The following is a 72,089-nucleotide window of genomic DNA, read 5'->3' on the forward strand; positions in this document are numbered from 1 at the left end:
TCAAGTCTCTAGAGGGTTAGGCATGTCTTCTCTCACTGAGGCCAGACTAGACCTGGCAGCCCTCTATATGCAGAGTACTTTATATAAACTATTCTATTAACCTTCACAATAAATTGGTAAGATGTGTCTGCTTATTATTATTTATAATTAATAAGTAAATAGTCCCAGAGGAGTTGTATAATTTAGCAAAATAGTCTCTGTCAGAGTTTAGTGCTCAACCAAGGTCGACTCGCTTTTGGGAAACTGCCTTCTCAAGGGGGAGGATCTTGGCATTCTAGAGAGTGGTGGGCACCAAGAGAATTTTAAGTTTGATGAAGTGGAAATTTCTGGTTTCTTTTGAGACTCAATTGTGTCATGTGATGTTTTTCTGGTAACTGTATTATGAGAGGATGTTTTGCTGAGAATAGAGACATGGTATTTTTCTGGAAGCTGTCTTGTGAAAGGGCACGTGATGTTTTGCTGGAGCAAGCACTTAAGAGGGCATGTGATATTTAGAAAGAATATAACCCCACAGACAGTGAGAAGACATTATTGCCTTGGTTAATCTTGCAATGCTTTACTGGTCTTTGCTGATCTTCACTTGTCATGACTTCATAAAAAGAAAAGAGCCAAAGAACTTCTCATGGCATTCTGGCTACTTCTTGCTGCTTCTGCAGATTTGTGCTAATTCAGCAGAGCATCTTCCTGCTGGATTGATCTACTGCTACTGATTTGTGTTTGGTGCTTACAATTGGACTGGACTACTGCTACTGATTTGTATTTGGAATTGCCCCCAAAGAACTACTTCTGAACAGATCCACATCCCTATTACCTATTAATCTTTTTCCTTACCTACCTTTGTGAGTGGGTTCAAAGGGGATTGAAGTGTTTAAGAACCCTTATTAAAGTAGATTTTGAAAAATTAAGCTTAGAATTTGACTTTCTACTTTAATGAGGCTGAACTGTCTTTCAAGCCTGAGTTGTTCTTCCTAAAAAGCAGACCAGTATCACTACTGCACTGAGCATTTGTAGAGGTTCCTGACAAAAAGAAATAAAAAATAAGTAGCTTGTTCAGAAAGAATATTTGAGCTTCAGAAATAAATGGAATTGATACTTTTAAATGGAGTAGTGAAAATTTTAGCATTTAATTTTCTTGCCTACATGGTAAATAAATAAGCCAAATTCTTCTCATATCCAAGAACCCACCTTTTTAGTAATAAAACCATTCATGCCTTTATTATTTCATCCCTTTAATTAATACTGACAATGTCTGAGAAAAGCCTAAGATAATAATAGTCTCTGAGATTTATCTGGATTCCTACATAGTTCACAGACTAATTTTGATGCAGCTACATACTGAGCATGGTCATGCCTCATCTTTGAATAAAAAGAGATAAGGATTCTCATGTTGTCTGATTATGCAAGAATCATATAAGATCATGATTACTACTTCTTTCATACATTAGCCTAACTTTATAATCAAACTTCTTAATACTTTTTTCTTTTTCATTGACTGAGTGGACTCACATGTGAAGACTTCCTTTGATATTAAAGAGTTACAGACCCAGAGAGATAATCTGCTTCACCAATAGTTAAAGTGTTACAAGCCAGTTGCCAGTACTTACAACAGAATACTTTGATTGAATGTACCTTCTTGTATGAGAGATAACTCCTCTTAAAAATTTAATTCAATTTTTAGTATTTTACAGGAAAACTATAGTGATTTCAATTTTCATTGCATACTATACTCATGGCATAAAAGTTGTATTTATAAACTGTTTTACATGTAGCATTGTTTAAAATCTTTTATCCTTGTACCTTAATGTTAGGTGAAAAAATAGTTTCAACTACTATATGGTGAGATTAGCTAAAAATTAGTGAATGATTTGCCTTTTTCTTTTTGTTTTTCATGAGGGCAAACCATCCTAGCAAAGGCAGAGAGTATATACTCTATGATATAACATATTTATCCTGTTTAAAACAAAGCATATTAAATATAGAGGATGTATTGTTCATCCTAAGACTCATTGGCAGAAAAATATCACTAAACAAATAATAATATCTTGTGCAAATGTCTCCATAGTCAATTTAGAAAAGAAATACACAAATGTTATAAAGCTAGTAAATGGAACTACCCAGGAGTGCAGAGAGGCCTGACAGCACAGATAGGACCACCCTGCTGCTCAGAGGAACACAGTCCAGAACCCTCAAGAAGTAACCTTCCTATTTCTGTCTCTGGCTGGGGACAATCCTCTGTAACATAGCAGCAAATCCAAGTGGAACAGGGAGGTAGCCACCCAGGAATGCAGAGATGCCTGAGAGCACAGATAGGACCACCACTGCTGCTCAGAGGATCCTATCCAGAACGCTCTGGATAGAGCCTTTCAATTTCTGTCTCCGGCTGGGGATCATCCTTTGTCACAGAGCACCATATCCAGGTGGCACAGGAAAATAGCTGACCATCCAGGAGAGCAGAGAGGTCTGAGAGCATAGGTAAGACCACCCCTACTGCTCGGAGGAACCAGCCTGAAACCCTGAGAACACAAGAGGCCAGGAGCAGTCTGGGACTTCCAATTTCTGTCCACAGCCAAAGCTGATCCTGGTCACAGAGCTAGATAAATAAATACCACCATAAGAGAGCTGGTATCCCAGGACTGCCTACATACTTGTGTGCACAGGTAAGACCACACCTCTCTCCAAATTCCTAGTCCAAGAGGGACCTGCCCAGAGTCAGCAGGAAACAGGAACCAAGGATCCGCTTAGGACAGGATCCTTCTGATTTCCGTCTACACACCTGAACTGACCTTGTATCACAGTTCTCCATACCTAAATACCTTCCAGAGAAAACTGGTCTCCCAGGAATACATAAATACAGGCTTGCAGGACAGATATAAACCACAGTCAGAGACAGCAAGACCAGCTAGCACCAGAGATAACCAGATGGCAAAAGACAAATACAAGAACATTACCAACAGAAACCAAGGTGATATGGCACCATCTGAACCCAGTTCTCCCACAACAGCAAGTCCTGGGTAACCCTACACACCAGAAAAGCAAGAGCTGGATTTAGAAATCACATCTCATAATTCTGATAGAGGACTTCAAGAAGGACATAAATAACTCCCTTAAAGAAATACAGGAGAACATGGGTCAACAGGCAGAAGCCCTTAAAGAGGAATCACAAAAAGCCCTTAAAGAATAACAGAAAAAATACAAACAAACAAGTGAATGAACTGAACAAAACCCTCCAGTATCTAAAAATGGAGTAGAAACAATAAAGAAATCACAAAGGGAGACAACTCTGGAGATAGAAAACCTTGGAAAGAATTCAGGAGTCACAGATGCAAGCATCAACAACAGAATACCAGAGATAGAAGAAAGAATCTCAGGTACTGAAGATACCATAGAAAACATTGATTCAACAGAAAAAGAAAATGCAAAATGCAAAAAGCTTGTAACCCAAAACATCCAGGAAATCCAGGACACAATGAGAAGACCAAACCTATGGATTATAGGTATAGAAGAGAGTGAAGATTTACAACTTAAAGGGCCAGTAAATACCTTCAACAAAACTATAGAAAACCTTCCTAACCTAAAGAGAGAGATGCCCATGAACATACAAGAAGCCTACAGAACTCCAAATGGACTGGACCAGAACAGAAATTCCTCCCATCATATAATAGTCAAAACACAAAATGCACTAAGCAAAGAAAGAATATTAAAAGCAATAAGGAAAAAAGGTCAAATAACATATAAAAGCAGACCTATCAGAATTACACCAGACTTCTCACCAGAGACCATGAAAGTTAGAAGATCCTGGGAAGATGTCATACAGACCCTAAGAGAAAACAAATGTCAGACCAGACTACTGCCTGCAGAAAAACTGTCAATAACCATAGATGACATGATATTCCATTGTAAAAACCAAATTTATATTATATCTTTCCACAAATCCATCCCTGCAAAGGATGGAAAACACCAACAAAAAGAAGGAAACTACACCCTAGAAAAAGCAAGAAATTAATCTTCTTTCAATAAACACAAAAGAAGATAACCACACAAACATAAAAATAGGATCAAAAATAACAAGAAGCAACAATCACTATTTCTTAATATCTCTTAACATCAATGGACTCAATTTCCCAATAAAAAGACATAGACTTACAGACTGGATATGTAAACCCAGCAATTTGCTGCATACAGGAAACACACCACAGTGTCAAAGACAATACCTCAGAGTAAAAGGTTAGAAAACAATTTTCCAAGCAAGTGGTCCCAGGAAACAAGATGGAGTAGCCATTCTAATTTCAGATAAAATTTACTTTCAACCAAAAGTCGTCAAAAAGACATGGAAGAATTCTTCATACTCATCAAAGGAAAAATCTACCAAGAACTCTCAATATGCTCCATCTATGCTCCAAATGCAAGAACACCCACATTTGTAAAAGAAACTTTACTACTAAAGCACAAAGCACATATTGTGCCTCACACAATAATTGTGAGTGACTTCAACACCCCAGTCTCATCAATAGACAGATTAGGGAAACACAAACTAAACAGAGACACAGTGAAACTAACAGAAGTTATGGACCAAATGGATTTAACCAATATCTATAGAACATTTCATCCTAAATCAAAAGAATATACCTTCTTCTCAGCAGTTCATGGTGCCTGCCCCAAAATTAACCATATAATTGGTCACAAAACAAACCTCAACAGATATAAGAAGATTGAAATAAACCCATGCCTCCTATCAGATCACTACAGATTAAGGGTGGTCTTCAATAACAACAAAAACAACAGAAAGCCCACATACACATGGAAGCTAAAAAATGCTCTACACAATGATACCTTGGTCAAGGAAGAAATAAGGAAAGAAATCAAAGCCATAAAATGTAATGAAAATGAAGGTACAACATACCCAAACTTATGGGACACAGTGAAAGTACTGCTAAGAGGGAAACTCATAGCTCTGAGTGCCTCCAAAAACAAACTGGAGAGAGCATACACTAGCAGCTTGACAGCACACCTGAAACCTCTAGAAAAGAAAGAAGCTAATATACCCATGAGGAAGATATAGCAGGAAATCATCAAACTCAGGGCTAAAATCAACCAAGTAGAAACAAAAAGAACTATACAGAGAATCAACAAAACCAGGAGCTGGCTCTTTGAGAAAATTAACAAGATAGATAAACCTTTAGCCAGACTAACTAGAGGGCACAGAGACAGTATCCAAATTAACAAAATCAGAAATGAAACGGGATATATAACAACAGAAACTGAGGAAATTAAAAAAAAAATCGTCAGATCCTACTACAAAAGCCTATACTCAACACAATTCGAAAATCTGGATAAAATGCACAATTTTCTAGACAGACACCAAATCCCAAAGTTTAATCAGGATCTGATAGACCATCTAAACTGTCCCATAGCCCATAAAAAATATAGCAGTCATTAAAGTCTTCCAACCAAAAAATGTACAGGACTAGATGGTTTTAGTGCAGAATTCTAACAGACCTTCAAAGAAGACCTAACACCAATACTCTTCAAACTATTCCATAAAATAGAAGCAGACAGAACACTAACCAACTTGTTCTATGAAGATACAATTACACTGATGCCAAACCCACATAAAGATCTAATAAAGAAAGAGAACATCAGACCAATTTCCCTCATGAATATCTATTCAAAAATTCTCAATAAAATTCTTGCCAACCAAATCCAAGAACACATCAAAACAATCATTCATCATGATCAAGTAGGTTTCATCCCAGGGATGCAGGGATGGTTCAATATACAGAAATCCACCAATATAATCCACTACATAAACAAACTCAAAGGAAAAAAACACATGGTCATTTCATTAGATGCTAGAAAAGCATTTGAAAAAAATCAGCATTCTTTCATGTTAAAAGTCTTGGAAAGGCAGAATGGAAGAAATTTAATAGTAAGCACAATTAGGTGGCAAATATTTTAAAATGTCTGGTTACCAGAAGCCTAATATAAGTAATAAGGTCATTCTACCTTTGCCAAAAAATCTGCTTATCAATAATGTTTATACAGTCCTACAATATGAAATGGTTAACCTAACACATAAGTTCTTTGATTTGAAAATACATAGTCTTGAAAATATTTTACTCAAAAGCTACAAAATTTGTTAGTAAATAAATATGATCAGTAAGTTCTTTGTACAGAACATTTTAGGCATAGTATTTAATTTAAATATCCATAATTAATGCCTTAGGAAAATGCATTTTGTTATACTGCCAAAAAAAAAAAAGTCTTGGAAAGACTAGAAATTCAAGGCCCATACCTAAACATAATAAAAGCAATATACAACAAACCAATAGCCTACATCAAACTAAATGGAAAGAAAATTGAAGCAATCCCACTAAAATCAGGGACTTGACAAGCTTGCCCTCTCTCTCCATATCTATTTAATATAGTACATGAAGTTCTAGCTAGAGCAATTAGACAACAAAAGGCGGTCAAAGAGATACAATTTGGAAAGGAAGAAGTCAAACTGTCCCTATGCAACCCCAAAATCACCACCAAAGAACTCCTACAACTGATAAACAACTTCAGCAAAGTGTCTGGATATAAAATTAACTCAAACAAATCAATTGCCTTCCTACACTCAAAGGATAAACAGACTGAGAAAGAAATTAGGGAAAGGACACCATTCACAATAGTCACAAACAATATAAAGTATCATGGTGTGATTCTAACAAAACAAATGAAACATCTGTATGACAAGAACTTCAAGTCTCTAAAGATAGAAACTGAAGAAGACCTCAGAAGATGGAAAGATCTCCCATGCTTATGGATTGGCAGGATTAATATAGTAAAAATGGGTATCTTGCCAAAAGCAATCTACAGATCCAATGCAATCCCCATCAAAATTCCAACTCAATTCTTCTTAGAGTTAGAAAAAGCAATTCGCAAATTCATCTGGAATAACAAAATACCCAGGATAGCTAAAAAATATTCTCAACAGTAAAAGAACTTCTGGGGAAATCAATATCCCCAACTTCAAGCAGTACTAACAGTGCAATAGTGTTAAAAATTGCATGGTACTGGTACAGTGACAGGCAGGTAGATTAATGGAATATAAATGAAGACCCAGAAATGAACCCACACACATGTGGTCACTTGATCTTTGAGAAAGGAGCTAAAACCATCCAGTGGAAAAAAACACAGTATTTTCAACAAATGGTGCTGGTTCAAACGGCGGTTAGCATGCAGAATATAAATTGAAAAAAAAGATTCATTCTTATCTTCTTGTACAAAGCTCAAGTCCAAATGGATCAAGGACCTCCACATAAAATCAGAAACACTGAAACTAATAGAAAAGAAAGTGGGGAAGAGCCTCGAGCACATGGGCACCAGTGAAAATGTCCTGAACAGAACACCAATAGCTTATGCTCTAACATCAAGAATTAACAAATGAGACCTCATAAGATTATAACGTTTCAGTAAGGCAAAGGACACTGTTAATAGGATAAAATGTCAACCAACAGATTGGGAAAATATTCTTAACAACCCTACAACTGACCGAGGGCTAATATCCAAGATATACAAAGAACTGAGGTTAAACTCTAGAGAACCAAATAACCCTATTAAAAAATGGGGTAGAGACCTAAACAGAATTTTCTATTGAAGAATATCAAATGGCTGAGAAGCACCTAAAGAAATGTTCAACATCCTTAGTCATCATGGAAATGCAAATCAAAACAACGCTGAGATTTCACCTAACACCAGTCAGAATGGCTAAGATCAAAAACTCAGGAGACAACAGGTGCTGGCGAGGATGAGGAGAAAGAGGATCACTCCTCCACTGCTGGTGGGATTGCAAGCTGGTACAATCACTCTGGAAATCAGTTTGGTGGTTCCTCAGAAATTGGGCATAATACTACCAGAGAGCCCTGCTATACTACTTCTGGGCATATACCCAGAGGATTCTCCAGCATGTAATAAGGACACATGCTCCACAAGATTCATAGCAGCTCTATTTACAATAGCCAGAAGATGGAAAGAACCCATATGTCCCTCACACATTCCTCACAGAGTAATGGATACAGAAAATGTGGTACATTTATACAATGGAATACTACTCTGCTATTAAAAACAATGAATTCATGAAATTCTTAGGCAGATGGATGGAACTAGAAAATATCATCCTGAGTGAGGTGACCCAATCACAAAAGTACACATGGTATGCACTCATTGATAAGTGGCTTATCCCAGAAGCTTGGAATACCCAAGATACAATTCACAGATCAAATGAAGCTCAAGAAGAAGGAAGAACAAAGTATGGATACTCTGATCCTTCTTAGAAGGGGGAGTGAAATACCCATAGGAGGAGATACAGAGACAAAGTGTGTAGCAGAGACTAAAGGAAAGGCCATGCAGAGATTGCCCCACCTAGGGATCCATCCCATATACAGTTACAAAACCCTGACACCATTGTAAATGTCAGCATGTGCTTGCTGATAGGAGCCTCTTATGACTGTCACCTGGGAGGCTCTGCCAGTGCACGACAAATACAGATGGGGACACTCTCAGCCAACCATTGTACTTAGCACAGGGTCTCCAATGGAGGAGCTAGAGAAAGGACCCAGGGAACTGAAGGGGTTTGCACACCATAGGAGGGCACACAGTTTCCAGGGACTAAACCATTAACCAAAGAGTACCCATGGAGGGACCCATGACTCCAGCTGCACCCGCAGTAGAGGATAGCCTTGTTGGACATCAAAGGGAGAAGAGGCCCTTGGTCCTGAGAAGGCTAGATGACCCTGTGGGAGGATTGGTGAGCAGGGGGAAGGAGGATGGATTAAGGGATTTTTACAGTTGAAACTAGGAAAGGGGACAACATTTGAAATGGAAATAAAGAGTATATCTAATAAAAAAATGAAAAATGACTGTTCAACCATAAAAACTTCTTGTAATAAAAATTAAAATAAATTAATAAAGCTAGTAAATGCCACACTATTTCCTCTTTGAATATGAAGGTACAGTATATTTGTGGAGCACAGGAAATACCTTTACCACATATATATGCTTTGATCATTGGTAATATATAATTATTTTGAGTGCTTAAACAGATTCATGGTCACATGACCATATCCACCTGACATTCTTAAGACATTATGCTTTTGATATAATTTTTAGTTATGAATTTCTGTCTTTGGGTACATTGTTAGTTACATCTGTAGGCTGTTGAGGGCTGTAACAGTATAAGATACAATAACAAAGGAAAATATATAGGTAACACCCTTTTTAATGCAGCCTTTTGTATATTTTAAGATGCCTATTTTGGCATCTTTAATGTAGATAATATATTTCTTAATAGTATTCAAAAACTGTCATAATGAGCTACAAACAATGTCATAAACTGAGTAACAGGCTGTAAATTATTGGGAATCTGGGACAAGAGGCAAGGAAAAGCTTTTTGCTCATGCCCTTACCAGAGAAATAAAGAGCCCCATACATCCTTAGCTCTGATCCTGCACTCAGCAAGTGTAACTACACATTCCCCGCTTCATGTTCATGCTTATTAAACCTCATTTAAGATTCATAGCTCAGTCCTGCTGGTATTCTGGCAGAAGAGGCTGCTATCCTTTCCCTTGAAATGTTGCAGCCCTAAAAGTTTCCTTGAAAGTCTATACTTACTTCAGAAGCTTTCTTGTGGAGCATCCCACCTTTAAAGACTAATGACACTACACTCATGATTCATTTAGTTATACATGCTGTTAGTCTGAGAAACTAGCTCCGAAGGCATCCATGTTATTCCTTTTGACACAAAATTTATTTCCTGTACCTATATTGTGTGTGTGTGTGTGTGTGTGTGTGTATGTGTGTGTGAATAGAACATAAGCAATCATAAGTAATCTCAATAGCTCCTTAGCTTCTCTTGTGTCGTTTCTTCAGGTCTCTACTGCCACTTCATATAAAAATATCTGCTACTTGACTCTTTCAAATAGAAAGATTAAATCGAAGTCTAATGTGAACCAGTAATTATCCTAATCGCTAAATAAATTTCAAATGCTCCAACAGCACCTCTAGAGCTAAGAGCACTATAAAGGAATGGTTGGCCTGTGTGTGTCACATAATGTTTTTACAAACAACTTATTCACTTTACATGAACTCTTTTGATATTCCTGGGAATAAGAAGTTAAAAATATCACCACATTTAAAAATGCAGACTACTGATCTTAATTTTGCTTCCGTATTTTCTAGCAGCATCCATTATAGAATACTGAGATAAAAATCTGAACAGAAAGTAGCCTTTCATAGTTCCAAGTAAAAGAGTAAAACATCCTAAACATTCTGAGAGACATAAGACCCATAGATATAGTCTTCTCTCCAGAGAAATGTTCACCATCTAATTTGATCTAAGTGGCTATTGATATTTTTATGAAGTATTGAAATTAGGCTTAACTGACCCAGATATTTATAATGTTATCTAGAAAACCTTTTAATTCAAAAGCATGTGAAATAAAAGAGGAGAGAAGTTTGTCATAAGCCATGCTTGGGGCTGGTAGTGCTGTGTGCTCTTTTGTTTGACTTCACAGTAAGAGTGTCAGAACAATCATTCTTTGTCAATCATGCTTTATACCATGGACTTTGATGATAGATTAGACCCTAATAGCTTTAAATCCTGAACAGTAAAAAGAAATATCTGCACAGTCATGATGGTTAATATTGTTGGTCAACTTGACAGGATCTAGAATATTCTTAGAGACAAGCCTCCTGAAACATCTATGAAGCATTATCTAAATTAGGTTAGCTTTGGGCATTCCCATAATGATTATCAAGATTAGACTAATTAAGGTAGGAAGACCTACTTTAACTGTGGGCAGCACCATATCATGGGGGCAAAGTCCTAGTTTTGTGCTCTCTCTACCCCTAACAATATTAACCAAAAAACAGAGACTATTATCTTGAGAGTAGGGGCACATGAAAGGGGTTTGAGGCACAGAACCTGGGAGGGGTAAGAGGAACAAAGGAAAGAGAAAGTGATATAATTCTTTTTTTGTTTGTTTGTTTTTTCTTTAGGGAAGGAGTTTTCTTTAGGGAAGGAGTTTGCAAGGGCAGAGGGAGATGGGGAGATGACTGGGATTAGGGAACATGTTGCAAAATTCACAAAGTGTCAATAAAAATGAACATATGCTATATATATATATATATATATATATATATATATATATATATGAAGCTTTTGGTTTTTGGTGCTGTTTCTAGGAGTTTGGTATTTGTCACTGAGCTCATACAAGAAAGTAGTAGATAAGAATAACAATGACCATGGGACTTTGTTTACTATTTTGCTTATATATTTCCTTATGTGATCTTTTTGCTTACTACTCTGCTTAATTACTTTCTTGTGTGATCTCCTTGTTTACTACTTCGCTTGAATACATTGTCTTTGATCTAAGTACTGACCATGTGTTTTGGATATACCTAGAATGATATAAAAGCAGACTGGAGAGAAATAAAGCTGCTTCAGCTTCAGTACAGGCTGGAGTTCTGTTATAATTTTGCCTAGCATTTTCTTTTTCAATCCTTACTCCCTCATTTGAGACCCTGTTGAATGGCTGAGCATTAGTATTAGCATCTATTACACTCTGCCTTCTGACTGTGGAATCAATGTGAGCATCTGCCTGCATACCTTCCTCACATTGATGGAGTGTACCCTAGAACTGTGAGCCAAAATAAACCTTTCCTTACATTGCTTTTGTCAAATTATTTTATCCTAACAACAGGAAAAAACTCATGAGCATATCTAAAGAGTATTCAACCATTCAACATAAAAGTTTAGGTTTTCTCATAAAATCTTCAATGTTTCATTATATATTGTGCTTTTTATAATGTACTGATTTATATGATAGAACAGCTTTGTCCAGTTATTTGAACTTTGGCCCACAGCACATTTAAGTTTCAGCTTCTTCAAGAAGGTTGAAACTCTTTTCCCTATCACTTTCACAGGACCATGAAGTAAAATGTGATCAAGAAATACATGCTTGCATCAAGTTTCTGAAATGACTCTGGCTTCACTTCCACCTCACTCAGACACTGTAGAGAAGCAATTAAGCTTTCCTCTCAGCCCTCTCTCTATTGTCCTCCCCTCATTTCTGTTTTCCTCTGGGAATTGATCACATCCCTATATGGACCTTTTCAACCTTCGTTTATGGAAGTTTCACAGTTCAAGAACATTTAGCAATAGATCTCTATGAGTACTTTTAATCTTACAAAGCAGTCAGTTTACTTATTATCATCTTAGTAAAGAATCTGCCTATTTTATCAGCCTTACAACACTGTTCACCAACTTGTGCACCTGTGACTGTTCCTCTATCATGGTAAGACTGTTGGATCTGGGTAAACTTCTAGCAGGAAGAGACATTCTGAAATGGTAGATGAGGTTAAGTAAGATCTCAGGGAGGTAGGGCTTAATGTTAAAGTATTTGATAACCAATAAAAAAAAGTCATGGCAATGAAACACCTACAAAATGAGCATGAAGTAGACTCAAAAGAACACTGCCATTTACCAAATATCCTTCTGAGGCCCTGGCTTTCTTAGCATAACATCACAGACTTGCTAATCACTTGAAGCCAGAATCTCAACAGGGACAGTGGACAGATACAGTACTGGACATCAATCCTCTTACACTGTTGAAATTATCTCTCTATTAGATACTAATGGTTCATCTAGCTACCATTACCCCAATCATCTTCTTGCCTACAAAGCAATGAATAATCTTATTTATGGAGAAGTGAGATTGGTTAAATTAGGCCCTGACCTATTTAGCAATTCTACCTACAGAAGTTAATTCCAAAGGTAATCTAAATACTAATTTACTTTAGAAGCTTAATGAATAAATTAAATGAGTAGATGTATGAATACACATATGACTGAAGCTATTTTGATAATTAATTCCCTTTTGTATTAGTCACTGTTTTGTTGCTCTGATAACCTTGACCAAAAGCAGTTTCAGAAAGGAAGGGTTTACTTTGGCTTAAGGTTCCAGCTTAATGTTTGGCTTAAGGTAACATCCATTAACACAGTGGAGGGATGCAAGGTGGCAGAAGCCAGAAGATGATGATAATATTTTCATTCTAACAAAGGTACACGAGGGGGAGACAAGACAGCAAGTCGACTATAAACCCCTAAAACTCTCCTTCAGTAATGCACTTTCACCAGCAAATCTATACCTCCTAAAGGTTCCATAACCATCCCAAGTAGTGTCACCAACTAGAGACAAAGCATTGAAATACATGAACATATGGGGGAACTTCTCCTATTTGAATTACACCTTTGTAGGAGCAATGTGAAAACTGTTCTCAAAATAAAGTGCTTTAGCACAGAACACAGAAGGGTACAAAAACATTCCAGGTTGAGATTAAAATGACACAGAAGTGATGTTTGTATCTAAGATTTTTTTGAGAGGATTGAGTCACAGTCACAGAAGCTGACACTTCTAGGAGGAGAAAGAGAAAGAAACAATACACTATTATTTCATAAAGCTGACACCATGTAAGGTACTTCCTTATGCTGCAAATATTTTCATAGTGACAGTGATTAGAAACATGACAGAATGCTGTAGCTCACCTCTGTCCTTTAAGATTTGTATTGCAAGTGTCCTATATCTCCTGTTTGTTGCTTTTGTTGTTTGTTTGTTTGTTTGTTTGAGTTTTAAGACAGAGAGCCACTGTATAGATCTAGATCTGGCTGTCCCGGAACTGCTATGTAGTCCAGACTGGCCGCACAATTGGAGATGCATCTGCGTTTGCTTCTGACATGCTGGATTTAAAGGTGTGTGCCACCATGCCCAGTTTCATTTCACATGTGTGAATACTGATTTTGCAGCCTCTTGTACTGAATCTATTATAGACTGCTTTCTTAGCTCAATAAACTTGCTATATTTGGCCTATGTCTGGAGCTACAAAACTGCTAAAATACAAAGTTAAGTCACAAACCTATGATGATCCATTTCCTTATTTGTAGAGCATAGGCTAAAAATGGAAGTATTTTACCACAATTAGAGAAGCAGTTGTCATTCTGAAACTTCTTGTGGCTCATGAGCTTCTTGGTTCAAGTATTATCATGTTTGGGTTTGTATCAGAATGCCCCAAAGACTTGTGTATTAAAACTGTGGTTGCCAAGTGATAGGCTTTTTAGAGTTGGATGGGTCATGTGAGTATGACTTCATCCAGTAATTTGATGTCATTGCTGGAAGGTGATAGTGAAGCACCATGATGTTTATTCAGCTTTACCATGGGCAAAGAGACAGTAGAATCTGCTGACATCAATAAATTCTGACATTGTGAGACAAACCTTTCCTCTCTCTAAACTATTTTTCTTAAGTGTTTGTCACAGAAAAGGGTCCTCTAAAATATGCCTGGACTCATGCTTGTATAACATGTAATAAAGTCTAAATAAGCTTTCTAAGTAAATGCCTGAATAGATTTGTGTGCTCCTGGTGATGTGGCATATACCCAAGTTCTGGGCATATACCCAAGGAATATGAACAAGTCACAGGAAAGTCATGTAGGCAGTAGAGATTCAGGAAACTATTTGAAATAAAGAGAAATTTAGAGCACAGTTTAATGAGGAAATATTTAAATATTAGAGAGAATAATTATCTCCAAACGTCTAAAGGAAGCACATTCAAAAGAGTTTCTTACCAATTGCAAAAACCATAAAAATAGGGAAGCTATCTTATTAGATTATTTCATCTCCAGGACATATAGCACAAATTATACATTTTATCAATATACATTAAATGAATTCCTGAATGAATGGGTAAAAAGGCAGATTTAGGCTAAAGTACCAGAAATGTTCTAAACCTGAGTGACCGATATAGTCAAGAGGGTCAGGAGTTCAGGGCCAGTATAAGCTACCTTACAAAGGCTATCCTGTGCCACATGGAACTTTGTATCTATCATTTATCTATGTATCTATGTATCTATCTATCTATCTATCTATCTATCTATCTATCTATCATCATCATCATCATTTATCATCCATCATCTATGTCTCTCATACTTTCACATGTGCATGTAATACTTTACTACACTTGGTATTTCAGTTTATTCACACCACTACTTGCACATATGGCATCTAACTTGGCACAGTCATGTTCCATAAATGGTAGCTAAAACGTTTGTCATCTTATTTTACTTTTCATGCCTCTGTGATAAAATACTCTGACAGAAGCAACATATTTTAGCTCACAGCTCCAGGTACAGACCATGGTGGAGAAACCAAGGCATCAGGAGGCTAAAGCAGCTGGCCACATCATATCCACAACCAAGAAACAAGAGAGGGATGAATGCAAGCTAAACTCCCTTTCTCCATTTTATTTAGCTCTTTCTTACTGTTAAACAATGCCTTACCTTACTGTTAGGCTTATATGAAGTCATGAACTGTCTTCATAGCTATGTTTGTCTGTTATTTTACTTAGTTAATAATTCTGTGTTGTAAAGTAAAGTAATTGAGCAACAAAGTCATGATCTCCTTCTAAGCCAACCCAAATGAAACGTTGTCCTTTATAAAAGTTGCCTTAGTCATAGTATCTTTTTACAACAATGGAAACCCTAAGACATAACCCAATTATCTGTAACCTGAACATATCTACTGTTATAACACAAGAGAACTGAGCCACAATTATGATAACAGATCTCAGAGACTCCCTCAGATTGCAGCATCGGATAGAATTCCAGTGTTCTTAGTTGTTTCCCTAGCAAGTGTTGCACTTTGTGTTTGCTTTAAGTCTTTTCTATCTAGGGTTTTGTTGATTTTCTTCACCTACAAAGATACCTTGAGCACTTTATTCTACCAGAGGTTACTATGGCGATCATTTGGAAGTGCTGCTGGGGTTTTAAGGCAACATTCTTTTCAGGTGCTCTTTGACTTTTATAATTTTGTCAGCTTCTTTGACTTATTTAAGACTTTGGTGGTTTTCCCACTGAAAACCCCATGTTTCAAGAACCGTTTGATCTTAATTAGAATTTCTATTGCTATCATAAAAACTTATGACCTAAAGCAACTTGGGGAAGAATGGGTTTTATTTGGCTTACATACCTTGTGTCACAGTCCATTGAGTAAAGTCAAGGCAGAAAGTCCAAGAAGTAAATTGGTGGAAAAAACTGAGGCAGAGGCCATTGAGGAACACTCTTTGCTAGCTTGCTTCTAATGGATTTCTTACCTTGCTTTCTTATACACTTAGGAACACCTGCCAGGAGTGGCACTATCCCCAGTGAACTGGGACTCTCCTATATCAAGAAAATGCCCAACAATTTTGCCTATAGGTCAATTTTATGGAGGCATTTTCTCAGTTATAGTTTCCTCTCCCCAGATTTGTCTAGATTTGTGGCAAGTTGACAGGCAGCACTCCCTCATCTTCTAGGTTTTTTTTTTTTTTTAACCTCAGTTCTATTATTAGGAATCTACAGTGAGGGGATGCAATCTGTCTCTCATGTCAAAGTCAGTTTAGACCTTTGCCATACCCTCTATCAAATACCTGTTCAGCTTGACCTACTAACTTCTTCTAAGACCAGGATGTCCTTTCATAGTTCATTGTGCTTTCTAAGAGATTTAAGCACCCTCCCCCCATAGGTTCATTTTGCTCTAGAGACATTTTCCCCCAATCTCGGTGTTCACCAATTAAAAAATAAACTCAAAGGGGTCCATATACAAGTCTTAGTCTCTACCCACGAAACCCAGTCTCTTTTCAAACTGTCTTCTTCTTTCTCTACTTGCCAAAACATCATTCTACATTGAAGTCTGGAGTTTGAGTACAGCCTTGGCAGCATAGCAATGCCATCTTAAAACAGCAAAAAATTCAATAAGCCACTGTTTACAGTAGTACTCAGATTTTACCAGAACAACAAGGAAAGCCATTAGACATCATCTGTAAACATACATTGTCTACATACATGTCTTAGCTTGCCATTAGCTCTAGTAAGCAGGGCCTGAATTGACAGGATGCTGGAGGTTAAAAAATGATACAGAAACAGTTCCAGCTATTGATATCAGCCAGCTCTGTCATTTTTCATTCTTCAGCCATTTTCAACTTTCTGCTTATAAAATCATCATCATCATCATCATTGTCATGCTTACTTGCATTAAAACTCATTTGGTCACAGTTGTTAACTGCTATAATTAAAACAAATAAATAAATAAAAGTTCTGCAAGTCCTTTTTGTTGGGACTGAATTGTGCTCTGCATTACTCATGAGGTACATTTGTCTTGATCCCAGGAATGCGATAGCCTTAGAGATAGATGGCAGACTTCGATTAGATAATTAGATCAAGATAAACACAGAGCCAACCCTAATCCAGCACAATAGTGTCCTTTCAAAAAGAGGTCATGGCACATGCAAGGAGGGAAGGTCATGGAAAGGCATCTGATAAAGGCCCTGAGCAAATTCTTTTCTCAAGCCATCACAACCTTCACTTTATTTCTCATTCCTGGAGTATGGAGGACATACATGTCTGTTGTTTGATGGCCCAGTTATAGTACTTTGATATGGTAGCCTTATCAAACTAACTCAATATTTTTATAAATAGAATTTACTAATTAGTGGAAACAATAGATTCAAAACCTGGCTTGAGGCAGAATACTAAGGTTGTCTACAGTATAAATTATCTGAAAATATCTTTCCAAATACAGTAGGAGTGTCTACTACTCCTTTTCCTCTTATGAATGGCCTTGTTCACCTATTGTGTTATTTCATAGCATTCTACTCAACCTTGAAAAGTACAACTTTTCCTTCCTGAACAGCATTGATCCATACACATATTATTAAACATGCAAAATAATTAAACAAATATCCAATGGAAACTCAATGCAAAGGAAAATGACTGTGGGCTTTAAAAATGGATAGGTGGATTAAATGATATGTGAATTACATCTTAAAGCTAGCATGCATTTAAAAATAAACAGCACCTTTGCTTTTTCCTTTCATTTTACTCTATTTTTCAGAGATGATTTAAAGCCATCTCATTTCTTTCAGTCTTTATTCCTATTGCTACTTGAGGTGATAAGCATCTCCAATGAAACCTCAGAGGGCTGAGAATGGTGAAAAAAAAACTGACCTTGAACCTGCTTTCTAATTTCCTTCAGTAACTATTCCATGGGATCTGAGAGATGTTCTAACTGCTGTCAAGACACTTGATCCTAATTTTGCACTTTTCTGAAATGATCTTCCAGGAGTACATCCTCTCCCTGTGTGCTCAGCAGTTTCTTCTTAACAGCAGGTGAAGTGTGTTGACACGGTAATAGGGATTACAAAGTAATACGTCAACTTCTGGTCTCCTAACCCAAACACACCTGTAGCCTCCAGGGATGTTTCAGGTAACTGTCCTATAATGGGCTGTTAATAAATTGGCATACAGAGGGCAGAAGTAGTTTGTGAAATTCTGTTTAGTTAGCATTGATTTAGTGCAGGAGTTGACAGAAACAGGCCCATTGTCCAGTCTCAGGTGCAGAACTCAGATGATGAGCTTCTAATTTAAGAACTAAAGATTTGAAGGGGAAAGGTTGCCAAGGTTACTCTCACATCACATTTTTAGAATAAACTTTAGTAGAAAAATGGATTGCCTTACCATTTACATCTTTGAGTTTCTAAGAAATGATCCTGTTTCTACCTTGTGAGACCAATAATTTCTACTCTCTGAACTGGTGGTATAAATGGGGTATCGATGAATTTGTTGGTGACTAAGGGTAGACCTATCAAAAAACAAAACAAAAATCTATTAATTGTAGCTGCCAGAGACTGGTTGAGGGATGGGTGCTCAGCCTGAAAGATCTACTGGCTCTGTTTCAGTTTCAACCACAGATCAGATTGAAGGAAAGAATGTTCTGAGATTCCTTGGGCACTGGCACCTAAGTTAGTTTCCTCTTGACAAAAGCTTTGCTGCTGTGAAGAGTTTATAGAAGAAATAATGGCCTAGCTGTATATAAAAGCACTCACTCTGACTGGGGTTTGAAAACAGAGAATATGGGACCCTGGGAAACTGTTGCCAGCTGCCCCTAGTCAGCAAGCTAAACAGAGACTGGACTATGACTTGACTTTGACCTGTATCTACTCCCTAGGATACAATTCTTGGGGCACTACTATTACCTTTTAAATATAAACCTGTTTTCTCTTGTAGGCAGACCAATCAGAGCACAATTCAAGGCCAGAACACCCTGAAACTGAAATTTAATTATGAGGGTGCTGCTCACACGGAAGCAATATAGAGTGAGTACAGAAGTGTTGGGCAGATTTGGGGAGCCCAAGAATGAAACCTGTATAATAAAATTAGAGAAGGAGAAAAAAAAACATTGCAAACAACAACAATAACCAAACCAAACCAAACCAGAAACAGAAACAAGACCAAACAGAGTAGCTGCATCGTACATTAGAAGTTCAAAATCACTAGAAGACTGAGAGTTCCCCAGGGATTTCAGTTGATGAAACTCTTTATGCTTACATCAATTTGAATAGACATTTTAAGAACAGAATTTCAAAGAGTGTCAAATGTTAACTTTAACCTGAGGCTGCTACCAGATGTATGTGGAGTGATTTACTGTTTTGTTGCTATAAAAAGGCATCATGACCAAGGCAACTTTTATAAGAGAAAGCAGTTAATAAGGGGCTGCTTACAGTTTCTGAGATTTAGTCCATTGTCATCATGGTGGGGAGCATTGAGGCTTGCTGGCAGGTGTTAGAACAATAGCTGAAAGCTATATCCTGATTGGCAAGCAAAGAGAGACTCTGGACTTTACAAGGGCCTTTGAAATCCTAAAGCCCACCCCCCAGTAACATACTTCATCCAACTAAGCCACATCAGCTAATTCTTCTAATTCTTTTAAATGGTGCCACTTTTAAATAGTCTCTGGTGACTGAGCATTTTAATGTATAAGCCTTTGGGGTGCATTTATATTCAAACCATCACACAAAGTTACGTTACAATTCAGAAAATCAGTCTTAGGTGGTATCAAATTCATCCTTGAGAAATCCAAACACTAAGTTTCTGTTTTTCTGAAACTGAAATTTAAGTGAAATTTAAATTAATTGGGATTTATCAGAATGACTTACATTTTGCAGTCTAGCTAAGTCAGTGATGGCTGGCAGTGAAAGAAAAGTCCAGAAATCCAGTATTTGCTCAGTGACAACTGGTATGTCACTGCTGGTCTTCAGTATATGGTGGAATCCTAAACAAATAGGCTCTGATGCCAATGAAGGGGTGGATGTATTAGCAACGTGAGGACCAGCAGGCAAAGAACAAAAGTTTCCTTCTTTCAGATCTTTAAAAGGCTTCCAACAGAAGGTGTGCCCCAGATTAAAGGTGTGTCTTTCCACCTCAAGATCCAGATAAAAGGTGTGTATCTTCTGAACTCACAGGTTCAGAATAGAAGTGGATTCACCCTCTTCAAACAATCACAAATAATTTATCACAAGTGTTCCATCCATTTCTGGACCGCAGTTCATTCCAGATGGTATCAAGTTGACAACCAAGAATAGCCATCACACAAAGACAACAGGTCAAATTTACTTAATACATATTAGATGACACACAATTAGTTCAATAATTAAATTTGATTTTCATGGTTTTATTAATTCAAACTATAGTTTATTTTTTTTGTAAATACCTGGGATTACTTCATAAAATTATTTTTAGTTTCCTTCTAAATTTTTGCAAAAAATTGAGAATGCCCCTACACATGTGCCCAGACACTTACATCCACATGATATTTTTGCTAAATAGGCTAACAATGTATTTCATAGAAAAGACAGCATCTTTAACAAGTGGTTCTGGTTAAACTGGATGATACTTGTAGAAGAATGAACTAGGTCTTTATCTCTTACTCTTCACAAAATTCAACTCCAAATTGATTAATGACCTCAACACAAGACACGATACTTAGTTACTTACTTATTGCTATGAAGAGATAACTATGAACAAATCAGCTAAAAGAGAAATCATTAGATTTGGGACTAGATTTTAGAGAGCTAGTCCATGACCATTATGGTAAGAAGCATGGTAGCAGATGGGCAGGCTCAAGCATGGTACAAGAACAGTAGCTGATAGAGTACAGCTTTCATTCACAAGTCAGTGATAGAGTGTGGTAGCTGAGACTGCCAAAGGATTTTGAAACCTCAAAGCCTACCTGAAATAGTACACTTTCTCCAACATGGCCACTCCTTCGATTCCTTCCCAAACAGTCCCAACAAAAAGGGTCTAAGCATTCAATTGTAGGAACCTCTGGAAGCTATTCTCATTCAAACTAGTATACCCTGATTCCAATAGAGGAAAAGTTAGGCAACATTCTTAAATTCACTGACACGGGGAAGGACTTTAGAACAGAACCCTAAGAGTGCAAGCATTAAGACCAACAATTAGTAAATGAGACTTCATGAAACTAAAAATTTTTGTACAGAAAAGGACACCTTCATTTCCAGTGAAGAGGAAACCTAAAGAATTGGCAAAAACAATCTTTATTGGCCATAAAACCATAAAAATAATTGTAAAATATGGGGACAGAACGAAAACAGAGTTCTCAAAAGATGAAATACAAATGGCTGAAATAATTTTCAAAAGCATTCATCACCTTTTATAATCAGGGAAATGTGAAGACTTAATGCCAGAACTATCAGGGTTCTGTTTAGAAAATCATTTCCCTGAGGAGTCAGTGTGCTCTGGTGAATCCAGCAGGCCCCTGTGGGAGCCTTCAGGTGTCTGCTTCGGGATCTGAACAACCTGGGCCAAGCACTCTGTCTCCAGGAAGTACTGGAGACCTGGTGTGCACCAGAGGCAGACTGGGAGCTCACAGCTTGCTCCTGTGGCACAGAACTTAGGTTCCAGTCCTGAGGCCTCTGGCGGGAGCCCTCAGATCTCTCTGCTTCCGGGTCCAGATCAGCCTGGGCGGCAACACCACATCTCCAGCTCCAGCAAGAGGCAAGAGGGGCTTCCGGGAGGCCGACTGGGAGGAATCAGTGTGCTCTGGTGAATCCAACAGGTCCCGGCGGGAGCCTTCAAGTGTCTGCTTCAGGATCTGAACAACCTGGGCAACAGCACCCTGTCACCAGGCAGTGCAGAAGGTAAGCTGTGCACCAGAGGCCACCTGGGAAGAGGCAGCTTGCACTGGTGAGTCTAGCATTGACAAGACCAACTAACACCAGTGAGAACTAGATGGCAAAAGGCAAACGCAGGAACGTCACTAACAGAAATCAAGGCAATATGGCAATATCTGAACCGAATTCTCCATTACCAGCATGTCCTGGATACCCCATCACACCAGTAAAACAAGATTTGGATTTAAAAATCACTGGTCATGATGCTTGTACAGGAACACATGAAGGACATACTTAAAGAAATTCAGGAGAAAATGGATCAAAAGTTAGAAGCACTTGCAAGGGAAACACAAAAATCATTGAAAGAACTTCAGGAGAATACAAAAGCCAATAAGGAGGAAACGCAAAAAACACTTAAAGAAATACAGGAAAACTTTGGTCAACAGGCTGAGGTCATGAAAGAGGAAACACAAAATTTCTTAAAGAATTACAGGAAAGCACAAACAAGCAAGTGAAGGAGCTAAGCAAAACCATCCAGGATCTAACATCAGAAGTAGAAACAACTAAGAAAACTCGAAGGGAGACAACTTTGGAGATAGAAAGCCTTGGGAAGAAATCAGGGGACATAGATGCAAATGTCAACAACAGAATACAAGAGATAGAAGAAAGAATCTGTGAGGCTGAAGATACCATAGAAACCATGGACTCAACAGTTAAAGAAAATGCAAAATGCAAAAAGCTTGTAACCCAAAATATCCAGAAAATCCAGGACACAATGAGAAGACCAAACCTAAGGATTATAGGCATAGATGAGAGTGAAGATTTACAACTTAAAGGGCCAGTAAATATCTTCAATAAAATTATGGAAGAAAACTTCCCTAACCTAAAGAGAGAGATGCCCATGAATATATAAGAAGCCTACAGAACTCCAAACAGACTGGACCAGAACAGAAATACTTCCTGTCACATAATAATCAAAACACCAAATGTACTAAACAAAGAAAGAATATTAAAGGCAGTAAGAGAAAAAGGCCAAGTAACATATAAAGGAAGACCTATCAGAATCACAGCAGACTTTTCACCTGAGACTATGAAGGCTAGCAGATCCTGGGCAGATCTCATGCAGACTCTAAGAGAACACAAATGCCAGCCAAAACTACTATACCCAGCAAAACTCTCAATCACCATAGATGGAGAAACTAAGATATTCCATGACAAAACCAAGTTTACCCAATATCTATCCACAAACCTAGCCCTACAAAGGATAATAGGAGGAAAACACCAATACAAGGAGGGAAACTTCACCCTGGAAAAAGCAAGATAGTAACCTTTCATCAAATCCAAAAGAAGTTAACCAACCAAATTTAAAAAAGAACGTCAAAAATGACAGGAAGTAACAATCACTATTCCTTAATATCTCTTAAAATCAATGGACTCAATGCCCCAATAAAAAGACATAGACTAACTGACTGGATACGTAAACAGGACCTTACATTTTGCTGCATACAGGAAACACCTCAGGGTCAAAGACAAACACTACCTTAGAGTAAAAGGCTGGAAGACAATTTTACAAGCAAATGGTTTCAGGAAACAAGCTGGAGTAGCCATTTTAATATCAGATAAAATTGACTTTCAATTTTATCAAGGTCATCAAAAGAGACTCTGAGGGACACTTCTTGCTGGTCAAAGGAAAAATACAAGAAGAACTGTCAATCCTGAACATCTATGCTCCAAATGCAAGGGCACCCTCAATCATAAAAGAAACTTTATTAAAGCTCAAAGCACACATTGCACCTAACACAATTATTGTGGATGACTTCAATTCTCCACTCTCAGTGGACTGATCAGGAAAACAGAAAGTAAACAGGGACACAGTGAAACTAATTGAAGCTTTGGACTAATTAGATTTAACAAATATATATAGAACATTCTATCCTAAAGCAAAAGACTATACCTTTTTCTCAGCACCTCATGGTACCTTCTCCAAAATCGACCATATAATTGGTCACAAGACAGACCTCAACAAATATAAGAAGATCGAACTAATCCCATGCCTCCTATCAGATCACTATGGAGTAAAAGTGGTCTTCAATAGCAACAAATACAACAGAAAACCCTCATACACATGGAAACTGAACAATATTCTACTCAATGATACCTTGGTCAAGGAAGAAATAAAGAAAGAAATTAAAGACTTTTTAGAACATAATGAAAATGAAGAGACAACATACCCAAATCTATGGGACACAATGAAAGCAGTGCTAAGAAGAAAACTCATAGCTCTGAGTGCCTCCAAGAAGAAAATGGAGAGAGCATACACTACCAGCTTAATGATACACCTGAAAGCCCTGGAACAAAAAGAAGCTATTTCACCCAGGAGGAGTAGAAGGCAGGAAATCATCAAACTCAGGGCTGAAATCAATCAAGTAGAAACAAAGAGAACCATACAAAGAATCAACAAAACCAGGAGCTAGTTCTTTGAGAAAATCAACAAGATAGATAAACTCTTAGCCAGACTAACCATAGGACACAGAGACAGTATCCAGATTAACAAACTTAGAAATGAAAAGGGAGATATAACAACAAAAACTGAGGAAAGTCAAAAAATCATTATATCCTACTACAAAAGCCTATACTCAACACAACTGGAGAATCTGTAGGAAATGGACAGTTTCCTCTACAGATATCTGACACCAAAACTAAATCAGGATCAAATAGATCAACTAAACAGTCCCATGACACCTGAAGAAATAAAAAGGGTCATAGAAAGTCTCCCAACCAAAAAACGCAGGGGACCAGATGGCTTCAGTGCAGAGTTCTATCAGACCTTCATAGAAGACCTAACACCAATACTCTTCAAACTATTCCACAAAATAGAAACAGAAGGAACTCTGCCCAACTCGTTCTATGAAGCCACAATTACGCTGATACCAAAACCACACAAAGATCCAACAAAGAAAGAGAACTTCAGGCCAATTTCTCTTATGAATATTGATGCAAAAATACTTAATAAAATTCTTGCCAACCAAATCCAAGAACACATCCAAATGATCATCCACCATAATCAAGTAGGCTTCATCCCAGCGATGCAGGGATGGTTCAATATAAGGAAATCCATCAATGCTATCCACTACATAAACAAACTCAAAGAAAAAAACATATGATCATCTCATTACATGGAGAAAAAGCATTTGACAAAATCCAGCATCCTTTCATGCTAAAAGTATTGGACAGAACAGGAATTCAAGGCCCATACCTAAACACCGTTAAAGCAATATACAGCAAACCAGTAGCCAACATCAAACTAAATGGAGAGAAACTTGAAGCAATCCCACTAAAATCAGGGACTAGACAAGGCTGTCCACTCTCTCCATATCTTTTCAATATAGTACTTGAAGTTCTAGCTAGAGCAATTAGACAACATAAGGAGGTCAAGGGGATACAAATTGGAAAGGAAGAATTCAAATTATCACTATTTGCAGATGACATGATAGTCTACTTAAGTGACCTGAAAACCTCCACCAGAGAACTCCTACAGTTTATAAACAACTTCAGGAAAGTGGCTGGTTATAAAATCAACTCAAGCAAATCAGTTGCCTTCCTATACTCAAAGGATAAGCAGGCTGAGAAAGAAGTTAGGGAAATGACACCCTTCAAAATAGCCACAAACAATATAAAGTATCTTGGTGTGACTCTAACCAAACAAGTAAAAGATCTATATGACAAGAACTTCAGGTCTCTGAAGAAGGAAATCGAAGAAGACCTCAGAAAATGGAAAAATCTTCCATGCTAATGGATTGGCAGGATTAATATAGTTAAAATGGCCATCTTGCCAAAAGCAATCTACAGATTCAATGCAATCCCCATCAAAATCCCAACTCAGTTCTTCACAGAGTTAGAAAAAGCAATTCTCAAATGTATCTGGAATAACAAAAAACCCAGGATAGCTAAAACTATTCTCAACAACAAAAGAGATTCTGGGGGAATCAGTATCTCTGACTTCAAGCAATACTACAGAGCAATAGTATTAAAAACTGCATGGTATTGGCACAGTGACAGACAAGTGGACCAATGGAATAGAATTGAAGATCCAGAAATGAATCTACACACCTATGGTCACTTGATCTTTGACAAAGGAGCCAAAAATATCCAGTGGAAAAAAGATAGCCTTTTCAACAAATGGTGCTGGTTCAATTGGAGGTCAGCATGCAGAAGAATTCGAATTGATCCATTCTTATCTCCATGTACTAAACTTCACTCCAAGTGGATCAAGGACCTCCATGTAAAACCAGACACACTGAAACTAATTGAAAAGAAACTGGGGAAGACCCTTGAGGACATGGGCACAGGGGAAAAGTTCCTGAACAGATCACCAATAGCTTATGCTCTAAGATCAAGAATTGACAAATGGACCTCATAAAATCACAAAGTTTCTGTAACGCAAAGGATACTGTTAAAAGGACAAAACGGCAACCATCAAATTGGGAAAGGATATTCACCAACCCCACATCTGATAGAAGGCTAATATCCAATATAAACAAAGAACTCAAGAAGTTAGACCCCAGGGAACCAAATAACCCTATTAAAAATGGGGTACAGATCTAAACAAAGAATTTTCACCTGAAGAAATTTGGATGGCCGAGAGGTACCTTAAGAAGTGGTCAACATCATTAGTCATTAGGGAAATGCAGATCAAAACAACCCTGAGATTTCACCTTACACCAGTCAGAATGGTGAAGGTCAAAAACTCAGGAGACAGCAGGTGTTGGCGAGGATGTGGAGAAAGAGGAACACTCCTCCACTGCTGGTGGGGCTGTAAGATGGTACAACCACTTTGGAAATCAGTCTGGTGGTTCCTCAGAAAACTGGGCATGACACTTCCGGAGGACCCTGCTATACCTCTCCTGGGCATATACCCAAAGGATTCCCCAGCATGCAATAAAGACACATGCTCCATTATGTTCATAGCAGCCTTATTTATAATAGCCAGAAACTGGAAAGAACCCAGATGCCCCTCAAAGGAGGAATGGATACAGAAAATGTGGTATATTCACACAATGGAATACTACTCAGCAATTAGAAACAATGAATTCACAACATTTTTAGGCAAATGGTTTGATCTGGAAAATGTCATCCTAAGTGAGGTAACCCAATCGCAAAAGAATACACATGGAATGCAATCTCTGATAAGTGGATATTAATTAGCCCAGAAGCTCTGAATACCCAAGGCACAAATTGCATAACAAATGATGCCCATGAAGAAGTAGGGAGAGTGTCCTGATCCTGGAAAGGATTGATCTAGCATTGGAAGGGAATAAAAGGACAGAGAAAAAGGAGGGAGGTGATTGGAGAAGGGATGGAGAGAAGAAGGTTTATGGGACATATGGGGAGGGGAGATCCGGGAAAGGGGAAATCATTTGGAATGTAAACAAAGAATATAGAAAATCAAAATATTAAAAAAAAGATGTCTTATGTATGGTTAAGCATATATAGATTGTCTGTCTATGTGCAATTATGGTTTTTCTCTGCATCATGTACTCAACCAAATTGACTTGCAAGTAAATCCTCATGTAAACGAAAATTGTTAATTTGACCTTACTCCATTTTGCCCATAGTCAAACTAAAATTAAAAAATTGATAATGTTTAATGGTCCTGAGTCTCTGTCTCTGTCTCTCTGTCTCTCTGTTTCTCTGTCTCTCTCTCTCTGTCTTTCTCTCTCTGTCTCTCTGTCTCTCTCTCTCTCTCTCTCTCTGGAACAATTAAAAAGAGTTTGTAAATCTAAAATTTAAAAAATATGCTTTTAAGGACAAGACATACATAATCATATCATTCCGAACAAATTTTATCTTTTTGCACCTGATCCCAGTATTGGCTGTCACATGGTTACTGTCGCTCAAGGGTATAAATTAACTTTAAGAGATGATTACTCCTATCCCAGGATGTTTCTACCACTGAGCAAATGCCCTCCCTTTAATAATAGTAACTTATGCCTGTGCTTTTGAATGTGTTTTATATGTAAATGAATGTAAGTGTAAATACAAACAAATTTTGAGGACTTAAGAATATTGTTACTTCTATGGCCTCTTTAAAAGCAAACAAATGAACAAATGGGACTTTCACGATCCTTGTTTTAGCCCAGGCCTATGTGCAAATGAAAACCAAATATCTAGTATCCATCTCTCAGAATACAGGGCTTCTCTCCTGCCGTCCAAGTTAAACTGCTGCCATCTACATGCCTACAGCGACAGTAGCAGGCTTGTTGCATGTCCCTTACTAAAGGAGGAGATGACTATACCATTCAGACAGCTATTTTAAAAAAAAATGGCGGCAGGGGTGGGGGTGATGAGAAGATCTATCTATGTGACTATAAAATGAACGTTATACATACTGACTAAAGACTTTTCAGCTTTGGGGGTCATCCACACTTCCTCCCATTGATAGCCCCTTATAAATTAAAAGGAAGCCCAACAAACTCATTTGATTCCCCAGGCTGAACTTTGACATTGAACTTTGATTTGCCAGAGGAGACAAACGTTGTTTACCTTGCCTCCCGGTGCTTCTCCAGAGATGAAATTCTCACACCAGATTGGAAACTCATTAGTTAACATTATTATGTCTCATTGTATTAAGAAGCATAAAAAGTTATAAGGATAAAAATATGGAAACCGTTTATTAAAGAAGAATCTGTATATGAGATTTAAGATGGGTTGATAAACGTTTTGAAAAAAAATTAAAAAATTAAAAAAAAAGATACTAGATAGTTCTAGTATAATTAGTTTAATAGTCCACCTTACCTCAGTCAGAATAACGAAGACTTGGGGTGGGGGTGGGGGAATGCTGGCATAGATGTGGAGGAATGCAGAACACTTATTAATTGCTTGATGGAGTACAAACTGGTGAAATCAGTCTAGAGGCTCTGCATAAAGCTAGAAAAATATCTACCAGCTGTTATAGCTGGCTATAACACTGTTAGACATATACTCAAAGGGCTCTGTTTGCTACTTCAGAGACATCTGCTCATTTATGTTCACTATTCCTCTATTCACAGTATTCAGAAAATAAAAACAATATAGATGTCCATCAGCTGCTGTATAGATAATGAAAATGTGGTAAATCTAACAATTAAATATCATTCTTAAGAAAAATGAAATTTACAGGTAAGTGGATAGACCAGGAGACAATCATTCTGAGTAAGGTAGCACAAATCCAGAAACACATTTTTTTTTCTTAATTTGAGGATGTTAGCTTTAAATCTTCAAATTTGTGTATTTTACTTGGTATACAATGAAAGTGGGGTGATTTGGATGAAAATGGCTCTCATATGCTCTTATATTTGAATTTTTGGGCTCTATGTGGTGGAAACATTTAAGAAGGATTAGAAGATGTGACTTTGTTGGAGGAGGTGTATTACTGGGAGATATAGACTTTGAAGTTTTAAAAGCCAAGGACAGGTCCATTCTTGTTCTATCTTTGTTTGCTTCCTATTCTTGAATTTGGGCACAAGCCGAGAAAATTTACTTCTAAGACAGAAGCTTAAAATGAAAGCTTTGTTTTCTCCATGGGCAAAGAGGTGGTCATTTGGGGATCTGAACAGCATCTCAGAAGGGAGATTGTACAGAATTTTTAAAGGATGGGAAAGTGAGGAGGTTATGACAAAGATTTAAGCAAGGAAGTAAACATTGGTGACTGTGCTTTATCCAGGTTTCAAGATCCTTGACTCAGTTTTTGCAGTTAGGTTCCCCCACACACACTGGATTTCTAGTCCAGAATTCAAAGTGATAAAGGAACAAAGGAGTGTGTAAAGCACATATAGTCACTTGTATGTCCTAATTTAGATAACATCAACTTCCCTCTTTATATTCTTTACTGGTTAACAGACAAAAATAACAAACTTAGAGACTCAGGATAGACATTGGTTCCTGGGTCTGGAGACAAGACCTCAGTTTTGACCCCGTCAGCAAGGTAAAGGTCATTTCTGAGATGTCAGGTCTCAAGCAACTGTCTCCTAACACAAGAAAGATCAGAATGTGTGTTCTTAGCTAGATACTTCTATGCCTGCCTGCCAGCCTCCATACTTCCCACCAAGAGAATCAGACTAACACTCTGAAACTGTAAGCAAGCACCCCAATTAAGTGGTTTCTTTTATAAGCTGGTTTAGTCATGATGTCTCTTTTTAGTAATAGAACAGTAACTAAGACAGAAGTTGGTACCAGGGACTAGAATATTATTGTGACAGGTCTAATCATGCTGTTGTTTGGGGAAATATGGAAGGAAGTCTTTGGGACTTTTGATTAGAAAACTGGTTGAATGCTGTAAGCAGGGCTTAATGGGCATTAATAGAAACATGGAAGACAGTGGTGCTGAGAGCAATTTAACTATGGAGGTCTAGCTCAAGTGGTTTCAGAGCTATGATATTTTGGCAAAGAATCTGGGTGCTTTCTGCCCTTGACTTTTGTACTAATATCATTGGCAGAGGAAATTTCAAGATAGCTTAGTATTGACTGTGTCATGCAGTTGTTTGTGATTACTCATATGCAAATCTACAATGAAAAAGAGCAGTAGGGCAAAAACAAATGCAAAATATGCACCTTGAGGAGAAAAGGATAACCAATCAGTGTAATGTTGGGGCCAAATTCTATGCTTAAAGAGAGGGGATGCTTAAAGAAAAGCTAGATGATAAATGGAATAAAGGGAGTAGTAGTACCCTCAGGGCAAGACCCCACCCAGCAACAAACAAAACCATGAATAAATCAAAGCTCATGCAAATGTAGGTCATGCAGGGGCCAGCAGGCAGCATAATTTGGAAGTTTTAGCCACAGAGTTCTGGCTTTATCAAAAAAGGTGTAAAGGTTCTGTGAAATCTTCCTCCAGGATTAGAGAAAGCTGCTAAGATCACTTGTGTAGCAGGTTCATCTCTCCATGGAGGCCTCAAAGGCTGCTGAGTAAAGCTATGAAAGTGAGAGAGTTCTACATTTCTGTCCCCATGCAGCGGAAGGACTGACTAAATTCAACACTAGGTGGAGCTTATGCATAAGAAACCTCAAAGCTCAGCCCCATAGTGATACATTTCCTCCAACAAGGCCACACCTCCTAATAGTCCCATTACCTGTGGACCAAGCATCCAAACCCATGAGTCTATTGGGGCCAAATCTATTCAAACAATCAGAGCCAGTGAGGTCCCATAGACTACAAATACTACAGGCTGTTTTGCCAATGTTCTAGGTTACTCTCCAGAACTTGAGGTACGACCCTATAACTAAAGACACCATATACTTCTTGCTGTAAGAGTCAAAGATTTCAAGACTCATACTGACCTGGAGGTTTCATCCCTACTAGGTAGGTATCATAGGTACTGATAGGTACCCATGCACACTACCAGGGTAGAAAATTAATCATGAATCTTAACCAGATATTAACCCTGCAAATCCATGTCAAATTAGTATAATAGTGGCATAAGCATCATGGAAGTAAACAATCACTTTCTGGTTGTATTTCATTCCCATTTCATAAGAGGATACCCATATGTAGACCACTGTTGGGTCAAGAACCTGTAGATAAACAAGTCCTTGGAGTAGAACTTTTATTTTTATTGTGCTAAATGAACATAGTATTAAATTGACTTCTACTGACTTACTATTCCCATAAGTCAGTATATCTCTCAAACCCCATGAGAGAAGCTTTTTTTTTTTTTTAAGTAAATAGTAATTTACACAGAAATCTAAACTCAGTCAAGGTGCAGAGAATAAAAGACTGTAGAGTATTCAGCTTTAAAAAACACTAATAAATAAAACATGGTGGGCTATACAAAATAAATAATTTTGAGAAATTCATTTTTGTGGTTCTGGGGATTAATACCAGGAACGTAATGCATGAAGGAAGGGATACTGGCAGTGTACTTTTGAAGGTTATACCTGGCTTCCAGCCTCTGCTTCTCTCTTTCTCTGTTCCCTATTTATCATTTACTGAAGGGCTTTCCTCTACCACATTCATCCACCATGATGTTCTGAGAAAACACAGGCATAATAACACAAAGCCATGGAATCCTGGACTGAAACATATGAACTGTGAGCCAAAACATAATTTCTTTCTCAGGGTTTCCCTATTAACTGTCTATATATTTTTCCTACTCAGCATGATAGTGTCTTATGGATATATATATGTATATGTACATATATGTATATGTATATATATATGTATATGTATATATATCCCTTCTCAATGTTCTATACAGCACTACATGGGTACATGGTTCATATAGGAAGAGTATCTAATTGTGTTTGTATAAACAATAGAAAATTCATTTTAATTTCAAAAACCTACACTTCAGTGATATAATATCTAATATAGTATGTTATATATGTGCTACCCATTATACATATTGGTTATCATTTTGATATGGATGTTTTGTATTCAAATTATTTTTTTCACATTCTTCCTCCTAAAAAAACAAATAAAACCACAGTGTGCACAATCTATTATATACTTTTAAACACTTAAGTTCAAGGAAAGCTTTCACAGTTACCTGATTTTAGGCTCTTTTTTACTGAGAAACCAAAGTCCAGAAGGCTGAGTTACTGCTCTAAAGGCTTGCTTAGATTAATAGGCAAAGATGAGAAGCCACAGCCCTCTACTTCTGGACAGTCAATTTGTAGAGGAAGCTTTCCATGCCAAAAAAATGTTTTCTCTTTGATTTTACTAATTATTAATCAGTTCTGGTCTTTTCACATTATTTCCCACTCTATAAAGTTACACTATTATTAAAAGTTGAAAAACTGCTCATTAAATGTAAAATTTATATATACATAAAAATCAATATGAAATACATCATGTATTCATGTTCTGCAGCAATATCCAGTGAATGAAATCAATATTAACATGTTAGATATCAGATGTGTATAAGATGCTAAACCTGTGCAAACTCAAGATTTTGTGTATAAATATTCACTTCATATTCTGTAAACAAGTTAAACATGCATGTAAGAAACCAGACCTTGCTGTTATTTTATTCTGAACACTGTCTATATATTTTTCCTACTCAGCATGATAGTGTCTTATGGATATATATATGTATATGTACATATATGTATATGTATATATATATGTATATGTATATATATATATATCCCTTCTCAATGTTCTATACAGTACTACATGGGTACATGGTTCATATAGGAAGAGTACCTAATTGTGTTTGTATAAACAATAGAAAATTCATTTTAATTTCAAAAACCTACACTGATTTAAGTTTTAACTTTTATATTATCTCAAATATTCCTTAGGCATCAAAAAAAAAAACACCAAATATTTTATGTACAGTAACATGGCCTAAAAATTCAAATTTGGAAACTAGTGTCACATATTTAAAGTTGTTTACCATCAGTCCTTTTTTCAGTTCAATGGCATCCATTGATTATTCTGAAAACTTAGCTAAGTACAAGTTTACAACTTATACAGTGTTATCTATATGACATAAAAGTGTGCTGTGTCTGTAATTGGTATAAATAGTTAGTGGTATATTTGAAAGAATTCTCTGGTGGATTAATGTGAAACCCTCTGAATAAAGAAGCCAAGAATCTGGGAATTTCAATGAATAATTGCCATATTCCAAGCTAGGGACTGAACTAATTTGTGCACCATTAAATGAAAAGCCTGAGGAACTAAAAGGACCATCTAATCTCTTTCCATTTTTGTAATGCTTGGCGAAGTTTTAGACTAATGGTTTTTGATGCTTTAATGATGTCACAGAGAGACTGTAAGTACCTTATTAATTCCATTGACTTCCTGCCAAGTATGAAAGTCAGTTTGCGATTACTGAATTAATCTATTCTGATTAGGAAAATGCATCACAGCAAAAATATTATGAAATTCAGAAAATGAAGCACAATATATAAAAATATATGAAAACAAATTTGAAAGGACAGGCTGAATAAGTTTTTAAAATTCCCCTGAAAAAAATAAAATAAGAGACCATTAGGTTTTTCTTTTTGCCATATATTCATGTATTCACTTTGCATCTTCATCATAGCCTCCCCTCTGACTCCCCCAATGTGAGAGGCAGGGAGGGGAGATCATGAATTTTATCTGTGTGTAGATATTTAAACCACTGCTCCATTCTTGAATTACAGAGATGGTTTTTATTTTTTAAAACTGCTTAAAACTCCCAACCACAAGCTACAAATCTAAATGGTTTTGTTGGTGGTAGGTTTTTGTTTGTTAGTTGGTTTGTTTGATCTTACACTGATCAGCTAACAAGCTCTACTTGGACTTAGACCTTGCAGCTGGGAAAAACCCAGATGCTAAATCCATGCTATCCCTTCTTAAAATTCTCAAGTTTGCTGACACATTAATAAGATTTCAACAATGTTCTAAAGAAAGTCAAGTCACTATTTCAAGTCACTGTGCCGTAGGCTAACAAACAGACTGATTTTTTTCTTTCCTCTCTAAATTTATTTTCAACTAAAATAAATTCTGTCCTTGAACTATAAGCCCTTGGTCAGACTGTGTCATCATCAAATATATAATGAGTGTTGTTAATATTGTTCTGAACACTAATTCAAAATACTTTTCCCAGCATATCAAATACCTTGCAGTGTATTGAAAGCTCTAAAATGATTATGCTTATAGCTTTTACAAAAAAGAGATATGTTTTATTCAGAAATTCACAAATACTTTATTCAGCTTATCTCAGTTACCTTTGAGGTGTATCATTCCTTCCTAAGTGCTAAAGGTTTTAGTCACCTGAATGTAGCCTCCTCCCCAAATACCTTCAGTCTTGTCCTTTTATCTTTATACCTTTATCTTACCCATGTCCCTCTATCTCCTGAGGTGTCTGTCCACTATCTGAAGGGTTCAATGATTTCTAATTCCTACTCCTCCTACTCTGCTAACACCAATGCTCAAACTTCTACAGGATTATCATTTGCTTCTCAGAAAATTCTGCTGAATCCACTTTCTTCCCCATTCATATGATATGCTCTACTCCAGCCTCACAGCTTCTTCTTCATTGCAGCTATCATTGTAGATGACATTTTACATTTAATGATGACAGTTTTTATTACCCATCCCTATTATTAGTAGCACTGAAGCCAGACATCATGAATTCGTCCTCATAACATCCTATATCTCAAATACCTGTATGCTTCTCATTAGATTCACTCTCCTTTAAGAGAACTACAATAAGTAAAGGAAGGCCCAAATACAAAGACATTGGCAGCCATGCAATGATTGGACAGAGACCATTTTTTGTCAACTCTGCCAATCATTAACATTTATCTATTCTGAATGGAGATCTCACATTATCCTTGTTTTCGACAAGTTTTGTGATGTACTTTAGGATATGTTCACACACACACATACACACACACACACACACACACACACACACACACACATATACAGAGAGAGAGAGAGAGAGAGAGAGAGAGACAGAGAGAGAGAGACAGAGCGCAAGAGAGAGAGCATGTCTTCCTGTGAGCACACACATAAAGATGTCAGTATCTTAGGACTGAAAGTGTTTTGGTGATAGTAATTGTTTGTAATAACAGTATTAAATATCATGATGGCTAAAGGATTACTTTGCATTCTGATGATGGGAGAAAACCTCAAATTAGATATAGTCCCAAGATGCAGATGTAGCTGACAAAATTCTTAGTGCATGCTTGAAGACAGTTTTTCTGATGGTGTCATATATTTCTTTTGGAAATTACTTAAATGTTCAAAGAGAGGAACATGCTTCATTTCTCATTATGAATTTGTATTATTTGTCCTCTTTATGATTCTGCTATGTAGTATGGTTTTTCAAAAATTAGAACCAGTTTTTTAAGGCAGAAAATCGACTTTATGCTAGCGTCATGGGTAGTCTTCTACCTTTGATTTCTGCACTTAATTTTCCAAATAGAAGGCATCTTTGAGCTCCTCCTCCTCCTTCTCCTCTCTCCCCTCCTCCTCCTTCTCCTCTCTCTCTCCCTCCCTCCCTCTCTCTCTCTCTCTCTCTCTCTCACACACACACACACACACACAAACATACACACACACACATACATACACACATACACACACACACACACACACACACCCCATTCCCCCTTACCATTCTCATTGCTCCCCAAATTTGCTTTATTCTATATTTCCTGAGAAGTAGAGAAAGCAGTTACTCTCACAATCTCTAAAGAATTTACAAGTATTAAAGTTCCAGTTAAATCTCTCCACCATTTAGTAACAGGATTTTTCATTCTGTCCAAAGCTGATTGAAGGTCTTGTAACACATCTCTGTAGCTATTTCCATAGTGAGAACTCCATGCATAGAGAAAATCATAGGCAGGTTTCCACATTGTCTATAAAGAAAAGAAAATATATTTAAGTCAATAATAGACAAGTAGCAGAGAGAGAGAGAGAGAGAGAGAGAGAGAGAGAGAGAAAGAGAGAAAGAGAGAGAGAGAGAGAGAGAAATAGTGACAGAGACAGAGAGACAGACAGAGACAGACAGAAACAGAAAGACAGAGACAGAAACAGAAAGACAGAGACAGAGATATTTTTTAAGACTTAATATAGAATGCCTATTATGTGAACTTTTGATGTTGTAAAAGAAATAACCATTTTCTATATCCCTATGTTTCTTAAACTAGGGTCTTTTTTTATTATAATGGCTGTGTGAAATCTTTTTCTTGATCTACTATCTAGTATACATGTTAATATAAAAGTCCTTGCATGATTAAAATTTTATTGTGTATGTATTCATTGTGTGTGGTGGTGGTGGTGGTGGTGAATGCATGCCACAAATGCATATGGAAATCAGAGGATAATTTGTTGGAGTCAGTTTTCACTCACCATGAGAAACAGGGATCAAACTCAGTTGTCAAGCTTCATGACAAACCTTTACCTACCAAGTCATCCTATCAATACCATATTTTTTTTTATAATAACAAATACAATTGAGTAAACATTTAACTCTGACTTTTAAGGTTAACATTTGTTACATATATGTAATTGTGTTGAATTTAATAGTATTATATATCATGACAATGTGCTTTAAAATATGCTTTGAAATTCATACTTTTAATTCATTCTATTTCAGCAAATCTATATATAAGCAAACTGTAGCTTGATGATCAAATCAAAATAAAGACAAAATTACAGTTCATTACCTTGAAAACTTACTTTCATTGTACATTTATGATCTAAAGAAAGATCAACATTCTAGGTTTCTTTCCTTTGCTTCCCCTGAGCACCTGCCCACACCCATGACATCACTGTTTCCATAGAAATAAATGTACGTCAAAGGAAAGCTTCACATACAAGCACATAGTGATGGTTGCCAAGGCAACCGGCTCAGAGAGAATGAAGACAAAGGCAAACCAAATAAGACAAATGGAAAAATACAGACATATACATGGTTAACATGAATTTATTTTAAGAAAATAACAAGCCATACACATATAATTAGAATATTTGGAATGTAAACTTTGGTGCTCACTACTTATTTGGGCTCATCAAATTGGCTTATTTGTAATTCTACCACTTGAATAATGTTAAGAATACCAACTTTGAGCTCAATATTGCATAGAATTTCTTTCTTAAAACGTTACCTCCATTAACACCAATATTCCATGTGATTGAATATAATTTTTCACTTGCTATCACTATCACCCGTACAGTCTATAATTGAAGTGGAAAGAATAAATCTCTACCAGATACCATTATAGCTTGTTCCAGTCCATATACAAAAAAGCTCAAGGGGGGTAATATGATGTTATTTGTTCAAGTTGACATTTCTAAGGAGACATGGACACCCATTCCCTCACCTTTCTTGTAAAGGATAATTCTGAAATATAGAGAATGAAGTGTAATTAACAAAGTCATGTCATGTTAAGGTATAAAGAGACAGAAGTCACCTTAGAGCAATGGTTGTCAACATGTGTGTCACTACTCCCAAAGACCACCAGAAAACACTGATATTTACATCATGTTTCTTAGCAGAAATGAAACTACAATTATGAAGTAACAATAAAATAGTTTTATGCTTTGGTGTCAGGAGGAACTGTATTAAAGGGCTTCAGCATTAGAAAGGTGGAGAACTACTACCACAGAATTTTGCATAAAAGCTTTACCCTCACTGATCCTGCTTATGGAAATTTGTATCTTCTGCCACTTAAATAAGACAAATTCAGTGTCCCATTTTCTGAAAGTTATTGTTGAACACAAACTCTTACTAGTATTAGTTCATCAAGAAAAGAGAAGTAAGCTATATTAATAGAGGCTTATATCAGGCTCTATCTCAACTGTCACTGCTTTGATAAGAGTTGCATTAAACAAATGATTAATCTCTGTGGCTACATCCTGTCTATACATGCTCTGAATTTATATTCTACATTGAATCCACTCAGTCACTAATACTCAACTAACTGGGATAATACTTTTCAATTTTTCTTGTATTGTTTAACATAATGGTAAATAATTTAGTGGCCCATTAGACTGTTCTAATTCCTTTTGTGACTGAGTTAAAGAAATGTATTTGGAAATATTTACAACAGGTAGTAGCTGGCAATGGTAACAGGTGATGGCAGAGAATAGCATAGAACACTATAGAAAGCAGGTATTGGAGATTTCAAATGGGAAATTTTGACAATCTTTACTATGATGCACGAATAGGTTTCTTTATGTTCATGGGTAAACATCCCCACTGACTTTCTGAGGCAGACAAGCTTTGTATACATTGTCTTTGTCCAACACAGTATATTAGTATATACAGAGAAACCCTGAGATACATATGAACTGACATACAAATTAGATGACACATAAATTAGAACCTACATCTCTCTGTATTTGTACAGAATACTACATAATCTCCTCACATTAGCCAGTTTGCACAGAGTGCAGAATAAGGCAGCCAGCCCTAGAAATTCAGAGAAACATGGATTGATTATTGAGGTCTGATCCCTATGTAAGTCTTTTGAAAGTACAAAGAAAGCTCCCAGGAATACCTAAATTAATCAGAAATGTAAGGTAGGATATTTCCTTAAACTCTTCTGAGATACCCTGAAGTCTAAATTATACTCAGGCAGAAATGGGTATAAGAGTCTTAGGATGGAAGCATCAAGATATAGGTAACCTTCCTGATCTGAACTATAATAAGAATGGGATTTTTCCATGCAGGAAACTAAGCCTGCACAGGTCTTCAGTATAAAATTTGATTTGCTATACATAAAACCACTAGTGGCTTTCAACCCACATGATAGAAAAATACTATCATACACAGTGTAAATATGGTGAATATATCTTTGTCCACTAATTGATTTACTTGCTAAATCAAGATTCACCAAGTACATGTCCCTTCAAGAATTTTTGTTATAACAAGGCATAAGATAAAGACTAAGAGTGTTTCTTGCTTTTTTAGAAGCTTACAGATAGAAATGGGGTAGACTATTGGACAAATTGTCTAAAATTTGTATAGAAATTGTATAGAAAAAGTATCTATCAATTAATTGACTTGCAACAATCAATGTGAGAAAGATATGACTTTCTCTTCAAGAGAAATGTAGAGAAAATAAACCTTTTCAAAAGGTTAATTTATGTTTATGAGGGTTCTCCCTGCATGAATATATATGGACTATGTATATGACTGGCACCCTCAGAGAACATAAATGAGTTTTGAATCTTCTGGAACTGGAGTTACAAATGATTTAGAGCGACAATGTGGGTTCTGGGAAACAAATACAGTACTCTGCAAGAACAGTCAACACTTTTATTTGATGAACCACCTCTCCTGCCATAAATAGATAGGGTGTGATAAGCTGTAAAGGAACGTGAACTTTGCTGCTAGAATTGTATGCTCACATACAAGTTCCATTGCTTATTTCATAGTTCAGTCTGGGCTTTAGATTTTTAAAGCTATAAAGTATATACAATAATTCCCAAGTCTTGTTTCTTCACTAAGGCACCTCAAAGCTACCCATATTATAGTTATATTTAATACCTTTAAGTATATATGGAGGAAATTAGGTAAAATTTTAATAGGGACAAGATAAAGAAGCTCTTTTTAGCCTTATGGAATGTGAAACATTCCATATGTGAGACAGACTGGGATTATCTGATAAGGACTTAGAATAGACAGATGACCTGAAGGAACTCAATGACTGAACATTATTCATATCACAGTGATCAGGAAAAATAGACTAGTAGAAGAAAATGTCAAAGAAGAGAAGGAGGTGTGTGGAAGTTTATACTTTACAGAAAACTATAGATACCTATAGATACTAGTGAGATAAAGAACCAAAGAACAAACAGTAGAGTCAGAGTGAAGAACAGTAATAATGTTTCAAAAAACAGTGGTTCACAGCTGTAATGACTGGTTTTGTGTGTCAACTTGACACAGGCTGGAGTTATCACTGAGAAAGGAGTTTCAGTTGGGGAAGTGCATCCACGAGATCCAGCTGTGGGGCATTTTCTCAGTTGGTGATCAAGGTGGGGAGGGCCCATTTTGGGTGGTGCCATCCCTGGGCTGGTAGTCTTGGGTTCTGTAAGAAAGCAAGCTGAGCAAGACAGAGGAAGCAAGCCAGTAAGTAACATCCCTCCACTGCCTTTGCATCAGCTCCGGCTTCCTGACCTGCTTGAGTTCCAGTCCTTACTTCCTTTGGTGATGAACAGCAACATGGAAGTGTAAGCTGAATAAACCCTTTCCTTACTTCTCCAACTTGCTTCTTGGCCATGATGTTTGTGCAGGAATAGAAACCCTGACTAAGACAGCATCTGATTCAAAAAGATATCTAGCAGCTTGTCTGAAATCAGTTTCACAACCCCACATAGTGGGCTGTGTGTGTGTGTGGTGTGTGTGTGTGTGTGTGTTTAATATTAAATCCTCCAGACTAGGAGTATTTATATTATGGAAATTAGCAAAAGCAGTAATTGAGAGATTTTTTCTCTTGCAAAGCTGGCTATTGAGTTTCAGCACCATGACACAGAGGGCAAACTTTTCTGTCTCCTCCCTCACATCTTATCATACCAAGTGATGTAATGAAACATGTAATACAGGCAAGAAAGGATGTGGACATTCTGTCCATCTGTGGTAACCCTAGAAATGCCAGTGTGAAGCCCATAAAGAGGAATATGCTTTAGTTATAAAGAAGTACAAAGAAACAGAAACCAACAAAGAAATGGATCACATATGGAATTTGAGTGCAGAAAGAAGAGAAATATAACCAGAGGACCAGCTAGTAGGAAGAAGGTAATTTTTTAAAATATTATTTTAAAACAATTAAAAATAAGCATTCTATAAAGGAAAACATTTTTTGGTTTAAATCCTACCTTTTCCAGATAATTTAAAATTATCAAGGACCAAAGAGATAGCATATAAAAAAAATTCCAAGAAGGTAAACTTTCATTAGCCAGAAACATAGAAACAAAACAATGCTTGAACCATCTTGAAAAGAAAAATAATTGTATTAGTTACTTTTCTGTTGGTGTGATAAAATGTATGGCCAAAAACAACTTAAGAAAAAATAATTTAATTTAGTTAGGGTTCCAGAGGGCTAAGATGTCCATAATAGTTGTGGAGGTATGACAGCAGGCAAGAAGCTAAGAAATCACAGTTCAACCTCACATGGGAAGCAGAGAAAGCAAACTTGGAATGCAACAAGGCTATACATTCTCAAAGCCTTCCCCAGGTGATGAACTACCTCTATAAAGAGTCCATGTTCTAAATGTTCTATAACTGCCCCTCCCCGCACCCCCACCCCCATAGCACCTGCAACTGCGCACCAAAGTGAATGAATACATGAGCTTGTGGGGGAAAGTTCCATCTAAATCTCTAGAATAATGAAAGGGACAAGTAATAGTGATGTTGAGAAAGCGCACATTTCTGCCAAATCTGTAAATTGCATACTATAAAAGAAATATTGGAATTTAAGAAATATGTCATTCCTTAGTAAACAAATATCAGGAGTGTATAACTTTTCTGTGTTAAGTGTTTCTTTCACAAATCCACCATTCCTCAGAATGGTTTGATCAGTTTTTGTCTCTTATGGAAAAAATGTATTAGATTTGGATTCAAATTCTTTGATATTGATGTTAAATGACCACATTTAATTTTCAGAATTTATATATATTTTATACTTGCCTCCATAAAATGAAGAAATATAAAGTAAAAAAAAATAGATGACTTACATGTATCAAGTGTGTGAAATTCTATATTAAAATATAATACAGTCCCAGGAAGTTCACAAAAGGTTCACATTTTATGAGAAATTACAGGGAAAATAAAGTCTTCATCTCGGGAAATGATGGGAGAAATAACATGTGTTGAATCAATAATTTTAATTTCATATCAACCTAAACACCAAAGATGAGTTGTAGATAAACATGACCTTCACATTTCTCTTACCATATATCTTATCCAAGTTTTAAAAATAGTTTTCCAAGTTTAATGTTATGACTAAGGTAAAATATCAGACACTGTTAATGTGCTCTGGAAATCAAAAGGAAAACTGAGAGTTTGATTTTGTTGAGTTAGTCTTAACCACAGAGCAAAGTCCCTCAGCTTTTTTATCTCTGTAGCAAACATTTGATGCACGGCTCCTTCCTTACTACACTGCTCTCAGATTTCCTTTACTCTGTGCATGTATATATGGTGTGCATTTGCATATATGTGTCCATATATGTGTGGGTATGCAAGTACATGCACACTTGTGTGTGAAAGCCAGAAGTTGAGATCAATATACAATATCCAACCTTGTATACCAAGACAAGAGTTCTCTAATACACACGCCTAGTTTAGCTGATCAGCTTGCTCCAATAATTCTCTTTTTTAATCTTGTAACTGCTAAGGTTGTAGGCAGATGCCATGCCCACCTGGAATCTGCATGAAAGCTGAGGTTCAGTTAAGAATTTGTGTTCTCAGGCTTATGGCCAAAGTCTTTAATCACTGATCTATCTCCTTAGCCCTTTAGAATTCTTAATGCTTATTTCCTGGCAGTACAGGCCCATCCTGGAGTAGGAAACATGAGGTTAATGGAGACACAACACCCTTCATTTTTCATCCATGTGCTCCCTTCTCTTTATATATAGAGCAGCATCCAAGGATACAGTCTATTAAATTAAGTGCTTTTCCAAAGCCCCAGTATGGGAGAAATAATGTCTTTCCCTTGGTTTATCTTCTCAGTATTAGTGGATACAGTAAAAGTAAAGAGCAATGATGATATAATATGTGGGATGCCAGTCAAAATGAAACAGAAATAGAGGCAAGAACAATAAAGTTACTTATACAATGGAACCCAATGTGTTTCATTAAATAATGCAGCAGATGACAAAATGCACCAAGAACAGGAGCAATTCAGAACTGAGCATCCCAGTCTGTCTTTTTAGCTTGTAAAATAGAAATAACATAAAGAATGTAATGAATTTTAATTACCTTTGGATAATTGCATTTTGCCACAGTAGAGGACTAATAACCCACCTACTCATACCTCATAAAATTATAGGAGCAGCATTTCATTTTAAGTACCATTAGCTGCAGGAGTATTGAGACATGTTTGCCTTCCCAATGATTATTATACGTGTTCTGTGTTCAGCACATCATTCACAATATTCAGGTAGGCCTTACACTATCTCTGATTAGTAAATATGTAAATACTGTTAAAAAGAGGTAGCTGTTGTCTTTGAAAGAGAAAGAAATCTAACTCCTCTGAGGTATCCTATTTGTTCTTTCTGTCTTTTATTTTAGAGTTTGTAATTATTTATTTTTTATTGGATATTTTCTTTATTTACATTTCAAATGTTATCTACTTTCCTGGTGTCCCCCACTCCCTGAAACCCTCTATCCCATCCCTCCTCCCCCTGCTTTTATGATTATGTTCCTAATTGGTACTTTCACCCCGTGAAGACACATCTGAGTGTCAAAGTTTGGAAACTTTAAGCTTCCCCAATACATTTTTCCTATATAAATAGTAAACCAGGTTCTGGGAAATATGATGGCAAGGGTTTAAAAGTGCACATGCTGTGTTGGAAGTTAGCCTCTTGGTTATGTAGCTCCAGGACCTTTGATAAGCTATAATTTTTTCTTCAGATAAGGTTTTTACTTTTTCCTGCTATCAAAGAAACTGTACTTTACAAGATGCCATAAAAACATCACTAAGCACATAAAGCAAAAAATGTAAACATTTCTCACATGCATTAGTTACTTGATCACAGGTAATTACTGTTGAGTTTGAGGCTTAGTAATAAAATCACAGTCACATATCCAGGCAAGAATCCAGGTCCCTGAGTTATAAATCAAAAATCCAGCTTCATTTCAATAAAGGATCACCACAAATTAATTTTATTACCAAGTGGTTTTTAAAAACATTTCTGTTGAATGTTCTTACACTTAGCTGGGTTTGGTTTTCTAAAACCACAGAACCTTCTCACTCTAATAACAAACTTGATAAAGAAAATATGAAACCAGACCTGGGAAATGTAGCTTAATTGATAGAATGCTTGGCTATCAACCTCTGAGTTCAGTCTCTCCTATCACATAAACTTGTATAAGGCCCATGCCTGCAGTGTAAAGCTGGGGAAAAAACAAGTTCAAAGTCATTTTTAGCTGCATAGTGAATTCATGATCAACCTCTATGTGATACCCTATCTTCAAAAATATATATAAAATAAAAAAAATGACTATGCCAAGTCTCTTATACAAACACTGAAGGTCTGAGAGAATATTCTATATACTCTGTTACTGATAGTTGACTTTCCATAGAATATTTTCTTTTTTTAAGAAAGAATAAATGTGTGTCTAAGTGCAAAACAACAAAGATTTACATAGCAGGGCTGCAACAGCTCCAGGCTTAGAAAAATAAGGAGACAACAGAGTACCCAAATAAACAAACCCAGGGTTATCTGTAAACCAGGTAGTTCCAATGGTCCAAGTTCATTCCTTTTATCTTTTGTCAGAGATATTTTCCAAGGAAAATTATATGTTAAGCCCATAAGGAAAAGCAGATCTGCTAAAACTTTTCCTCACTTTTTCCCATATGTTAACAGCCTGCCAATTCCTTAGCACCAAGACCCTGAAATCACTCTGACATTTTCCTTACCTACATTCTTTCTCAGTCATGTCATTAAAAGTAGCTGCATTTGATTCCTTTTTCAAGAAAAATCACTCAAGGTCATAGATTTGTCAAATTCAACTCTTTCTCTTCAAAAAAACAATTGATACTATGCTTTTCATAATGACAATTGTCACATATCACAAATATTTTATATATGTTATATTATCCAACCATCTAAATACATGAAAAGATAGTGCTATATGACTCAGTGTAAAAATTCTTAGAAAAGCCAAGCAACTTATCCAAAGTCAGGCGCTAATGAACAGACTAATGGACCAGGAATTCAGAATAGAGGGCTTTGCCAGAAGAGTCTTGCCTATGGATCCCTGCAGGAAAAACACCATATCTTTCTCCTCCACACATGACTTCTTGTCAGTGCACTCCTATAGTTTACTACTAACTAGTGTCCAGGTCCTCTCAGTAACTGAAATGCTTCTGGTTCTTTGGTATCTCGAGGATTATCACAACTTTTCCTGATCACTTTGAGCTTTCCTTAATCAGTCAACTCTGTAAAAGTTCATCTTCTTTCTAGATTAGTGGCTGCAACCATGAGTGACAGGGTTCAAACCCTAGCTCTGTCACTCACCGTGACATCCTGAATGTTACATAAATGAACTAATACTCAGGGTGCATGTGTGTAAGAAAAAGGATGATTCTAATGTCTTACTTGGTGTTTACAGAGATTAATGAAATATGTGAAGAAGATTCTCACATGACTGACACAGTAATTTTCATTTTTATGGTATTATCTACTTCCCAATGGAGATGTAGTTCAATAGTGAATCTTTATTTTTTTTTTTCTACTTAAAAATTGGCAGTTTATCCTTAAAAGAAAAAAAGTTTTTATTTGATTTCGGTCTGTGTGCTTTGCAGTTTCTGAGCCCATGCTAAGTAAAAATTGCTTGGCTCAGAAAGTCTATTAAGTGTGCAGATGAATAAAACACTAAAGAAAAAGATGAATGGGAAAGATACAAAATAGGAGTGAGTTTTATATAAAACCTTCATTCACATATAAAAAATCTATAGTTTTTTTCATATAAACAAACAACTGTCTGTCTGTCCATAGTTTATAACATTTGGAAGGAGAGACTATATGCCCATATATACTCTTCTACTTATTCCCTTAAAAGAAAGTCTTTCACTAAACCCAGAGTTTGACTGACAGTCCACCAGTACCAATGATTCTCTATCTCTGTACCTCACTGCTCTGGGATTACAGGCGGATGAAGCTGCCTGTCAATATTTGGCTTTTTATATGAGTGCTGAGATCTGAGCTCAGAGTCTCATACTTGGACAATAATCACTCTTTTTACACTGGGCCATCTCTCTAATCCCCTAATCTTGGTTTTTGAGAAAGAGTCTGTTATTGGTTAAACACACTAACTAGGTTTGGGTGGGCTGACCCAGAAGCTCTAGAGATCTACCTATCTCCATCTCCATGCTTGACTTTTTAAAAAGGACTATAGAAACCTAACCAAGGTCCTTATGTTGCATAATATGTATTTAAACTAACAATAAATCACAACAGTTTCTACAGTCTCATTTTTAATCAACATATAGGATAAAATGTTTTGAGCACTCCAGATGTCAGAAAGGGAGGGAAAATAAAGACTGCTTCTAGATAATACAAGAGGGAATTAAACTTGCACTAAAAAGTATCTGGAAAAAGAATTATACCTGGATGGCTATACTGTTCTCCATGTGAATAGTTTCAGAGATGAAAAACAGATGGTGATTAAACATTTTAGCTTTACTGCGTCTCCATGGAGATGGTGGCCCAGTGTGACATGCCAAAGGAACTACCCCTCCTAAGGCCTGCTGGTTCCTGTATAGAAAAGAAGTGAGTGGGCAGAGGTAATTTAAAGTGTAAAATGAACCTTGAGGCTTTTTAGTGAATAGGAAAGGAGGAGACTGGTGTTTATTGTTAGAGAGAGGGTCCATGGAAGAGAGTTACAGAGAATTTAATGTCACATTTGTTAATAATATCCAGAAGGCTGACTGAGGATCTGAATCCTCTGATCATCTTCCTATAAAATCAAACTTTTAAAAATTGTGCTATTTTTCTAGTATTTCAAATTAAAAATCTAAATATCCTCAGAAAAACAAGGAAATTGTTTATTATATAATTCATTCTCTCATATATTATATCCTGACCCCAGTTTCCTCTCCTTCCTCTCCTTGTAGACTCCCTGTTCTCTCTATTTCTCTTACATTTTACTTCAGCAAAGGGCAGGCCTCCCAGGAATATCAACCAAATATAGCAAATCAAGTTGCAATAAGATTAGGCACCTCCCTTCATATTAAAGCTGGACAAGGAAACTCAGTAGAAGGACAAGGGTCCCAAAAGCAGGCAATACTAATTAGTTAATACTAACTTTCACAGAAAACAAAGTTGGTATTACTTACATCTTTGTATAGTATAAACATTTTTTAAAAGAAACATTTTATTTAAAATGTTTCCCATGGGCTAAAAAGATGGCTCAGCAGTTAAGATCACTGATTTCTCTTACAAAGGACACAGGTTCAAATCCTAGCACTCATGTGGAGATTGACAACAATCTGTAAGGTCAGTTCCAGGGAATAGAATACCAAATATGGTTTCAGAGGTACCAGACATGCATTTGGTGCATAGACAAACATACAGGCAAAACATCCATCCATATGCATAATATAAAACTAAGTCTTTTAAAACCCTACAAAATCATTTTTAAAATGTGTTTTTCTTATATGCATTTGATTGGTTCTAAACATTATGGTTTTGTTTTAATGAAGCAGTTGTAGTAACTTAGAAGATAAGTAAGTTGTTGCTCATTTGAAAAAGTGACATTCTCAGAATTCTCCAAAGACTTTTTCTTTGCTTAGAAAGGAAAAATAAATGGTCAAAAGTATTAAAATACATGTGAAAGGCACATTCAGTATCTCCCTTCTTCAATCAGCTTGAGGCTTGATGAAAATGATCAGATGAATTTTGGAAGCAACATAATGCCATTATTGCTCAACTGAATCCTAGGAGAACCAGCTGAGATTTCCAGGTTCTTGCATTACAGAGGAAAGAACTGTACCAGGGGCACAGGCATAGGGGTAGAAATAGATATTACTAAGAGAAGTAGGGTAGAGGAATGGGAAAGTTATAGCCCTAGGTCATCAGAGTCAGTGAAGTTTTCACTTTCCTTTCAATTTTGAAGACTGTTTTCCCCTCACACAGGTTCTGTGACCAGGAGGAGAAGCTTCCAGTGGTTCTGTCAACTGGTTTCTTTCATATGCTAATTTTATGAGTTTCTAAGTTAACCCCCTGCCTCAATAATGTCTCTTGAAAAGAGGAAAATAGAAAAAGGAAGGAGAAAGTGAGTACCCTAAATCTCCAGCCCTGAACACACCATACTTAATTCCAAGTGGTATGAAGAGTTGAATATTCAGTCTTGAAGTAAAAGGTCCTTGCAGTATTGTTAGTTTTAGGAAATGCTAATTTTAGTAGTCATTCTACATGCTAGGTGAAATTTTTGTAGCCCTCATACGTTTTGTTACTTTAAATACCATACTTCTTATATTATTCCTAAAACAGTGCCCAGTCCAGATAAGTGCCAAGTAATTGCCGAGTATATTAAAAGTAAACAAAAAGAAGAAAAACAAGTTGAAAAGAAGGGAAACAGGGCAAGTGTGGGTACTGACATCCCAGGAGATCTCCTGCCAGAGGAGAGAAACAAAGCAGTGAAGGAACACTAAAGTGGTGTTTCCTCGCCCCAAAGCCAGTTCACCCACAGCACTTTCATTCAGAACTCTTTATAAATCAATTACTGATTTGTCAAATTGATCATGTTTAATATCCATCTCTTTTCAAGGAGAATAAAACTCATCAAGGACATTTTACGGATATGGGCATTAGCATATATTAACCCTTTAAGCAGCCCTACAGGTAAAATATGCTATAGGACATTTAGAATGGCTTCAGGCCAAAATGCCTTGGAGTTTACCTAGGTGATAACATGGGTCAGATAGTAGCTGTTAGTATTAGTCACAAGGAATTGAATTGTTGCCTCTAGAAAACATCTAGGGGCTTTTTCTTATGCTTCTGAGATTTTATCAGCCTCAGACATAGACTTAGGCACGTATGGTTTGGGCTTTGTGAAAGTAAATAATGGAAAATAAGCCTGCATCAAGATTTTAGGAAGACAAACAATAAACACAATTAGAGAGAATCCAGATGCTTACGAGAGCTGGCAGGGTAAACAGCTCTCCAGTAAGTCTAAACAAAATTCTTAAAAGACAAGGCCTATTGGAGACAAAAGATGTGAAGCTTTATAATTGGTTAACTGAAATGCTAGGACCACAGCAGCACAATTCACATAATACTCCTTTCTCAGCCTGCTTTTTCAACCCACTTAGGAAACATCTATGTTCATCTTGTATGCTATGTTCGTGCTAGAGTCTGCTCATTAATAGGCTGTAATTCCTTTCTAGGGTTACAGGCATACATACAGCTGATAAGTAGGACATGTGTGTCCAGTCTTCTGCTGCTGCTGGATAGTTTTGTTTACAAGTCTTTGCCTGTGAGCTGGGTTTCAGGGATTCAGCAGCTGTCCAGCTGACACCTGCTGGAAAGCATTAACTGACTTGACTGACTGAGCACCTCCTGCAAAGTCTGCAACCTGGTCACCTAACAGAATTGTTGCTTCACAGTAAGAAAAGGAATCTCAAAAGTAAATACTCACCTGTATGACTCAAAATGACAAAGAACACGTACCTGATGCTTCTAACATCATCATCTCAAAACAGAGAATATTGGTCTTAACTAAAATATCTTGAAAAAGTTTTAACATTTTAAAAAACATTTTAACTTTAAAACATATTTCATTACTGTAAATATATTATTTAATTTAATGAAAATTGGATCACATTGCTTCTAAGGAAATCTGAAGAAATGTGTGTATGCTATGTGCATAGCAGAATTCATGCACTGTGTACATAGAATCCATATAAGCCTGATACAAGCAGGTTTTCTGATGAACATTTTTGTATTAAACGCTTTTAATACACGCTGTGTATGGTATTTATTGTTCTTATTGTGCATAGAATTACAATAAGTGACAAAGAGCTCCAAAGAGCTCTTTGATATCTCTTGTCAGTCATTTACAGTGACCTCCATATCATCCACTCTCGTCATATTCATTATCAAGCATTTATTATTTGTCATAAATGATTAAGTTTGTATAATGGTATTGATTAGTATGTCTTGTGAGGGTTGACTTGATTGATATTATTGCTTGACTCCAAAATATACCTATTTTTGATGTCCATTCTTGTGGCCTTGTGTCCTCACTGTCCTGATGTAATGGATTAATTTAAGCAGAAGCCATGTTAATATGAAATCCAACAAGAGAAATATGAATGTGCTTTTGATAAGTGGGGACGATATATTTCAGACACTTCCAACAGGATTACCTACATGATAACTTCAGTTAGTAGGTCTCCCTGAATGTTCTTTAAATTAATTCATGAATATGGAGAAGACTAACTGGCATTTTCTTTATTTGCTTGTAGTCTGTCACTATTAAATGGAATATATGAAAATCTTACCTCTGCTGGAACTTCTCCAGATTTTCCTCTGTGAGGAATTTCATATGCCTGTATCTGATGCTTAGTGAGTCCTGCAGACTTCTCAGCAAGTTCCCTCCAGCTTCTTCCAAGCTTTACAGCTGAAGTCAGAATAACTGCCTCTTGGATAAGACGTGCGACTAACCCTTGGCAATCCATTTTTAGCAGAGCCTGAGGCAGCAATTTTGTATTAGATTTAGAAACATCTCATTGATTTTTTTCCTCTAAACTATAATTTACATTATGTATTCTAGTAATTGGAATCCCTTTCCCCGCCATGCATATAGTTGAGGTTTTTAAACTCAGAATGCTGATTCACATTTAAGAAAATTCAATAAGCAACTACAGTGATCATAACTATTCTAGAGTTAGGGGAATGTTTTTGAAGCCTCAGTTGCTAATCGTGGGATCCTGGATAAACCACTTTACTGATATATGTCTTAATCCCTTAATGGAAGAATATCTACCCTTTTATCCATACCCATGACTCCAGCAATTAATAATTTCTGAATCTAGGGGTAATTACTCATTTTTTCAAAAAACTTATTCCTTGCCTTACCAAATGAATCTATTTCAACAAAATGTAATTAAAATTTTTCTAGAATCATGTTTATTGAATAGACATATGATACTCCTTTAATTTTGAACAAAGCTACAGAAGTTTTTGAGTTTAAATCACTACTAATGTGATTCTGTTAATATAAACCAAAAGGTAATAAAGGTGAACACTCATGCAATGGGAAAGTGGAATGTTATCAGACTAATATTTATGTGTTTGAAGAAAACACTCAAAAATGAGCCTCACGTAAGTCTAGGTAGTTTTATTTATTATTCTTTACTTTCATGTTATGGAGCGCCTGTGATATTTTAATGGCTATTTAAATATTTGACAAAAGAAATAATTTGAGTTTAAAAGAAAAGGCCCAACACAAACATAACCTTTAGATTATCCATACAGACCAATTTTCTGAGAAAAATATCACAATTAACTCTTAGATCATGAATCTAAAGTTATGACCTTGTAGAAAAAGTTCCACATTTGATGTTCAATGGTTTCAATGTATCTGTGACATCTAGACTTTCATTTCACCTCTCATTTTTGTTATAAATATCATCAAGTTTATCAAATTCTCTAAAATAGATTATTATGATCAACCAATACTCACCACAATCAGTTCATAAAGAAACTTCCTGGTATTTCTGTCTTCATGGCAATCCTCCTTTAACTTCTTGACAATGTAGGAAACCCTTTCTGGTTCCTTGTCAGCGTGAATTATATCAAAATCTTCCTGTGCCAGATGTGAGTAACCCAGGACATTAGCTAAAACTTTCCAGTCATGAACATTTTCTGACACCAAGGTCAATACAACAGAGTATATATAAGTCAGATTTTTAAATGGCAAGGCAATTTGTTCTAGAAGATTCTTGGTTGTCAAAATACCATCAGACATTGATATCACTTGTTCTTTGGAAATCACTTTGACATTTTTGCAATGCACGAGTCCGATCTTACCTCGAAGGACTCCTACATACCATTCTTTCACTTTGGACTGTCCAATGGCTCTTACTGTGCCTTCTCCAAGAAGGGCAATTGTGTCCCCTTTTAAATACTCAAGCAAATAGTCAATCTTACTTTGCCTCAGTACTGTCTTCAGTGTGACGCCATAATTGGTAAAGTTTACTTTTTTATCTTGGAAAGTGGGATACTTAACAAGTTCTGTTGACAATAAAGGCACTCTCCTGTCTTCTCTCTTCTTCTGGGAAAGGTCTGGTAAATATGAGAACCTTTTTAGATTTGGGGATGGATCAGGTGAAGTGACAAAGAACTGTGTCACTGATTTTCCATTGAGAGTCTTTACCTGAACCCGGAAAACAAACAAGTGCATCTCTCTGTGGTCAACTGAAGAAAAGAAAACTTGCTGATGAACTACCATACCTGCTTCCAATTGCCTTTGCACAATTACTTTTCTCTCTCCCTCTTCTTTAACTTCAAAATCAGGATCACATGAAAAAGCTGAAATAATTAAATCTTGTGGCTTGTCAAGTGAAAATGAATGCTTTCCCCAGAGGTGAAATACGACTGGAGATGTGTTTTTTTCCACCCTTTCTAATGTCAGAGACTGTAAACTTTCCTGGCACATAGTTGTGTCCGTAAACAGTGAAAATAGCAGTAAAGCTTGGATGAAGATATTTGGGTCCATAAATTCCAATGGAGGTGGTTTTGTGGATATAATCCCAAACAGTAGCAGCTGGTGGCTGAATGGTCATAGCTTGTGCAGCTATGACTATATATATTACATGGCTCAAATCAAGAAGCTTTGCTTGGATGGTATCTTTGTAGATATAGCAGTTATTTAGCACTTGGAAAGGGCCTTCTCTGTCCAGACTGTGCAAACACACCATTTTTGTCATGACTTGGCTCAGAGGATCTGTTCTCACTTCTGCTCCAGTTTTCACCTCCAACAAAATAGCTTCCATGGTATTCAGGTTGCTTAACCTGATTTCCAAGAGAGGGCTTATAGTACAAGAGAGATCATGGTTCAGCTTTGGTGGAGGATCCAGAAATGCTCTCAATGATACCTCCTGGAATTCTCCTACAGCCACGTGTCCTTGGGGTACATGAATAGTGATGTCTGAGTCAGGTAATTGCACTGACCCTCCTTGGTGATTTAACTTACAAACTGCAATGGTCTCTGCAATTTGTGTTTGAGCCCACCCAGGACTCTGATTAATTGTATTCAGATCTAGGCAAGAGCGGGCCAGCTGACGTTGACTTAGCCAAGCCATTTTATATGCTTCTCGGTCGTTCTGAAGCCATTCTAAGTCTTGTACTAGGATCTGGTCAGAGCTATGTATACTTTGATGAGAGTGTATTGTGTCACTTAAGACATCCAGGAGTTCTGAAACACTCTTTGACCTTCCTGACTTCCTTGAGGAAGATGACTTAAACCCCTGAACCATGTCAAGTTCATCACCAGAGGAATCAAAAGAATTTTCTGTTTCTATTTGTCTTAAGAAAAGAAAAGGATCTTCCTTCAAGATAGAAATATTATCTCTCTTTTTGTTATTTCTTACTCGTGTGATGTCCTCCAGAAATGGGTTTGAGGCAGACAGTTCACTGCAGAACGGATTTGTAGCTTTGGCATCACTATCACCATGGAGAGTAGAAGCATCTGGCCAGTTGTGATGCAAGCCTAGCCTTTGCCATGCTTGTTATTTAAAAAAAAAAAAAAAAAAAAAAAAAACAAAAAAAAAAAACAAAGCAAAGATAAAATTATACAACTATGATTAATTTCTTCACACCTTAAAAACTCAAAATTTTCTTTAGGTTTTTACTTTTGATGCCCAGGCTGTGTCTACTAAAAACTCAGGAGTAAATTTTATTAATTTGTTTATAATGAGGAAAGGGGCATTTTATACAAAATTGTTTTGAGTAGAGGTATATTAATTTTATCTTAAGGTATCATAAAATATAAAGTAAATGAATGTTGAGTACAGTATATAGATACATATAACAATATATTAATAATGAATTTAACACATTTATTTATGCTAGCATAAAGTTACACCTTATTATTTTGTTTCATTTACCCAAAGTAAACTCCTAAAGAAACAGTCAACATGAAGTTTTTCTAAACATTGAGCTGTTTATCTCATTATATCCAAAAGATTAACTGTTTCTTTTCAAATGATATCTAGGAAATGGCAAAAATATTCATAAACAATTGAATAGTTTTCAAAACAGTCTTCTAAGTTAACATTATCATTATTTATTTATTTTCTGGTAACGTTGTATTAATAGACTTAACAATGTATTTTGTATGTGTATAAAAGTCACATTGACAAAACAGATTTCCCATGAATTTATTGCCTGAAGTAATTTACTGGACTTTTAAGAGATTGTACTTGCTAAAGGATGGAATGTCACCAGACACATAAACACTTTATTACATCCTTGGAAATGGATAGAAGAACACAGAAGACATTCCTAACACATCCCGCAGCATCAGGATCATCATTTCATGTTTAGAGTAGCATTTGTTTGGCTCTTTCATAGAAATACTGGTCACAAAAATGAGGACATTGAGCATTTGATACTGCTTTAAGGACAATGAAAGCCATCATAGACAATTGAATTATCTGAAGCTCTCTAGAAAAAAGAATTTTAGGAAATTGTTACTTCTTTCCTATTATTTGTGGTACATTTATCTTGATTTAAGTGAATTACGCTACTATTAAAATGTATACGATGAGTTTTGAAAAACAGAATTAATATTTTCCTTATTACTAAAAATTCCCCGACTCTCTAAAAACTCAATTTTTTATCTTTTAGTATCAGGTCAATTGAATGTTGCTCCATGAAGATTATTAGGTTTCTCAGTCCCTATTTATCTTCATCACTATCCCCCCAAGTTTACAATATTTGCAGGACAATCTGTTTTAATCTGTGAGTGTGCTTTCTTTATTTGTGTGTGTGTTGGGGGGGGTGCACACAATTATATCTACATGTGGAGGCCAGAAGGCAACATCAGGTGTATTCCTTTATGACACTTCACCTTACCTTTGAAACAGCATTAAAGCTGGAGTTCACTGATTAGTTACACTTGCTGGGCAGTAAGCTCCAAGTATTTGCCAGTCTCTGATCCATAGTCCTGGGACTACAGATGCACACTCATGCATGGATTTTAAAGTATACTGGCAAAACAAAGCCTTGTTCTCATGCTTATATGGCAATCATTTACCCACTGAGGAATTCTTCTAGCCCCTATTAGCATACCTTTCTTAAGAAATCATTTAATTTTAATGATATTCTATTCTATGATAGCACTTGTACTTGATAATATTGTAAATCTTCCATAGTGCTCTTTAAAGGCAAACATTCCCTATGTACTGGAAATTATTTGATTTATTTACATAGAAATATTATCATATTATAAATTCCTGTACCTGTAATACTGTGATTTTTTGAGAGTTTCGAGGCTTCCATGTCAACCAAATTTCCTTCAGATCTACTTAGACCAATTCCTCGTGACCAACAATAGGCTCTTTCACTGATTAGCATTTTGCCACCTACAAAGCAAATAGAGGCATATTTATTGTAAGCACATATAAGTAAGTTGGCAGAGGAAACAATCTAAAAAATGTTCATGCATATTTAAACAGAAAACTTCATGTAATTATATCTACATATATCTCTCATTCTGGTAGGTATTTGGAAATGTGTGTTAGCATTTTCTTTTATGACAATTCTGGAATAATCACACATAAAGAATTTATCCCAGCAAAGTATTCATTAATGATTCAGTATAAAATAATCAGTGAATGTCTCAAAGATAAGATAAAGAATAATAAATTGACACTTTAATAAATAGAGAATATATGACTACTAGAAAATTATATATAACATATCTGAAAGTAACCAACAATCATCCAACTGGACCTGAAGGGAATTCATGGCAGATACTGTAAACCTAGCCCATGAGGAGAACCTATTACTGCCACTCTCCTCAACAAGTATAATTTCTAAAGCATTCTAAATACTCATTCTTTACCCACAGATAGGTATAGCTCTTACCCCCCATCAAAGATGCTTCTTTCTGCATCAGAAAGAGACAATTACAAAGAACAGCTGACTAGGTGTACCCACTCCCCAATAGATATATCTATAATATAAACCCCTATACCTAAGGTTCAGGAAATCTTTCAGTGTGGGAAATTATAGAGCCAGAAGACCAGGAAATATGCTTTGAGATAATGTCTTTTATATATAACTGGGAAGCTTTACCTGTGAAATCTCATATGGTATCCTAAACAGAAAACCTAATAAAAAGGGAAATTGTATATACTCTAGTAGAAGTATTAATAAATACAACACAACCACTTGGAAATCTATCTGGCAGGATGGATCTGTGAGGACATTTATGGCCTGGCACCCAGGGATTCCAATTCTACTCAGTTGCTTTTCTAAAACTATCTAGGTAGCTAAAGAATGAAGAGGTTTAGAGAAGTCTTCCCCAGGAGGAGCACTCCAACTGGTTATGCAGTATCAAATATTCAGCCCTGAAAACACATATGCAGTAGCATTATACAGACTTAGCAAGGTATATTGTTATGCTTAGAATACTTATGTGTATATATGTAAAAATAATTAATGCAAAAAAGAGGCAATAAATTTGAAAGGGAGCAAGGAGGAGTATATATGAGGGCTTGAAGGGAGAAAGGGGGAGAGAAAAATGTAATTATTTAATAATCTTAAAAATAAAAGAAATGATTTTAAAAGGACATTATACATAATGTTCATTAATTATGTAAATACAAACTGAATTTAAACAAAATATCATTTGCCATATAAATAGATAAATAAATTGTGGTATTTTAATATAACAGAGTACTTTTCCATAGTTAATACAGATGAATTACAGTTAAAAGTGTAAACATTATGTTTAGGGTTCTCATTTCCTGAGTGAGTTTCAGTTCCTGTTACATATAGATTTCTCTTTGCTCCTTGGCAGCATTGAAAATGTTTAAAAATCTGATTTTCAGTGGAAATAAGCCCCTAGAGGTGGAGAGATGGCTATATTTAAAACACGTGCTGCTCTTCCAGAAGGCATAGATTCTATTCCCTTGTAGGGGCTCCTCACTTTAGTACCAGTGTGTCCAATACAGTGTTCTGGACGCTGAAGGTACAGCATGCACAAGGTTGGTACAAAGACACATGCAGGCAAGACACCTGTGCTTATAAAAGAAAGCCTTTTCAAACCCAAGTAATAGGTCATGACTAACTTGAAAAGGAACTAAGACTGACATAGAAAAACTTTCTTCCAAATGTTAGAGCCAGCACATATACCTAGTTACACAAAATTTCTTCTCTGTCTTGAAGTTCCCAATGTTGCCTCCTCGGGCTGGCCAATATTCCTGCCCCCATTCCAGCAATAACCTTTCTTCTCATTCTGACTAATGTGTTGGCTATAACTCCTTCAAGTTGACCATTCTATTTGGCACAATCCTTTAAAGTTATTGACGTCTTTCAAAAGAAGTGTTTTTGGGTGTTGTTGTTTTCCCAAAACTGGTGATTCATGTCTTTAATACCAGGTCTTGGAAAGTTGAGGCAGTGATATTGCTGTGAGGTCAAGGCCAGCCTGGACTGCACAGTGAGTTACAAGTCAGAGTGAGTTACCAAGAAAGATATCACTCACAGGCACAAGAAAATTTTTTAAAGACACTAAAAACCTTTTCTTGCTTTAGAAAGAGAAAATAGAAAAAGAAAAGAGGTAAAAAAGAAGAGCACAGAAAGAAGGAAAGGAAGGATGAGCATTTTCTAAGATACTGGCAAAAATGTCTCAAAAAGTAGTATACTCCAAACCCTAAATGGTCCAATAACAAGTTTTCCTCTGATAGGGGAAATTACATTGAAAATTTGAGTTAAAAATTGAATTATGCAATATGCAAATTTCTTTGAGTCCTCAAGTTTCCTGGCAGCCCTTTAAAAATTTCATGGTTGGATTTTACCAAGTATGATGTCCAAAGTTAAAAGCCCTTAGCACGCCAGTCTGACAGAGCTCAAGTCCTCTAGCAAAATTTAGCAAACTCTAATTAACAACAACAACAACAACAAAAACAAAGCACAACCCCCCCCCCCAACAGGTCTTTCAGTGGAAAAGCATTTTCAGAGAGATAAAGTACATTTTAAATGAAAAGCCAATTTAACCATCTGCCTGAGTGCTTTCATTTCTTGTGGGGGAAAAAAACAACAAAGAACAATTTATATTCCAAGATTCCTTTGAAATAAATAACCTTCCAAGTTAAAAAAATCTAACCCATTAAAATAAAACAAGAAACCTTTACTCACAGGGTGAACACTTATAGGACCTTGGGCAATTAATATTACTATGGAAAGACCAAGACACTTCAGGAAGGCCAGCACAAGACCCTTGATAAAGGATTATAGCATCTTGGGAACAGGCACAGAGTTATTACTTGTAACTTACTTGTAGTTCTTCATAGATTCACCCTTCAATATAGTCACCCCAGTCATCAGCTGTCCCTCAACCTGACTTTTTTAAAGTCTTGTACCAGATTCACCTGCTGGCCTAATCAAATACAGCCTACTGGGCTCACCTGAGTGTTTCTGCTATAGAAAGTCTGGAGTTGTAGCCAAGAATCTGAAACAAAGTTGCCCAATGATTTTGTGTTTGTGGGAGGCTCATGCTGAGAGACACACCTAAAAACTCCCAAGTTTTCCCATCTGGACTCCAAGCTGCTGCTAACAGCCTCCTGAAATTCTTCCTATCCCAATCCTCAGTAAACAAAATTCACCACAGTATTAGATCCTAAATCTGGATTAGACTTTGGACAAGGGGAGAAGTGAAATATGGCAAACAATTTGTAGTGGCAAAGGGAAGAGTGTGCCCATTTCAGAGAACAAGACTTGTTTATCAAGGGTGGCAAAGAGCACAGCCACACTTATCACTTTTCTTGCTGTTTTGCTTAAGGCAGCTGGTATCGAAAGCAGGATTTGTCATCAAACATTGTCTAGAGAAGCATCAGTCTGTGTTTTCTGGAATGAGCACATATCAAAAAAAAAAAATCCATCCACTATACACTTTATTTGGAGCACAGACTTTCTGACGTGCCTTTTATTTAGTATGGATTTTTAAACCCCAGCCAGCGTTTCACTTAAAGAACTGATGAGTAAAGTTTTGTCCTTGTATTTTACTAATAGTACATCAGCCCTTAAGCAACTGGTGAAACTGACCAAATATATAACTTAAAAGTTACAAGAGCTTTCTAAGGGAAAAAAGAGAGGGGAGGGGGTATAGAGTTTGGTAAATAACAAACAAACAAACAAACAACAAACCTTAAAAATGCACTTTAAAAGATTTCTTTCCCACGATCCCAGTTGGTCCTCCTGGGATAGACTGCAAGAGGTGAGTGGGGCTCGGTCCCCTGAGCCCCATTGTCTAGCTCTGGGCTTGCTTTTTGATCCTGAGAAGCCTTGTAGGACCCCAACAGAGTCCTGACTCCTGCAGAATCCTTTCAGGGGCTCCAAAACTAACCAGCTTGGAGCATTGCCTGACCAATTTCATCCTAGTCAGATCTGCCCACCATCCCACCTGGGACAAAGCCTGCAGAGGTGAGTTGCTCACAGTCCCCTGAGACCCATTATCTAGCTCTGGGCTTGCCCTGCAGTCCATAGGACACTTCAGGGACCCCAAGTGCATCCTGTTTCCCACTGGAAACCTTTAGGGAACCCCAAGACTAACCATCTTGGAACTCTGCTCTACCAATCCTATCCCAGTCAGATCTTCCAGTCATCCTAGTTGGGTCCCACTGAGACACAGCACGCAAGTGGGTTCTGTCTGAGGCACATCCAGCAGAGTCCAGGACCCTGACCTCCACTGTCTGTCCCACTGCTCTCCCACCTTCCCAAGAAGTCATGCTACCGTCAGGATCATCCAGCCAAGAACAGGAAAAAACAGATGCCTAAATGACAGAGTAAGAACACAATCAACAATTGTGTTGATCCGGAGCAATATGATGCCACCAGAGCCCAGCTATCCTGCACTGCATATCCTAATGAAACTGAAGCAGAAGACAAAGATCTCAAATCCAATCTTATAAAGATGATAGAGGCCTTTAAAGAGGACATAAATAAATCTCTGAAGGAAATACAGGAAAATACATTCAAACAGGTAGAGGGATTAAAAGAGGAAGCAAATAAATATAAAGAAATATAAGAAAAGACTTCAACAACAACAGGAACAGCAGAAAGGCCATATATTTATGGAAACTGGAAAACTCTCTATGCAATGAACACTGGACTAGAGAAGAAATAAAAAAAAAGAACAAAAAACTAAAGACTTACTGGAATTGGATAAAAATGAGGTCACAACACACCCAAACTTATGGGCCCCTATGAAAGCAATGTGAGGAAAGTTCATAGCACTAAGTGCTTTCATAAAGAAATTGGAGAGTTCTAATACTAACAAATTAAAAGTACATCTGAAGGCTCTAGAGAAACAAAAAAAAAAAAAAAAAAAAAAAAAAAAAAAAAAAAAAAAAAAAGCAAACACACCCAGGAGGAGTAGATGGCAGGAAATAAACTCAAGGCTGAAATCAATCAACTAAAGACAAAGAGAGCAATACAATACAATACAATACAATACAATACAATACAATACAAGAATTAATGAAACCATAAGCTGGTTCTTTGAGAAAATCAAAAAGATAGGCAAATTCTTAGCAAAACTAACTAAAAGGCAGAAAGACAGTACCAATATTAACAAAATCAGAAATGAAAAGGGTGAAATACAACAGACACTGTGGAAATTCAAAGAATTATTAGGTCTTACTTCCAAAGTCTTATTCCCCATTGGTAATTCACAAAATGGGAAAATCTAAATAAATTATTTTCTAGATATAATATAAATGAAAATGAATTATTTTCTAGATAGATACCAATTACCAAAGCTAAATCAAGATCAGGTAAGTTAACTGAATTATAACTCCTAAGGAAATAGAAGCAGTGGTTAAAAATTTACCAACCAAAAACATCATGGGGCAGATGGTTTTAGTGTAGAATTCTGACAGACTTTCAAAGAATAACTAATGCTTACACTTCTCAAATTATTCCACAAAATAGAAATAGAAGGAATACTACCAAACTCATTCTATGAGGCCACAGTCACCCTGATTCCAAAACCAAACAAAGAATCAACAAAGAAAGAGAATTTAAGACCAATTTCTCTTATGAACATTGATGCAAAATTATTCAATATAATACTCATAAACAGATTCCAAGAACACATCAAAAACATTATTTACCACCATTAAGTAGACATTATTCCAGAGATGCAAAGGTGGTTCAAATCATGAATCCATTAACATAATCTACTATATAAACAAACTAAAAAAAACAAAACCTCATGATCATCTCATTAGATACCAAAATGTATTTGATAAAATTCAACTTGAACTTGGAGAGAGCCAGGATACAAGGTGCATACCTAAACACAATAAAATCAATATACAGAAAACCAACAGCCAAAATCAAATTAAATGGAGAGAAACTTAAATCAGAGACAAGGCTGTCCACTCTCCCTATATCTCTTCAATATAGTACTTGAAGTTCTAGCTAGAAAAATAAGACTACTAAAGGAGATGAAAGGGATACAAATTGGAAAGGAAAAAGTCATAGTATCACTATTCACAGATGATATGATAGCTTACATAAGTGACCCCAAAAATTTTACCATAGAATTCTTACAGCTGATAAATACCTTCAGCAAAGTGACTAGATACAAAATTAACTCAAAGAAATCAGGAACTCCCTCTACATAAGCGATAAATGGGCTGCTAAAGGAATTAGTGAAATAGTACCCTTCACAATAGCCACAAATAACATATAATATCTTCATATAACTTGAATCAAGCAAGTAAAATACCCATATGATAAGAACTTTGGGTCTCTGAAAAAAGAAATTGAGACAATATCAGGAGATGGAAAGAGCTCTCTTGCTCATGGATAGGTAGGGTTAACATAGTGAAAAGATCATCTTACAAAAAGCAATCTACAGATTCAAAGAAATTCTCATCAAAATTCCAACACAATTCTTCACAGATTTTAAGAGAAAAATTCTTAACATTATATGGAAAAACAAAAAGCCCGATAGCTAAAATTATCCTGAACAATAAGAAAACTTCTAGATGTATTATTATCCCTGACTTCAAGATGTACTACAGAGCAATAATAATAATAATAAGTGCATGTTCCTGTTATAGAAACAAGTGGATCAATGGAATAGAATAAAAGACTGAGAAATAAGCTCACATACCTATGGACACTTGTTTTTGACAAAGAATTCAAAACCATAGAGTGGAAAAGGGATAGCATCTTCAATAAGTGGTGCTGGTCTAATTGAATGTCTACAAGTAGAAGAATGCAAATAGATTCATATTTATCACCCTTCAAAACTCAAGTCCAGATGGATCAAAGACTGCAAAGTAAAACCAAATACACTAGATCTAATAGAAAAGAAAGTGGGGAATAGCCTAGAATTTATTACACAGGAGACAACTTTCTGAACAGAACACCAATAGCCCACACACTAGGGTCAATCATTAATAAATTGGACCTCATGAAACTTAAAAGTGTCTGTAAATCAAAGAACACTGTCATTAGGACAAAAAGACCATCTACAGATTGTGAAAAGATCTTCATTCACCCTACATCTAATAGACGACTAATATCTAAAATATATAAAGAATTCAAGAAGTCAGACACAACCATCCAAATAGCCCAACTTAAAAATGGGCACAGAGTTAAACAAAATTCTCAGCAGAAGAATCTTAAATGGCTGAGAACCACTTAAATACCTGTTCAATAGCCTTATTCAAAATAATAAAAATTTTTTAAAAAAAGCAGGGAAGTGGTGGCACATGCCTTTAATTTCAGCACTTAAGAGGCAGAGGCAAGTGGATTTTTGAGTCTGAGGCCAGCCTGGTCTACAGAGTGAATTCCAGGACAGCCAGGGCTATACAGAGAAACCATGTCTCAAAAAATCAAAAAAATAAATAAATAAAATAAAAAATTTAAAAAATAGCCTTATTCATCAGGGAAATGCAAATCAAAAGGACCCTGAAATTCCATTTTACAGGCATCATAATGGTTAAGATAAAAATCTCAATCTTACATGCTGTTGAGGTTGTGGAGCCAGGGGAACAGTCCTCCATTACTGAGGGGGTGCAAACTTGTACAAACACTCTGGAAATCAATTTGCCACTTTCTCAGAAGATTGGGGATAATTATACCTCAAGACTCAGCTATACCACTTCTGGGCATATACCCAAAAGATGCTCCACTATCCCACAAGGACACTTGCTCAGATATGTTCATAGAAGCTTTATTTGTAGTAGCCAGACACTGGAAACAACCTAGATGTCCCACGTGAAGAACTGATAAAGATACACAATAGAATATTACATGGGCATTCAAAACAATGACATCATGAATTTCTCAGGCAAACAGTTGGAACTAGAAATACCATCTTGAGTGTCATAACATAGATCAAAAGGACATACATGGTATGTACTCATAAGTGGATATTAGCCATAAAGTAAAGAATAACTATGCTATAATCGTGAGACACAGAGAAGCCAAATAACAAGGAGGGGTCAAAGGAGGATGGCCGAATCTTTTTTTCATAAGGGGAAACAAGTTAGGTATCAGAGGTAGGTGGAAGGAAAGAACTAGACAGAAGAAGAGTGAACAGGGACAGGAGGGGGTGGGAGGTAGGAGAGCATATATAGCGATTGCAGAAAAGAGAGAAGGGAGATTGATCAGTGGTAGAGTGTTGGCAATCTCTACAACTTGCCAGATACCTGGGATTCATAGAGGCCTCAGAGGGTCGGTGGGGGGTGACTCTAGCTGGGACTCCTAGCTGTAGCCAGCACTCCCAGTGGAGAAATAAGTACAGCAACCCACTCACAAAATCTTTGACCCAAAGAGTGTCCTGCCTGCAAGCTGTGCAGAGACAAAGATGGAGCAGAAACTGAGGAAATGGCCAACCGATTACTGTCCCAAATTGAGACTCATTCATGGGCAAGAACTGATCTCTGACACTCTCTGTGATATTCTGTTATACTTGCTTAGAGGCTCTACCCAGCAGTCAATGGACAAAGATGCAGAGACTCACACCCAAAGCAAAGATGAAACTCAGGGAATTTTACAGAAGAGTTGGGTTTGAAGGACCAAAGAAGACCTGGGCTCCACAGGAGGATCAACTGAGTCAAATAACCTAGACACCTGCGGACTACCAGAGATTGAATCACCAACCACAGAGTGAGTACAGGCTGGATCTAGGGCCCCTGCACATATGTAGCAGATGAGCAGCCTGGACCTCATGCAGGTCCCCCAACAACTGGAACAGGGCCTGTCCCTGAGCTTGTTACCTGCCTGACTGCCTGTGGACCTCATGCCTCTAAGTGGACAGTCTTGACTGGCCTCAGTGGGAGAGGATGTGCCTATTTCTAGAGCAACTTGATGTGTATGTTGTGGGGGAGGTTGTTAGTAAGTAGGCTGGCACTCAGACAGGAGGGGAAGGTAGAATGGGAGGAGGACTTCTGTGATAGGGTACTGGAAGGAGAGGAAGAGTTGATATTGGGTTGTAAAGTGAATAAATACATAAAACAAAAGAAAAAAGGAAAAAAAGAGATTTCTTTCTTTAAAAGGTGTCAATCTGTTTTTCCCATGCTGTAGATGAAACCAGAAGCCTTGAACATTCTAGAAGTGCTCTAGCACTAAGCTAGTCCCAGCCCTTTGAAATGTTTATATCGTCTTTACATAGTGAAAATAATTATGTGGTCTTTATATAGTGAAAATTAGTACTATAGAAGCCACAAGGATCTAGGTATCTTCAGCAGTTTGAATATCTTGGGTCCCTTTGATTTCCAAAGACCTGTATTATATTTAGTTCTTTCCATGGAGTGTTATGTTTCATTAAAATACAAATATGTCCATGTCAGCTACTATTTTTATAAATGGCAACAAACACTAAAATGTCAGGAAGGAATCTGATGGACTAATAGACTTTTCCTTTGCTTTTAAATGTCAAACCTGTCCAAATAATATTACATTACCATGAAAATGCAACTGCTATCAAGGACCTGAGTGTCACACGAAGGAATCACTGTCACTGAAAACTCTCACTAGCAAGTTAGTGGTCTGTATGCTGATGAAAATGTGGCCTTCTAGGATGTCACCCTTAGGGAACATTCTGATGGATATACCCCAACACCAGCTATGGACTAGCTCCAGTATTTGTTACCTTTGATCATTCTAAGAAAATATTTAATAGGCTGACAACCTGACAGCAAACATCAGCAGTTGCTTTAGATGATTCTGTGAGTGGGGCAGAAGAAAGCCTGTCTTAGTTGTTTTAATAAAAGATAGTAATTTCTATGACTCCTCTAACACAAGTAGCCCAAATCACTTCATCAATACATTATCTTGTCAATATCACTGTGCAAGGTGTGGCATTGATCACTTGTTTATATTTTATTAAACTTCCTTCATTTAACTTAAGTTCAGGGAAATTATAACAATTCTGAAACATAATATCATATTTGCATATTTCAGATACAGAAAACAAATAGGTTGGAATCAACGTGCCTCCAGCTTAATGATAAGCCAAGAAAGAGTTCCATAATATTCACTCCTGAAGGTAAATTTTCAAGGACTCTGAACAGATACACAAAAGAAATACCTAAGAAAATTTAAACAGTGCTCATAGGCATGTGATCTCTTGTCCAGTTATATCAGACCCCATTCTCAGAAGGTCTTTTGCTTAATTTAAGTATGTGCTAGAAGATTTATTACATTTTGGACGAGAAATCACAACAGTGACTGAACATATGAAAAACAACTTAAATATTTATTTTGCTTGATGGTTTTAGAGGCATCAACCCATGATTAGCTGGTTTCATTTCTCTTAGGCCTGTGACAGGCAGAAGCATCATAGTGGAAGGACATGGTATAAGAAGCTTATCACATCATGGCAGCCAGGAAGCAAAAAAAGATGGAGAGAAAGGGTCTGAGACAAATCATAGTCTTCAAAGATACTCTCTCGATGGCCTACTTCCTATTCCCATCCCCTAGTAGTCCAGCTTATTTAAAAAAGAACTTTCATGATCCAATCACATGTTAAAAGTCCATCAGGTGGCAACCAGTCCTTTATTTAACACATGAGCCTTTAGGGGGGTATTTGATATTCAGATCATAACACTGCTCTATATTTTCATAAAATATTATCAACTATGTAATTATCCTGGTCCACAGCCAGGCAGTATTTATCCTTCAGAATCAGACACATAGCTGAATTTAAAAGTGTCCCTGAAAAGGGGGGTAAAAGCATTGGTTTAAATGAAAAAACATGTTTTACTATCAATGAAAACAATTGCAGAGATGTGAAATATGAGTATACGGTCATAGTTTATCTTTGTCATTGGTAGCTTTAGTAATAAAGCAACTACCAACTGGCTATGAATTGCACTAGAAGGAAGAGCTATGGGAACAGCACTACTTATTTCCATTAGCTCCACCAGTATAGAAAATATGGCTTAGTGTTTAAGATAAATAGAAAATATGGCAAAAAAATAAGATTTATTATGTAACTAGTCAGATATAAGCAGGTTTGGAAGCCACTGAGGTTGAACTTCTCTCTCATTACCAGCTTTACATCTTAAAATTTTAAAGTACCAAGGTGAAGATATCAGAGGTTTACTGAAACAAATAAATAAATGAATAAATGAGTAAATAAATAAGCAAATAAATAAAATATGGCATTTTTTGAAAGTTCAGAGCATGGATCATGAAGAAAGGAGTAGCCAAAGCAGTGTTACAGACAATTGATAAAATATACATTGCAAAACAGTACTCTTCTAGCATTAGGCTGAGAATATAATTGTCCAAGGATAATTGTTATTTTAATTTTATTTATATTCAAGTAGGTTCATTTTACATGGCTATGCATATGCACATATACCTATACACCATTCTTTGGTTCAAAGAAATATTTTGAGAATACTTACAAATATTCAAATATCACAACTTTAAACATAGGATTGTATATTATTCTTGAGTAAAAATATTAAAATAAAAACAAATAAAAGAATAAATTAGGGGTGACATTTACAGGATGTTGGTCAAAAGATCAAAGTACAAATATTTTCAGACTCTTCAGATTACTCAGCAACGATCTAGAAATGGGACTTTCCTTGTAAAAGTGACTGCATTAGAAAAACACTATTATGTCCAAGCTTTCCAATGAGCATGTGTTACAAAATCAAACACTTAGCAGAGGAACAGCATTATTGGGAAGGAAGAGGAGTGAGAAGCATCATTAATCTACCGATGGTAACTTCTCAGAGCCGTGTTAACAACAAATCCACTTTCCTGAACTCTCTTGATACGTGTCAATGTCATCATCTTACCCAGGGCCAATTCTATCAGGCCAGAAAGGAACTGTGGATCCAGCCAAACAGTTCTCTGCCTTGAATCCTAACATATGCACACATATCAGTCCCAAAATGAGAAGAAATGCAAAGTACCTACCTATCGAGACCTGGTGAACACAGCATTTCTTTCCTAAATTTCTGTTAACAGGTCTCAGGTTAAACAGTCAAATTCTGATATCTATACCCTGAGCAGCTTCCTTCTGAGAATGTAAAAGTTAGATACTCATTGAGGAGCTAAAGCACAGACTTGAGCAGAAGGTGTTTCTATATTTGTATACTATCCTAGAAAATAGGCTGAAGTTTTTCTAAGCTATAGAGTGAGCAGTTCTGCAAAATTGTTAATGAATTTGCTACCATTAACATAGAACATTTCCAACACCCTATTGATCAACACTAACCTTAACTATTAGATATTCCCAACAAACTTTTGGAAATGAATTAGTCTGGAACTGGGAATGTTGAGATGCTGCTTGAGTTGTCAGCTGTGGCTTCTATGACATAATTATTGGTCTTAAGACACAGTCTGCTGCACTGCACCTTATCCCCACACCTACCATTCAATAGAAATACTCTGTGTTGTACTTTTCTAAGGGTACACAGATCAACCACTGACTCAAAAGGGCTGAACCCAAAGTGAGATTTACAGTGTAATTAATGAAGCTGAAGATTCAGGCTCCCAAATTGCAAGAACTGAACCTGAGTCAGAGTTTGTTTTCTTATCTGCTTCAAAACATTCTTGCCAGTAAATCACAAGCACTTCCTGGTTGTCCATGAGCCATGTTTTGGGAGTTCTGTTTTTACACCCAAATCCATTTTGAAAAATAACAAAGGTTTTAGAGTCAGAATTCTCTAGTTTCAGCTCTTTACATATAAATTTGTGAAACAATAAACATGTATAGTCTGTGTGTTGTCTGTGAAAAGACTACTACTATTATTAATTTTTAATCATTTCATAGTTTTTGTCAGGTTACCTCAGGGATTAAATGAAATGTTAAATTAAAATAGCTGGGTTAGAGGATCCATTTTCTTTTCCATGCTTCTCTGAATTATTAAGAGGGAAAAGTTAGAAAAAACTTGGAGAAGTGGTCAGCTCTAGCAGTGCCTTATGACAGAGGTGGCTTGAGAATCTGTCCTCCCTCCCTTCCTCCTTCCTACCCTTCTTCCCTCCCTCCTTCACTAAGAAACAGAAACACTTGCTAATAATGCCTTGGGATGCTATATTATCTCTTCTCCATACTCACATATAGTTTTACCAACTATTGTCATTAATCTCTACCAAAAAGGCCTGGACTCATGACAACAGATATATATATATATATATATATATATATATATATATATATATATATATATATATATATATATATATGTATGTATGTATAGTGGGCTGAAGTAGAAGGAAAATTGCCATTGTAATTAAAGATATAATTTTGAGTCAAAAACCTATAAGTGAATTCACTAGCCTCAGCACCAATTTTCTTATCTACAAAAGGAAGATAAAATAATACTTTAAATTGCAACTTAAATTGTTTAAATGACAATTAAATAAAAATAAAAAACAGGCACTGCTTAAAAAGATTTTATTTTTATTTTTAGCACCTCTGTGCCAATTCTAATTGTGTGTTTTGTGTTTGGCCTCTTACACTCCAGGCAGGCCTGAAATTTGCTATGTAGGAAAGGATGACCTTTAACTCCTGGTTCTCCTACCTCTGTCTCCCAAGTCTTAAAATTTCAGGTATGTACCACAATGCCTGGCCTTAACTGTGATGGTTTTAAACAAGAATGATAAAAAGTTACAAACAATGTGCTAGAAGAACATTGGAAAGGAGGGGCCTAAACATGTAGCTCAGAGGTAAAATGGTTACTGACATGATAAAGGTTCAGAGTCCAATCCCTAGTACCATAAAAAAATATTAGAAAGTGGAAAAATGGAGAAACACTACGTAGATTTAATTGTCATTCTAGTTAAATCTATTATTAAATCTGACCACAGCCCTTGCATCTCATTGGAAAGGATATTGAAACATACTGTTATAATTAGATTTTATCAGAATTTTTGCAGCAAAATTTAATGGATTTCAGCCTATCTTGCTCCATTGTTTATGTATGGAATTAATCATGAGTCCCAATAACCACAGAAACATACTCTCAGATCAACATTTTATATATACCTACTGCTAAACATAATGTATTTTTGAATATACAAGTATATGAATTATAACTAAATTAAATATATTTATAAGAGAAATGGGAAAACAAATGAAAAGGAAATCCTCAAGACTCAATCATCAGAATCATTCTTCAATATTTCTCTTTCCTAAAATCAATTTAAAATTTGACGGTATTAAGCAGCTCAAAGCCATTATGAGCCTTTGTAAGTGGGAGCATCCATCTGTACATATAGTCTTCACTCCAAGGCAAATGGACTTTTCTCTGCTGAGATCCTTTGCTATTCTATTTTTTTTTTAATTTCCTATATTCTTTGTTTACAATCCAAATGATTTCCCCTTCCCCGGTGCCCCCCTCCCCATAAGTCCCATAAGCCCTTCTCCTTCTGCCCATTACCCAATCAACCCCCTTCCAATTCTCTGTCCTGGTAGTCCCTTACATTGCTGTATCAAACCTTTCCAGGACCAGGGTCCTCTCCTTCCTTCTTCTTGGGAATTATTTGATATGTGAATTGTGTCTTGGGTATTCAGAGCTTCTTGGCTAATATCCACTTATCAGTGAGTACATACCATGAGTGTTCTTTTGTGATTGGGTTACCTCACTTAGGATGATATTTTCCAGTTCCAACCATTTGCCTAAGAATTTCATGAATTCATTGTTTTTAATTGCTGAGTAATATTCCATTGTGTAAATATACCACATTTTCTGTATCCATTCCTCCACTGAGGGACATCTGGGTTCTTTCCAGCTTCTAGCTATTATAAATAAGGCTGCTATGAACATAGTGGAGCATTTGTCCTTATTGCATGCTGGGGAATCCTCTGGGTATATGCCCAGGAGTGATATAACAGGGTCCTCCAGAAGTTTGAGCCCAGTTTTCTGAGGAACCGCCAGACTGATTTCCAGAGTCGTTGGGCCAGCTTGCAAGCCCACCAGCAGTGGAGGTGTATTCCTCTTTCTCCACATCCTCAACAACACCTGCTGTCTCCTGAGTTTTTAATCTTAGCCATTCTGGCTTGGTGTGAGGTGAAATCTCAGGGTTGTTTTGATTTGCATTTCCCTAATGACTAATGATGTTGAACATTTCTTAAGGTGCTTCTAGCCATTCAAAATTCTTCAGGTAAAAATTCTTTGTTTAGCTCTGTACCCCATTTTTTAATAGGGTTATTTGGTTCTCTGGAGTCTACCTTCTTGAGTTCTTTGTATATATTGGATATTAGCCCTCTGTCGAATGTTGGGTTGGTAGAGATCTTTTCCCAATTTGTTAGTTGCCATTTTGTCTTATTGACAGTGTCCTTTGCCTTATGGAAACTGTAATTTTATGAGGTCCCATTTGTCAATTCTTGATCTTAGAGCATAAGCTATTGGTGCTCTGTTCAGGAAAATTTCCCCTGTGCCTATGTGATCAATGCTCTTCCCTAGTTTCTTTTCTATTAGTTTCAGTGTATCTGGTTTTATGTGGAGGTCCTTGATCCACTTGGCATTGAGCTTAGTACAAGGAGATAAGAATGGATCAATTTGCATTCTTCTGCATGCTGATCTCCAGTTGAACCAGCACCATTTGTTGAAAAGGCTATCTTTTTTTCCACTGAATGGTTTTAGCGCCTTTGTCGAAGATCAAGTGACCATAGGTGTGTGGGTTCATTTCTGGGTCTTCAATTCTATTCCTTTGATCTACCTGCCTGTCACTATACCAATATCATGCACTTTTTAACACTATTGCTCTGTAGTATTGCTTGAGGTCCAGGACACTGGTTCCCCGAGAAGTTCTTTTACTGTTGAGAATAGTTTTAGCTATCCTGGGTTAGCAATATACAGATTCAATGCAATCCCCATCAAAATCCCAACTCAGTTCTTCATAGAGTTAGAAAGAGGAATTCTCAAATTCATCTGGAATAACCACAGATCCTTTGCTATTCTGAGGAGCTGGTAGTCAGGCACCAGATCAGGGGCTACTGGAAGAATGCCTAGAATTTTGTGCATAGCACCACCTTGTGCCAACTCAGGGTCTTTCTAGAGAGCAGTGCTAAGGTTCTATTCCATTCTAGCTTGCTCCCTGGATACCATTGTATAAAACAGTGACTCTCAACCATTTCTTTGTATAAAAATCAAATTTGGAGCTTAAAAAAAATTACAGAAGGCAAAAATCCAGCCTGAGAGTCTGAGACAGCATTCATACTTACAAACATACATATA

At 36.6% G+C, this 72,089-nt stretch overlaps 1 protein-coding gene across 1 annotated transcript; it reads right to left on the minus strand.

Annotated features, from left to right (window-relative positions):
- Positions 1-36,161: 36,161 nt before the first annotated feature.
- Macc1 (MET transcriptional regulator MACC1) lies at positions 36,162-55,773 on the minus strand. The gene is given in 5 exon segments (XM_052184793.1): positions 36,162-36,374; positions 50,694-50,882; positions 51,878-52,807; positions 52,809-53,920; positions 55,659-55,773. Coding segments are annotated over 5 exon segments (2,559 nt in total).
- Positions 55,774-72,089: the final 16,316 nt, after the last annotated feature.

Source organism: Apodemus sylvaticus, chromosome 6, assembly GCF_947179515.1.
Source record: "Apodemus sylvaticus chromosome 6, mApoSyl1.1, whole genome shotgun sequence".
Classification (NCBI taxonomy): Eukaryota; Metazoa; Chordata; class Mammalia; order Rodentia; family Muridae; genus Apodemus; species Apodemus sylvaticus.